This window comes from Ipomoea nil, unplaced genomic scaffold (genome assembly GCF_001879475.1).
Source record: "Ipomoea nil cultivar Tokyo-kokei standard unplaced genomic scaffold, Asagao_1.1 scaffold1237, whole genome shotgun sequence".
In the NCBI taxonomy this organism is placed as follows: domain Eukaryota; kingdom Viridiplantae; phylum Streptophyta; class Magnoliopsida; order Solanales; family Convolvulaceae; genus Ipomoea; species Ipomoea nil.
Window position 1 is genome coordinate 482,905 of NW_017617665.1, and position 72,089 is coordinate 554,993.

At 35.2% G+C, this 72,089-nt stretch overlaps 4 protein-coding genes and 1 non-coding gene across 6 annotated transcripts; 2 read left to right on the forward strand and 3 right to left on the reverse strand.

Annotated features, from left to right (window-relative positions):
- Nucleotides 1-23,013: 23,013 nt before the first annotated feature.
- On the reverse strand, nucleotides 23,014-23,086 carry TRNAF-GAA. The gene has a single exon. It is a non-coding gene; the product is annotated as a tRNA-Phe (tRNA).
- An 87-nt stretch (nucleotides 23,087-23,173) lies between these two features.
- On the forward strand, nucleotides 23,174-26,907 carry LOC109183914. Its single transcript, XM_019333945.1, has 9 exons — nucleotides 23,174-23,337; nucleotides 24,241-24,318; nucleotides 24,393-24,521; nucleotides 24,609-24,724; nucleotides 24,897-24,978; nucleotides 25,833-25,892; nucleotides 25,971-26,078; nucleotides 26,166-26,211; nucleotides 26,475-26,907. The coding sequence occupies exons 2-9, from the start codon at nucleotides 24,241-24,243 to the stop codon at nucleotides 26,678-26,680; spliced, it is 825 nt and encodes a 274-aa protein (XP_019189490.1). The 5' UTR covers nucleotides 23,174-23,337; the 3' UTR covers nucleotides 26,681-26,907.
- A 12,131-nt stretch (nucleotides 26,908-39,038) lies between these two features.
- On the forward strand, nucleotides 39,039-40,836 carry LOC109183908 (uncharacterized protein At2g34160-like). Its single transcript, XM_019333940.1, has 5 exons — nucleotides 39,039-39,331; nucleotides 39,598-39,646; nucleotides 40,145-40,207; nucleotides 40,325-40,389; nucleotides 40,587-40,836. The coding sequence occupies exons 1-5, from the start codon at nucleotides 39,209-39,211 to the stop codon at nucleotides 40,674-40,676; spliced, it is 390 nt and encodes a 129-aa protein (XP_019189485.1). The 5' UTR covers nucleotides 39,039-39,208; the 3' UTR covers nucleotides 40,677-40,836.
- Nucleotides 40,837-40,840: 4 nt separating this feature from the next.
- Nucleotides 40,841-43,063, reverse strand: LOC109183907 (adenine nucleotide transporter BT1, chloroplastic/mitochondrial-like). 2 transcript variants are annotated; one of them, XM_019333938.1, is made up of 4 exons: nucleotides 42,637-43,063; nucleotides 41,779-42,507; nucleotides 41,503-41,664; nucleotides 40,841-41,417 (listed from the first exon to the last, which is right to left on the reverse strand). In XM_019333938.1, the coding sequence occupies exons 2-4, from the start codon at nucleotides 42,349-42,351 to the stop codon at nucleotides 40,947-40,949; spliced, it is 1,206 nt and encodes a 401-aa protein (XP_019189483.1). In that variant the 5' UTR covers nucleotides 42,352-42,507; nucleotides 42,637-43,063; the 3' UTR covers nucleotides 40,841-40,946. The 2 variants fall into 2 exon arrangements, with proteins under 2 accessions (XP_019189483.1, XP_019189482.1); XM_019333937.1 differs by having other exon boundaries at nucleotides 41,779-43,063.
- Nucleotides 43,064-44,456: 1,393 nt separating this feature from the next.
- Nucleotides 44,457-48,222, reverse strand: LOC109183916 (pentatricopeptide repeat-containing protein At4g32430, mitochondrial). Its single transcript, XM_019333946.1, has 3 exons — nucleotides 48,195-48,222; nucleotides 47,302-47,484; nucleotides 44,457-47,219 (listed from the first exon to the last, which is right to left on the reverse strand). The coding sequence occupies exon 3, from the start codon at nucleotides 47,204-47,206 to the stop codon at nucleotides 44,879-44,881; it is 2,328 nt and encodes a 775-aa protein (XP_019189491.1). The 5' UTR covers nucleotides 47,207-47,219; nucleotides 47,302-47,484; nucleotides 48,195-48,222; the 3' UTR covers nucleotides 44,457-44,878.
- Between the last annotated feature and the right edge of the window lie 23,867 nt (nucleotides 48,223-72,089).

Sequence of the window (72,089 nt, forward strand, 5' to 3'; positions counted from 1 at the left end):
AAGATGGAGAGCCATGCATACAAAAGTCCAATGAAATCCCTTCACTTGGAGAGCCCACTCTGATGCAGTCCACTTCAATGACGCTCTTTACATTTGTTCCCACAACAGTGTGATCACAGTGTCCTTTCGTTTAAGCAGCAGTGATTCTTCTCAAGTTCATCATCTTAATCACCAAGAACATATTGTATTGAGAAGATGCATGACAATCAAAGATCTCATCTCATAAAGCAGATAGGGAGTGTTTCTTCTTACTTTCGGCGTAACCCTAATTCTCTTCGAATAAGGGTACTTATAGATTCTTTAATAAACACTCTACATAGATGACTTTGATTGTAGAAGGTAGGACTATAAAAGAGGAATGTAATCTCAGAAGATTAGGTCTATACCTTTCTTGAAAAAATACGCTGATCTTCTTTCCAAACTTGTCTGATAATACCGTGTACAGTCTTTTAGAAATCAGCTTCCTAAATCAGATCTTCAGTGTTAGTCCTTCTGTTGTTGCTTCTGATTGATCAGTCGTCTGTAGAGCTGGACGGACATACTCTAAACCTATCTTAGTATGCCATAATAATATTGCCAATTATAATATGGGGTTTTTGAACATTTAAAAAAACACTAACATAAAATTTGATTCGTAGGTCTGGGAGTAATTCTGGGTGTAATTTGTGCAAGAAAGAAGGATTTCTCACTTCGCATGTTGAAATTAAAGAGATGTCAATATTGATATTATTGAATTGTCCCTTTATTTAACACCAATTTGACGAAATAACAAACGAAGGACTAAATTGACTGAAACACAAAAGTCTGGGACAATATTAGGTCACCAAAGTCATTTAGGACGAAATTGAGAAAACCCACTATAGTCGATGACAATTTTGAGTATTAACTCAATTTGAAAGTAAGGAATCTTTGAAGTGTAGAACATAAAGATAATATAACTAATGAAATTATATCTCTTTTTAAATTTTGTATAATGAATCATTTTTTTTTAAATAAAGACATTATAGACATCCAATTCTAAATTAATTTAATGCATATGTATTATTTTTGTTGTAGCTACAAATTTATTTAAATTATTAAGAGTAATTGTTAGTAATGTTATATTATATGGTTTATTTGTTTATGGCTATTATTATAGTTGCCTAGTCTTTACTGTTAGATAGGAGCTTTTAGTAGTAGCTTTCCTATAGGACTCTATTGTGTAACCTCTTTCCAGTTTGAATGTGATTTGCGTTGTTTCACTTGGTATCAGTTAGCGTCAGGCTAGGAATCCTACCCTGTTTTTTCTCCACCACCTAATCATGTCGACAAACTCCTCTGAACGCACAGTAAGCACCACCCCGCCACCACAAACAACCGGGAACTCCCTTAACGCAGCGCATCACTTTGTCTCAATCAAATTAAACAATCGGAATTTCTTGTTTTGGCGAACCCAAATTATCCCTTTCTTGCGTGGCCAAGGCCTTTTAGGCTACATTGACGGTAGCCATGTTTGTCCACCGGCGTTCCTTCCTGCGACGGCACAGTCAGCCGGCTCCGGCACCACAGCGACCGCATCATCCGACGTCAATCCGGCGCATGCGGCATGGGTTCAACAGGACCAGCTGATCCTGTCTCTTCTGATCTCGTCTTTATCCGACGAGGTCATGCCATTAGCGGTTGGCCGGGAAACGTCACGCGAGGTCTTGCTCTCCATTAACGACTCGCTGGCGTCCTCCACACGAGCTAGGTGTCTCAATCTGCTCGGTCAATTTCAGACGCTCCGGCAAGGCAGCATGTCGGCCTCGGAGTATCTTTGGAAGGCAAAGATGCTAGTCGAAGCCTTGTCCCTGGCCGGCCATCGGCTCACGCTCGACGAACAGGGGCTCTACGTATTGAGGGGTCTTCTCCCGGAATTCCGGGGCATGGCGAGTGCTCTCACCGTGACTGGCACACCGGTGACTCTATCCCAGCTAGGCGATCTTCTGCAGGCCCAGGATTTCATCCAGGGAGACGAGTTCGCGATGGAGTCCGGGAATGGCGCACCGGTGGCTATGTACGCTGGCCGTGGTGGCCAGTCGAATGGGGGCTCTGGACGTGGTGGCCGACACAACAGCAACAATCGCGGTCGTGGGCGAGGAGGCCGGAACTCCGGCGGTCGTGGCCGTGGCAGCCCTCGCTGCCAAATCTGCAGGAGTCACGGCCACACCGCCCTCTTCTGCAACCGGCGCTACACCGAGCCTCCACAATCACCGCAGGCTCACGTGGCCGTTGCGGGCACTCCACCAGCAGAATCTGCCCAGTCGGAAGTCTGGTTTCCAGACACTGGCGCTACCATCCACGCGTCGCCGGATGAGAACCTGATCGGGCAGTCCGAACAGTACACTGGCGGCGAGGTGCTGAAAGTGGGCAATGGGGCAGGTTTGAATAGCTCTCGCGTTGGTTGTACACCTATCCCATCAAATTCCAAATTATTAAATATGTCAGATGTCTTATTTGTTCCAAATCTGTCATTATCTCTGTTATCCGTTTACCGTTTCACTAACGAAAACAACGTTTTTTTTGAATTTCATAAAGACGTGTTTTTTGTGAAGGATTGCACTACCCAGGAAACACTCCTTAAAGGCTCCGCGGTAAACGGATTGTATAAGTTGTTGGTGCCAAGGTCTCCCGTTGCGTTCTTAACGGCCAAAGCGTCACCCACAGTCTGGCATCAACGCCTGGGTCACCCTCATAAACAAGCTCTCCAACGGGTTCTTAAACACTGTCCGGTCACGTCAAATAAAGCCCCGGTGTCAGAAATTTGTTCCGCCTGTCAACGAGGAAAATCCTCACGTTTTCCCTTAGATAGAGTGTATACTTCAAGTTCTGAAGTTTTAGATTTGTTGTATACAGATATCTGGGGTCCTTCTCCAGTTATTTCAAATTCGGGCTATCGTTATTTCGTTTTATTTGTAGACGACTGTACTCGTTTTTGCTGGTTTTACCCCTTACGGTTAAAATCAGATATCTATAAAGTATTTAATTTGTTTCGGGCAATGGTAGAACGGCGGTTTTCCTGTTCTATCAAAGCCATTCAGTCTGATTTAGGGGGTGAGTATCATCGCCTACACACTATTTTTGAGTCCTTAGGCATCACACACAGACAATCGTGTGCCTATACCCATGAGCAAAACAGCCATGTTGAACGCCGGAATAGACACATTGTCGAAACCAGTCTGGCCTTATTAGCCGAAAGCTCAACACCATTAAAATATTGGGATTATGCGTTTGAAACTGCAACTCAACTAATTAATTGTTTACCCTCATCTGCCGTGTCATATGAATCACCATACTTCCGTCTCTATAAAACACCACCCCCTTACACTTTTTTCCGTGTCTTCGGGTGTAAATGTTATCCGTATTTAAGGCCATATAATCGCCATAAAATCGAATATCGTTCTACACCCTGTGTCTTCCTAGGTTACCCAGTCTCTTTTAGGGGATACCGCTGTATGGACTTAACGACGGGAAAGATATTTATCTGCCGTCATGTCCGTTTTGACGAAACACTTTTCCCGTTTTCTATGCAGACTCCTGTGCAGGTTGATTCAAATCTGGCCCCCGCTCCGTCCCCTTGGGGAGCTAGGCCCGTAATGATGAACCCTATCAACAACACGGTTCTAGATGAACCCCCGATTGCACAGCAGCCAGCCCCCATGGCCATAGAAGCACCACCTCCGACTGGTGCAAGACGGGGCCGCCCACCGGGCCGCACCAAGAAAACTCGCACCGAAGTTGAGGATCACACCATGCGCACTAGGGGTAAAACTTGGGGACATGACGAGCAGTTCTACGCTCTTAATGCCTCGGTGGACCCCACTTGCTACTCTCAGGCTGTAGGTCACCCTCAATGGCGTGATGCTATGGATCAGGAGTTCAATGCTCTTATGCATAACAATACCTGGCAGCTCATCCCGGCCTCTCCGGATATGAATATTATTGGCTGCAAATGGGTCTTCAGAACCAAGCGCAAGGCCGATGGGACCATTGAACGCTACAAAGCCCGATTAGTGGCAAAAGGGTTCAATCAGGTCGCTGGGGAAGATTTTTTTGACACCTTCAGTCCCGTGGTCAAGCCAACTACGGTTCGTATTTTTTTCTCTCTTGCAGTGTCACGTAAATGGGTGTTGCGACAGCTTGATTTCCACAACGCCTTCTTGAATGGACGTCTCTCCGAGACAGTTTACATGAAGCAACCCCCCGGCTACGAAGACCCGTCACACCCAGGGCACGTCTGCCACTTGCAATGTTCCTTGTACGGTCTAAAACAAGCACCTCAGGCGTGGTTCAACCGCTTACATGAGTTTTTGACATCTACCGGTTTTTTGGCATCCAAAACCGATGTCTCACTCTTTTACTATACAGCGGGCAACTCCCGGGTCTACTTATTGGTCTATGTAGACGACATAATCATGATGGGCAACGACTCGGCATTGATTGAAACGCTACTCCGCCAGCTATCAACAGCTTTTAAGATTCGTGACCTCGGGGTACCCCACTTTTTCTTAGGGATAGAAACGGTGCCTTCTGGTGCTGGGCTCATCTTATCTCAGCGCCGGTATATGAAAGATATACTCACAAGGTCGGGGATGACGGACTGTAAGGCTCTAGCCACTCCGGCAGCAGTAACGCAACCGGCCACGCCCTCCTTAACACCTTTCGAGAACCCGACTCAGTATCGACGTATTGTAGGGGCTCTCCAGTATCTAACCATTACCAGGCCTGATCTCTCCTACTCGGTAAACAGGTTATGTCAGTTCATGCATTCTCCTACGGACGATCACTGGGCTCTACTCAAGCGAGTATTACGGTACATTAAGGGCACTCAAGACTACGGGCTTCGTCTATCAGTGTCATCCTCTTCCGACCTTCATGCTTTCACTGACTCGGATTGGGCCGGATGTCCCGTCGATCGTAAGTCTACTAGTGGCTATGCTGTGTTCTTAGGTGACAATCTTGTTTCATGGGTCTCCCGCAAACAGCGTACTGTCGCCAGATCTTCCACAGAGGCCGAGTACAAGTGGCTTGCTGATGTTGCCGCCGAGGTCACTTGGGTTGTCTCGCTACTCCGTGAACTAGGGTTACATTCTGGTACACCAGCCACTCTATGGTGTGATAACCTAGGCGCCACTTACCTAGTTGTAAATCCGGTTTTTCATGCCCGCACAAAGCATGTTGAGATCGATTATCACTTCGTCCGGGACAAGGTCGCTTCTGGGGAATTCATTGTCAGTTTTGTCTCAACTAAAGACCAGCTCGCCGACATCTTCACTAAACCACTACCAGCTCCGCGCTATCAGGCTCTGCGGGACAAGCTCAATGTTGTCGCCCTCCAACCTTGTGCTTGAGGGGGTGTGTTAGTAATGTTATATTATATGGTTTATTTGTTTATGGCTATTATTATAGTTGCCTAGTCTTTACTGTTAGATAGGAGTTTTTAGTGGTAGCTTTCCTATAGGACTCTATTGTGTAACCTCTTTCCAGTTTGAATGTGATTTGCGTTGTTTCACTGTAATAAAGTGGCGTACATATTTTTCAACCACAATAATAAAATCACTTTTTTTTTAAATTTCTATTCTCTGTTGAGACAAATTGTTTTGAGAGTTTGTACATGACAATTGCTACAATTGCTATCAATAGAGGATGATAATAAATAATTCAAAATATATGGTTACAATAAATTGATAGGAATATTTTTGTAATAAAGTTTTGATGAGCCAAATGTATTTTAGATCCCATTAGATTTTAGGTCTTTGGTATAAGCATCATAATTCAGAATATCAAGTCAGTGTGCAAAGGAAAGTCTACTACATGAAGAACAAAATTAATTGGGAGAATTAATTTTGGTCCTACAAGTATTCATTCGGAACTGAAGTACTCAACAATGGCGTTCAGCTGGTTCTCATCCACAGATCGTTGAACAATAAGGTCCCTTCTGACCATAGTAGACCATTTGGCCTGAGCAGCAGGAGATACAAACTGAGGCCTGTAAACAGATGGGTCAGTTTCTTCAACAGGTTGAACCTCAGGAGTAATGCTTCGACCTCTTGATCGTGTGGATGGCTTCCCTTTTCTGGAAGATGGTGCAGGTACAGAAGTAGCTTGAACAGCAGTAGGGCCCTTTTGCTTAACAAACGATCGCAGTGTTTTGAACACTTGTTGAATAGGCGGATTTCCTTCAGACTTGAAAGCCTCACTCGACTTCCTTCTCTTCTCAGGCTGATCCACATCAGCATTGTCATCTCCTGTCTCAACAACAACCTTTACTGGAACATTCTTCCTTTTAGACCGTCTCGTTTCTTTGGTTGGGGATTGAACAGGAGTCACAGAGTGACTAGAATCATAGACATTGGCAGATGAGTTCCCAATAAGATTCGAAATCTCTCGAATTTTGAAGTTCGTGGAGTCAAGATGAGCAGTGGCCTCAACAGTTGGAATGTCAGATGGAGGTGCTTGAGATCCATACACTTCAGCCAGAATTTTATCATCTTCGCTGGAGGATTCAGATGGGTGAATCACTCGATACGGTTGAGGAATTGAAGCAGATGGTAGTCCAGCAAAGTGTCGCACATGTTCCAGACTTTCACCTAATGATGTGGCAGTGTAGACTGGGATTCCACCAGATTTCTCAGACTTATGGGGGCTTGAGAGATCGACAGTGTCAACATTAGCAGGTAAAACAGGAGGATCAACAACAGAGCAAATTCCATTAGGATCATCAGCAATCTCAGCAGGAGGCAGAGCAATATTATCAGAAGAGTAAACAACTAAACTCAGATTATTTGGCTCATCAGAGGATTTTTCTTTCTCATTAGACACATGCAAGACATCATTTTTTCTCATCAACAGACTCACTCAACGGCAGGGATGAAGGATCAACATTCACAGGGGGGTTCTTAGAGTTCAAAGCAGTTAAATTTTCAGTATTAACAGGCACACAAGATGGAGTAGCAGAATCATCAGGTTTATTCGATGAAATTTCAATAGGAGAATCAGAATTGTTTGACCTGTTTCGGAGGATCTCCTGTCTGTGTCTCGCCTCTTTTTGAGCAGCTTCGAGATACAAAGGCTGTGACTCCTCTCGCCGTCGAGAGACCTCCGCAGATTCTAGGGCTCGTTGTGCAAAGTATCGAAGAAATGCCCCGGCCCGATTTCCATCCGAGGGTTCTGGAATAGATACTGGAGAAACTTCATCACTGGCTTCGGAAACCATCATCAGCAGTTCAGTCGCATCATCTTTAGACCATTCTGCATAAAACTCTGGATAGTTGGACATAACAGTCACCAAAATCTCGTCGCGAAGCAGAGGATCAAGTTTGAGTTTCTTCTTCATAGCAAACTGCAATAGCGCCTGAATATGCTTGAGAGCCACCTCCGGAGAATGTGTCTTGCTTCCGAGTTTGACGATGATATTTCTTACAGGGTCCGCCATTGAAGAAATTTTTCGTGAGAGGAGAAGAACAAATCACGGAAGTCAGGTATGCTGAGAGAGAGAAGGTTTGAGTGCTGAGATGCTTGAAGATTTTTTTTTTCTTGGCCCGGTATCAAATAGACTTAAGGGTGATAAACCCTAATCAATGTGGCTTGTCAAATATCATGCAGACGCGATTGATTGACACAACGGTACGGCTTCTTTTTAGGAAGAAAACGGAACCCAAGGAAATTTGAATTTCGAAAGAAGATTAAGATCTTTTAAGATATCTTTAAGATACAAAAGGTTAAATAATCCACTTAACAAAAATAGAGAGGAGTCTTTAAAGAAAGTCAAGCCATAATACCGACCCGTATAAACCAACATTTGCTCCTCTCTGACAGACCAACTGCTTTAATTAGTCAATTCTAAAAATTCCCAGAGCAGACCTGAGAATTTCAAAACGATTAGCGTCCAGTGGCTTAGTCAGAATATCCGCCAGTTGTTTGTCAGTTTGAATGTATTCCAATTCAATTTCCTTGGATTCAACCAGGTCTCTGATGTAATGATGCCTGATGTCAATATGCTTCGTTCTGGAATGTTGAACTGGATTCTTGGAGATATTAATAGCACTGACATTGTCACAATAGAGTGTCATTATCCCTTGAGTAAGACCATAATCCAGAAACATCTGTTTCATCCATACCAACTGAGTACAACATCCACCTGCAGCTATGTATTCTGCCTCTGCGGTGCTTAGTGAGATTGAATTCTGTTTCTTGCTTAGCCATGATACTAAGTTCTTACCAACAAAGAAACATCCTCCAGAAGTACTCTTTCGATCATCAATATTTCCTACCCAATCAGCATCACAGTATGCAACAAGACTCAGTTCACTGTACTTGGAGTACTAGAGGCCATACTGCATTGTTCCTTTAACATATTTCAGAATGCGTTTTGCATCTATCAGGTGTGATTCCTTTGGTTCAGATTGATACCTTGCACAGATTCCAACACTGAACATTATGTCTGGTCGACTGGCTGTTAGATACAACAGACTACCTATCATGCTGCGATAGACTGTGTTATCCACTGATACGCCAGTTTCATCTTTCGATACTTTTGTGGAGGTGGAGATTGGTGTCCTGGATGATTTACATGATTCCAGATCAAACTTTTTAACTAGATTCTTAGCATACTTCTCTTGTGAAATAAAGTATCCTTCAGGACTTTGCTTGACCTGTAGACCTAGGAAGTATGTCAGTTGACCAACCATGGACATTTCAAATTCTTCCTTCATCACTTTTACTAACTCGTCAGTGTATTTCTTTAAGGTTGATCCAAACACAATGTCATCAACATAGATTTGGGCTATGGTTACATGACTTCCAGTAGTTTTTACAAACAGGGTTTTGTCAACACTTCCCCGTTTATACCCATGCTGGAGCAGATACTGTGTCAGTCGTTCATACCATGCCCGTGGGGCTTGTTTGAGACCATAGAGAGCTTTTCGAAGCTTATAGACATATGATGGATGATCTGGATCTTCGAAACCTTTAGGTTGAGCCACATAGATATCTTCGTGGACATAGCCATTCAGGAATGCTGTCTTGACATCCATCTGAAACAGTGTGAATCCCAAAATACATGTCACAGCCAACAAAATCCTGATTGACTCGAGTCTAGCTACAGGAGCAAAAGTCTCATCATAGTCAATCCCTTCAATCTGAGTATACCCTTGAGCCACTAACCGAGCTTTGTTCCTTGCTATATTCCCAGCTTCATCAGTTTTATTTTTAAAGATCCACTTAGTTCCAATTACGTTGACACCATCAGGTCTTGAAACTAGATCCCAGACATGATTTCGCTAAAACTGATGTAGCTCCTCCTGCATTGCCTTGATCCACAGATCATCCTGTAAAGCTTCTTTAACATTCCTGGGTTCTATCTTTGAGGTATAGCAAGCAGACCCAGATACTTCTATCAGATTATTTCTTATTCTGCTCCTGGTCTTCATCCCATCTTATGGATCTCCAATAATGTTCTCTGATGGATGGTTTTTCTGAGTTCTGGTGGGTTTGTCTTTACCTGTATCATTTATGAGGTTTGTCTCCTGTTCCGAACTTTCTTGATCTTCATCTGACGATTCTTGTGGTTTGGGCTGACTGTTGCTATTAGTGGCAGTTGGGTCACTGAGAGGAAGCTCTGTCACTGAATCTGTCACTATTGTGTCTACTGATTCTTCTGGACTGTCATCTATAACCACATTTACTGACTCCATCACAGATTGAGTCCTCTTGTTGTAGACTCTGTAGGCACGACTGTTTGGAGAGTATCCAAGGAAGATGCTCTCATCACTCTTTGGTTCGAACTTCCCTCTTTGTTCTCTATCAGCCAGCACATAACACTTTGTCCCAAACACATGAAAATACTTCAGATTTGGCTTCTTTCCCTTCCAGATCTCATATGGTGTTTTGGTTGTTCCTGGTATAAGATAGACCCTATTTATAGTATGACAGGCTGTGTGTATTGCTTCAGCCCAGAAGCGCTGCGGCAGATGCGAGGCATGTAGCATAACTCTTGCCATTTCTTGTAAAGTTCGATTCTTTCTTTTCACTACTCCATTCTGTTGAGCAGTTCTAGGGGCTGAGAACTCATGTGATATACCGTGCTCGGAGCAGAAATCTGAATATAGTGAGTTCTCAAATTCCTTTCCATGATCACTCCTGAATCTCTGAACTTTTATTATAGACTCATTCTTTTCCTTCTGAACCCTTATACACAGAGTTTTAAAGGTCTTGAAAGCTTCTGTCTTTTCTCTCAGAAAGTATACCCAGCTGTATCGAGAGAAATCATCTACACACACAACTATGTATTTCTTTCCCCCAATGCTTTCAATCTGTGTTGGCCCCATGAGGTCTATGTGGACAAGATCTAGGCACTTCTCAGTGGTGATGCCTCTTACTGCTTTGTGTGGAGTTCTGATTTGTTTCCCAATTGCACATGCGCCACAGATTTTTTATGGATCTATTCTGATCTTAGGTACACCTTTCACTGCTTCCAGTTTTATCAGCTTTTCCATATCTCTGAAGTTTACGTGACCCAGTCGTCTATGCCAGAGTGTTGATTCATCAGATTTGGATAGGTGACAAGCAGTTTCATTTGTCAAAACATAACAATTGTCTGAGGACCGGGTTCCTTCCATGACTAGTTGATTTGCTTTGTCACTAACTCTGCAGCAGTTACGATCGAAGCACACATTCCAATTTTTATCACACAACTGACTGATGCTAATCAGATTCGCTTTCAACCCACTGACTAGCAGGACTTCTTCTAATTGAGGTAAACCTGGTACATTCAAGATACCTTTCCCAACTATATTCCCTTTTTGTCCATCTCCATATGTTACAGCTCCACTGCTAGGTTGAACAGCCATCAGACACTTAACATTTCCTGTCATATGTCTGGAACACCCACTGTCGAAATACCATCTAGCTTCAGTTGTAGATGCAGTCAGAACTATGGTGGGGTAGCAGATAACTTCTGACATCCTGACCCAAACCTGTCTAGTGAATGGTGTAATAGTCTTATTCTGATATTTTTCTTTCCTTTGATCTCTGTAGAAAAAGTAACACTCAGGTCGAGTATGACCTTTTGTTTGACAGTAGTGACAAATAGGGGTGTAATATTTAACTTTGACAATCTTATTTTTGAACCTTGAATAATGAGATTGATGAGTTACTTTGGCCAGGCCAGTATCAGCAATCTGGTTGTTCCTCCTTCCCTTGTTCTGCACTGACTGAGATGACTATCCTTGTTCATATCTGTGAATAGTTGTGGTCTTAGACATACCCTCTTTGATGAACATAGGTGCGTTATTCGAAGATTCACCTCGTTCAAATCCCAGACCTATTTTATTATTAGGATTTCTGCCAGAGTCTAGAATCTTATCTAAGGTTGATGTGGTGTCCATCATCTGGATATTTTTCTTCAGACTCTCCAATTCCTTGATCAGTTTTCCTTCTCTAGATCTTATCTGAGTGATGAGATCTTCTTTTATGACAAGGTCTGTATTCAGTTTCTTTAGAAGATCATCTCTTTGCTTCAGCTCGTCATTCAGATTTTTATTTACTTTCACAAGTTGTTCCCAGCTAGCAACAAGTTTTGCAAATTCCGGTTTCAAGTTGAGTATGTCTCTCTTCAAAATCATCAGTTGATATGTAAGATTCTTCATCTGATTGGTCTCCGTCTGACTGAAGGTCTGTAGCAGTAAAGAAAGCTACAAAGTTTCCCACATTATCATCTGACTGATCATTTGAAGTTTCCTCCTCATCATCGCTTAAAGTAGCTACAGACATAGCCTTTTTCCTCTTGAGATACGTTGCACATTCAGCCTGTATGTGTCCATATCCTTCACATTCCCTACACTGCACTGACCGTGAGGGATTTACCTGTGTCTGTGGAACTGTTTCTGTTTTGTCTTGATCGACCAGTCTGAGATTGATTGTTCTGTGAGAAATGTGCTGTTTCAACCTTTTGATATGAGGAGTTGTTGCCTTTGTATTGTGTCCTGGTAGGCTGACCTTGACCCTTTCTGTTGAAACCTTTTAATATTTTCTTGAAATTCTTGGTTAGAAGTGCCAAGGTTTCATCATCTATGTCGTCTGTGTCAGATTCTCGATCAGCCTCAGCCACAAAGGCCACTGACTTTCCTTTTCTGTTGCTTCCAAGATCATCATCATCAAGAACTTCTAGTTCATATGTGTGTAAGCTTCCCATAAGTTCTCCTACAGTCTTCTTTTCCCAACCTGTGTGTTCCTGAATAGCAGTTACTTTCATTCGAAAGCGTTTAGGTAAAGATCGAAGGATCTTTTTGACCACTCTCTCATCAGTGAATGGTTCATCAAGAATTGAGGCTCGGTTCATAAGATTCTGAACCCTACTGTGGAAGGTCGAAATGGTTTCTTCTTCAATCATTCTGAGTGCTTCGAATTCTGACAGAACCATTTGTAGCTTTGACTGTTTGACATCACTAGTTCCTTCAAATCTGGTTTCAAGAATTTCCCATACCCGTTTAGCCTCTTTTACTCCGGTGACAAGAGTAAAAACAGATTCATGCAGAGATCCTACAATCGAATTCAACGCTTTGTTGTTTAGATCTGAGGCATTCATTTCATCGTCTGTCCAAGTCTCCATGGGCTTATCTTCAGTAACTCCTTTTGCATTCTGAATAGTTGGACGACTCCACCCAGTTAGGACAGTACGATAAACCCCGGTACCTTGTGCTTGAAGATATATCTCCATGCGAGCCTTCCAGAAAGAGTAGTTGTGACCATCTAGTTCTGGTGGTTTCATACTTGCATCCAGTGGCGGAGCCAGGAAATTTTGTCAGTGGGGGCAGAACATTACAACAAAAAAAAAGATAGTTTTTAAAAAAATGAAACACTTAAAAGTATAATTATAAATATTTTTGGATATAAGTAAAAAATAAAACATATCAAAAATTTATAAAAATATTTATAATAAAATATGAAACATAATTAATTTGATAAAATAATTAGAATAGAAAATAAATTATAAAGTACACATCTCATTTTATATATATGAAATTGTGTTGAAGCAATAGCCTAACAATTAATAATAAAAAGTCATAAAACTTATTAAAGTTGCATAACTAGATTTGAACCCTGAACCATTCCAAAGGCCAAACACACGCCCAACCAACTAAACTGAAGCAACACTTGTTTAAATTCTTGTGTTTTATTATACTAATACTTAAAACATGTTCTATATATACATATATACATACAAGGATAATATAGGGGTGGGGTGGGGGGAGGGGGGGCAGCTGCCCCCTCTGCCCCCATGCTGGCTCCGCCCCTACTTGCATCCATCCTGAATACAAACAACCAGCCAACGAACACACAGAAACACTTGCGAAAGACAGAGAGTAACGCAAAACTAAAAACAACCCGTCGGATCAAGTCACTATGTAGACTTAAAAGCTCTGATACCACATGTAATTTTGCATATTCTCTTTTTAGACAGATTAACGGGATTAATCAACTATCAGAGATTACTGATTGATTCAGTTACGAAGTTAGTCAGTAATAATAAATCATGGAGAAGATGAAAGAGAAAGATAACAGCACAAACCCAGCGACACAGAATATTTACCCAGGTCGATACAGTGTGTATCTACGTCTGGGGGACGATCACATAGGCGTCCAATCCACTAAATCATAATCCAATGTACAAAGGTAGATATACAATAATCTTACCCAAGTGCCCCACACAAGGTACATACCCAGTCTACACAGGTTTAGTGGATTGTTGAAGATGGAGAGCCATGCATACAGAAGTCCAATGAAATCCCTTCACTTGGAGAGCCCACTCTGATGCAGTCCACTTCAATGACGCTCCTTACAGTTGTTCCCACAACAGTGTGATCACAGTGTCCTTTCGTTTAAGCAACAGTGATTCTTCTCAAGTTCATCATCTTAATCACCAAGAACATATTGTATTGAGAAGATGCATGACAATCAAAGATCTCGTCTCATAAAGCAGATAGGGAGTGTTTCTTCTTACTTTCGGCGTAACCCTAATTCTCTTCGAATAATGGTACTTATAGATTCTTCAATAAACACTCTCCATAGATGACTTTGATTGTAGAAGGTAGGACTATAAAAGAAGAATGTAATCTCAGAAGATTAGGTCCATACCTTTCTTGAAAAAATACGCTGATCTTCTTTCCAAACTTGTCTGATAATACCGCGTACAGTCTCTTAGAAATCAGCTTCCTAAATCAGATCTTCAGTGTTAGTCCTTCTGTTGTTGCTTCTGATTGATCAGTCGTCTGTAGAGCTGGACGGACATACTCTAAACCTATCTTAGTATGCCATAATAATATTGCCAATTATAATATGGGGTTTTTGAACATTTTAAAAAACACTAACATAAAATTTGATTCGTAGGTCTGGGAGTAATTCTGGGTGTAATTTGTGCAAGAAAGAAGGATTTCTCACTTCGCATGTTGAAATTAAAGAGATGTCAATATTGATATTATTGAATTGTCCCTTTATTTAACACCAATTTGACGGAATAACAAACGAAGGACTAAATTGAGCGAAACACAAAAGTCTGGTACAATATTAGGTCACCAAAGTCATTTAGGACGAAATTGAGAAAACCCACTATAGTCGAGGACAATTTTGAGTATTAACTCAATTTGAAAGTAAGGAATCTTTGAATTGTAGAACATAAAGATAATATAACTAATGAAATTATATCTCTTTTTAAATTTTGTATAATGAATCGTTTTTTTTTTTAAATAAAGACATTATAGACATCCAATTCTAAATTAATTTAATGCATATGTATTATTTTTGTTGTAGCTACTAATTTATTTAAATTAATAAGAGTAATAAAGTGGCGTACATATTTTTCATCCACAATAATAAAATCACTTTTTTTTAAATTTCTATTCTTTGTTGAGACAAATTGTTTTGAGAGTTTGTCCATGACAATTGCTACAATTGCTATCAATAGAGGATGATAATAAATAATTCAAAATATATAGTTACAATAGATTGATAGGAATATTTTTGTAATAAAGTTTTGATGAGCCAAATGTATTTTAGATCCCATTAGATTTTAGGTCTTTGGTACAAGCATCATAATTCAGAATATCAAGTCAGTGTGCAAAGGAAAGTCTACTACATGAATAACAAAATTAATTGGGAGAATTAATTTTGGTCCTACAAGTATTCATTCGGAACTGAAGTACTAAACAATGGCGTTGCACAGAAAGACTAGATGAGCCTAACGATGAAATGGTAGAAGTCCTTACACACAATGATCACACCCGAGATTGATCCCCCTCCCCCCCCCCCCCCCCCCCCCCCCCCCCCATGACTTATTTTTTATAAGCCAGATTTCAAAGAAGAAGCACAATGCTTCAAGAAGAAGCAAAATCTCTTAAAAGAAGCACAATCCCTCAAGTCAAACAAGCACAATGTGCCAAAGTCAAAGAAGCGAGATGCAAAAAGAGCACAATCCTCCAAATCAGAAAAGCACAATGTTCAAGTCAAACAAGCAAGGTGTGACAAAGAAGAAAGATCAGGAAAAATATATAAATTTGAAAAGAATTTATATTGATACATCTCACATGTCACAAGAATCCAAATTGCCTAAAATATGGTCAGAACGGTGAAAAATTTATGAAGGCATGGATAAAAGATCTTATCCTAGAAATAAATTCTATCAGAAAAACTTATTGCAAAAGAGACGTTGGAACTTCAAAATAGACAAGGAAAATAATATTTTAGAAACAACTTGAAAATCAAGTTGAAATAAAATATTATCTTGCCAGGCAAGTTGACAATCAAATCATATTGAAGACCTACCATTGTCAACAATATCAGGCTATGAAGATTCAAATTTCAAATATCAAATTATCCCACTCCAACGGATATATTTGGTTATCTATAAAAAGGCCATGAAGACTTGAAGAAAGCATAGAGGTGAATACAAAAAAAAAGAAGTCGTGAACACACACGAGATAAACAAGTGCAAGTGCTCAAATATTCTTTAGAGACTTAGTCTGAATAGTCTCAAAAATAGTTGGAGAGAGATACAATTACCTTTGTATTTGTAATTGTTAGAAGAGTATAGCTGTGTGCAAAATACTATTGTGAGTGTAGCTGTGTGCAAAACACTCGTGATTGCTAAGTGTAGCTGTGTGCAAAACACTTGGTTGGCGTTGAGTATAGATGTGTGCGAAATACTCGTAGTTGAGTGTAGCTGTGTGCGACACACTCGGAGTTGGGTGTAGCTGTGTGCAAGACATCCGGAAGAAGTGCTTGTGTAGCGCTTATTCACTATTGTAACTGTGTGTGGAAAATAGTGAATTACTCCTAGAAGTGAATGGAGTAAAGTGGACTAGGAAGATTACGCCACTTCCAAACCACTATAAAAAGCCTCTCTCATTTACATACCGCACTTACATAATTTGCTCTATCTATCTATCTTATCTAACTAACCCGTTTACTATTCACTGTTAATCTTAATCTTTCGGGTTTAGCATGTTTTCACGTATGCATGTAACTCAAACTTTTCGAGCTTAACCTTTGAATTATTCTAAGCAAGTTTGACGTATTGCATGTGACGTTCGTCATACGGTCGACGTGATACGATATCTTATTTATAGTCTTTAATATTATTGTTAAATATTGAGTGAACCATCTCCTTTAAATATTCAAGATATTCATGTCATCCTCACACCTCATCTAAGCTTATCATACACGTGCATGTGATTCAAATTATTAATTGGGCATAACTCTTTACATACATTTATTTCGCTGTGCAGTTCAAGCTTACTCTATTTACTTATTACTTAGAGTTGAAGTTACCAAAAAGTTATTTATTGTTAAAAAGTTTGAAAGTCTATTCACCCCCCCCCCCCCCCTCTAGACTTTCACCACCCTATCGGGACCAACAATTGGTATCAGAGCAATTGTCTATTTGAGTCAACATTGACTGCTAGACATATCTCGAAAAATCAAAATGATGAAAAGAGATATGGCTCTTGCCCAAAATCAACTGTTTTCCTTAGAAAAATTTGATGATTGGAAAATTCGCATGCAGGTACATCTATCCGCATTACATGATGAAATGTGGGAAGTGGTTACGAGTGGTCCTATTGAGATTTTACAAGTCAACACTTCATCCGTACAAACAAGTGACACTCAACAATACATTCCAAAACCGAAAGCGGAATGGTATCGTGAAGATAGAACAAGAAATAACTTGGACATTATTGCTAAGGATATTTTGTTTAAATCTATCGATGACACGATATTTCCAAAAGTTCGAAAATGTCAATCCGCAAAGGAAGTTTGGGAAACGCTCATTCAAATTGGTGAAGGAGACGAGCAAGAAAATGATAATAAGCTCACCATAGCATTAAAGAAATTTATGGATTTCAAAATGCTAAACGGCGAGAATATTACCGACATGGAAACAAGATTTGCTAAAATCTTAGGAGAGATTAATGATCTTGGAAAAGATATTAATCAAAAGGAAATTTCTCTCAAAATTCTACGTGGTCTACCATCTACATGGGACATGAAGGTCACGGTCATGAGAGATCATAGGGATCTAAAAACCCTATCAACCGATAAGCTATTCAGTGATCTAAAAGCTTATGAATTTGAGATGAAATCAAGAATAGAGGAAGATCATGAAGAAAAGAACAACGCACTCATAGCTTAACAACCATCAACTTCAAGGTCAGTACAAAATGTTGAATTATTGCCTAATGATCAATTTGCTCTCTTTGTCAAAAAATTTAGGAAATTCATGAAGAGAAGCAACTACAAGAAAAATCCACAAGGAAAATCGTGGAATGCAACAAAGAATTCGAAGAAAGAAATAGTTGAGGAAGATTCAAATTTGTGTTACAATTGTAGAAAGCCTGGACATTTTGCAGCAAGTTGTCCACACCCCAAGGTAAGTAAAAGTCAATACACAAATACTTCTAACTCTCAACAGGAAGAATTCAAGACCAAAGATAAAAGATTTACAAATGAGAGAAGAAAAACACTCATTAGTGACCCACTAGAGACTAGTGAGTCAGAGGAATCTTCAAGTGATGAAAGTGACACCTCAAAAGATGATAATGCAATGTTTTGCATGAGTATTTCCAACAACACACCCTACGAGGACATGTGTCTTATGGCAAATGAAAATGAGGAAAATGAGGTAACATCTAATTCTTACGATTCTGTAAATTCTTCATTCTCTAGAGAGTCCTTCTTTCACTTAATGGAAGAATGTCAAACCGTAATGGACACTCACTCTCAACTCAAAGAGCGCAATAATTTTTTAATTCTTGAAAAAGATGAATTAAATGAAAAATTGCAAAATGCTCTACTTGAAGTGAAAGAATTGAAAGATAAAATTATTTGTCTTCAAGAAGAGTGTAAATCAAGGGAAGTGAGAGAACACAACCTTAGAGAGGTTATAGCAACATTTACACATTCATCCAAAATAATGGACAAAATGGTAAATATGCAAAAACCCTCAAGTGATAAAACCGGACTTGGTTATGATCCATCGTGTTCTCAAGCCGGCCTCCGAGAAATTGACCAATTCTACTACTACTTTAAATAATAAAGTCCAAGTAGTAAAATTTGTAAAAGGTCAAGAAAGCACAGTGAGACAAGGAATTGGTTATCAAACTAATGTCAAAATTAATGCTATTAGGTCGAAGCCTCAAAGAAACAATATTTCGCCAAAACAGTATATAAAAAGACAAAAGTTTGTTCCCAAATGGAAACACACCAATGAGTCTAGTGCACAAAGCCCTCATAGGAAGATAGGAAGGAATCCGAGAATTGGGGTAGGGAGATTTTATCCCTCTAAACAAGATTGGTTTGATGATATTAAACCATGGACTAAGTCCAGATTTAATGCCTATCATAGGCTCAAACAATCTTCTTCCCAAGTGCCAAAAAGTCGAGTCTATTTTCAAAAACCGGCACCAAAAATGTTTTCAAAAATTAAATATGATTATAATGTGTTTAATGGTTACCAATCACCTAGACTTAGATCAGTGAGTACAAGGTGGATTTGGGTACCAAAAATGACTAACACCCAAGGACCCAAATCAAGTTGGGTACCTAAAAATGTGTAATTTATTTGCAGAAAATTTGGTACTTCGATAGTGGATGTTCTAGACACATGACTGGAAATAAATCCTTTGCTGAAGGTCTAAAATTCAACTTGTTAAGTACAAGCCAATTTTGTGACAAAGGATATCAAGTAGAATTCTTCAAAGACAAATGTCAAGTGAAGGATAATTCCTCGGGAGAAGTTGTTCTCGAAGGAATAAGAAAGAAAAATATGTATGTGGTTGGTTGGAACACGACAAAAGATTCAGTATGTCTACTAGCAAACAACGCACACGCAACAAGTTGGGAATGACACAGAAAGTTGAATCATCTAAACTTCAATACCATCAACAAGCTAGCAAGAAACAAACTCGTTGAAGGTCTACCCGATATTGTTTACAAGAAAGATCAAATATGTGACGCTTGCCAAAGAGGAAAGCAGATCAAGTCATCATTCAAATCCAAAGCTCAAGAATCTTCAACAAGACCGCTAAGTCTACTACACATGGATCTATTTGGTCCAGTAGACCCAGTAAGTCTAAGTGGTAAGAAATATACACTAGTTGTTGTTGATGATTTTTCCAGATACACATGGACAATATTTCTCAAGAAGAAAAATGAAGTGGAGCAAAAGTTGCCAGAACTACTTAAGATGCTACAAAACGAGAAAGACTTGAAGATTGCAAAATTCCGAACTGATCGTAGAACTGAGTTCGTGAATCAAGTAATCCAAACTTATTGCAATTCTCAAGGAATTCTACATCAATTATCTGCCGCACGTACACCACAACAAAATGGTGTAGCCGAAAGAAGAAATAGAATGCTAAAAGAAGCCGCACGAGTGATGATTACGTCAGCCGAGCTACCTAAAAGATATTGGGCTGAAGCAATCAACACTGCATGTTATACGCAAAATTGAAGCTTGATACACAAGTCTTACAATAAGACTCCGTACGAATTATGGAAAGGGAGAAAACCTAAACTTAATTATTTCCATATTTTTGGTATCAAATGTTTTATTCTTAAGAATGGTAAAACATATCTAAAAACTTTTGATGAGCGTGCAGATGAAGGAATATTTTTGAGATATTCATCTACCAGCAAAGCATTCAGAGTATTGAACAAGAAATCAATGGTGGTAGAAGAATCAATTCATGTTATATTTGATGAAGCTCATAAAAAGGAAACCCAGAGCAAAGAAAATGATCAGGAAAGTTGTCAAGTTGAAAAATCATTTAATGATACTGACATATCTTTTAAGAATCAAGTTGTACAGGGTATGGAACAATTGGACATTGATTGCAATAGTGAAGGACACGTGGAAGTAAATGAAGATCCACACGTGGGAAATCAAAATTCTCAAGCAGAAGCACAAGTTGGAGAACAATCTGATGAGCAAAATGTGTCTACCTCCAACTTACCTACTGAGCAAGGAAACGTTGAAAACCCATGCAATCTACAACCTGACTTGAGATGGCTCAAAAATCACCCTCCAGAGCTAGTAATTGGAGATCCACGAGAAGGAGTGAAAACAAGGTCCTCAACTATAGATGCTTTATTTTCTTGTTTTCTTTCTCAAGTGGAGCCCACTAGCATTGAAGAAGCTCTCAGTGATCTAGACTGGATTAATGCAATGCAAGAAGAGCTTGATCAATTTAAAAGAAATGACGTATGGGAATTAGTTCCAAGACCTGAAAATTACAATGTAATTGGAACAAAATGGGTCTTCCGGAACAAAGCCAACAAAGAAGGAATTGTTGTTCGAAATAAAGCAAGATTAGTGGCAAAAGGATATTCACAAGAAGAAGGAATAGACTTCGATGAAACATTTGCACCTGTTGCAAGACTAGAAGCCATCAGAATATTTCTAGCTTATGTCGCGTACAAGAATTTCACTGTCCATCAAATGGACGTGAAAAGTGCATTTTTAAATGGCTTACTTGAAGAAGAAGTCTACGTTGAACAACCACCTGGTTTCGAGGTAAAAGGTGATATTAATAAGGTCTACAGATTAAAGAAGGCGTTATATGGGTTAAAACAAGCACCGAGAGCTTGGTATGACACCTTATCAACGTTTTTAATTAACTGTGGTTTCACAAAAGGCCTTGTTGATAAAATCTTATTTAGAATTCAAGAAAATGATCACATTTTATTGGTACAAATTTATGTTGATGATATAATTTTTAGAAGTACTAATAAAACTTTATGTGAGAAGTTTTCCAAGCTAATGCAGAATAAGTTTGAGATGAGCATGATGGGAGAGTTGAATTACTTTCTTGGATTACAAGTAAAACAACTCAACGAAGGAAAATAGTGAATTACTTTGTGTAGCGCTTATTCACTATTGTAACTGTGTGTGGAAAATAGTGAATTACTCCTAGAAGTGAATTGAGTAAAGTGGACTAGGAAGATTACGCCACTTCCGAACCACTATAAAAAGCCTCTCTCATTTACATACCGCACTTACATAATTTGCTCTATCTATCTATCTTATCTGACTAACCCGTTTACTATTCACTGTTAATCTTAATCTTTCGGGTTTAGCATGTTTTCACGTATGCATGTAACTCAAACTTTTCGAGCTTAACCTTTGAATTATTCTAAGCAAGTTTGACGTATTGCATGTGATGTTCGTCATACGGTCGACGTGATACGATATCTTATTTATAGTCTTGAATATTATTGTTAAATATTGAGTGAACCATCTCCTTTAAATATTCAAGATATTCATGTCATCCTCACACCTCATCTAAGTTTATCATACACGTGCATGTGATTCAAATTATGACCATAACTCTTTACATACATTTATTCCGCTGTGCAGTTCAAGCTTACTCTATTTACTTATTACTTAGAGTTGAAGTTACCAAAGAGTTATTTATTGTTAAAAAGTTTGAAAGTCTATTCACCCCCCCCCCCCCCCCCCCTCTAGACTTTCACCACCCTATCGGGACCAACATAAATATTGTTATAATGATATAGTAAAAATTAACTTGCAACTTTCTTTAGAAGTTTTCATTCATTAATAAAATTTTGGTCGCGCTGGTCTGACAATGATATAAGAAAATTGTGTTAGATAAAAAAATAAGAGTATAATATTTGTAAAGTAATGTACAATTGTACCATAATAAAAATACATACAAAAATATTAATAAATAATGACCTAAATCATTCCAATAATACAAAATTATATAATTGAAATATTAAGTTTTGTTCTAATTAATCAAAATAAGATTAATTAAACGAAAAAAATTAACATTCATTTGTTTTTTTTTTAAATGCAAGAAAATTTTATATTATATTTTTTTTAATACAATTTAACATATTCGTAGTATAAGTTTAACAATTATATCAATTTTAATTGTGATGGGGTTCGAACCTAAGACCTTTCTTATAAAAATTAATGAGTAAGTTAAAATAATAAATAGTTAACGGAATATTCCACTATTAAAGTTTATACTTACGGAATTTAGGGTTATTTAAGGGAAGTGAATAATATAATAGAGGGTAAATAAGGAAAATCATTAAAAAAATATTAAAATCAAAATAATATGGACCATTCATTTTAAGAAATAATTATACCAACATTTTTTTGTTCTAGTTAAGGGCTTAAAATTATTGGCTCTTATTAATTTTGTAGATGTAGATGTAGATGTAGATGTAGATGTAGATGTAGATGTAGATAGATTTTGTAGAATACATTGCACAAACATAAATTCTTAATATTAAAATTAAAATAAATATATTATAGAAATTTACAAAATATTAAAATTTACTTAATGTGAAAACAAACATGATATTAAATATACAAAATCTTAAAAGTTATTTAATAATAAAATAAACAAATTTGCATAATATAACAAGAAACAGTTTTATTTTGATGTCGCCGGGAAAAGCTCAAAACACATATGCGGTGAGCGTGGATCGAACACGCGACCTTCAGATCTTCAGTCTGACGCTCTCCCAACTGAGCTATCCCCGCATTTGATCGAATCGCTTTAATAATATCCTTTTAGTATATATCTTGCATTTCTATTCTTTGTTTGGGGATGTTAATTAACCAAGAACAAAAGCAGGAAAGACCAGAACAGAATTGCAAGAGGAAGAAGAAGAAGATCAGAGTTTTGCAGGAGGAAGAAGAAAATTGCAGAGAGAATTGAGAGGAAGAAGATAACAATTGTATAACATTGCTGCCGAGCTTCTATTTTTCATCATTCTGCAGACGCCTAAGAGGTAATCTCAAAGTCCCATACTGAAAATTGTTAAATTAAAAAGAAGATTTTAAAAGTGAGTGTAGTGTGATGATAAATGATTATATGTAACGTTGAAAAGTTAGCGGTCTGTTCTTGTTTCGTTTCTGCCATTTGGACTACACACCAAGTGTTTGAGTTATTGCCTCAAAGAGAGGCTTCATTGCCATGATTTTTTTTTTCACTGCGTTCCAGTGGATGTTGGTGCTTAATTTGAATAGTATTCTAACAATTCTTGATTTTCTTTTCTGATTTTTACTTTGGCTGGTTGTGCTATTATTTTATACAAATTGTTACCCTGAAAAAGTATATGGGCAACTAACAAGTGCTTTTATGGAATTAATTTTGGGCACTAATCCAGTCTGTGTTTTAGGTTTGATTGATTTTTTTTAATTATTGGATTCAATTTCTATATATACGTGGACAAACAATATATCTGAACTAAATGCCTCTACTCAGATGATTTTTTTTTTCTGGAGGTTGGTGCGGGGGACAATGGGTATCTAAGTTTGAAGCTTTTAGCTTTTACATGTTTTCTTCTACAACATGGATTGTGTTGTGCACCCATAAGTTCAAGACTTTGTTGACTAATCAAAGTATCAGATGCCATGCTATTCTAATTGGTGTAATAATCAAAATGCAAAATTGATATGGATGAAAAGGGGGATGAGTTTTTGATAATGAAGAGCAAACAAACAATGTAGACTTAATGCACTTTGGATACTATTAGATGTTGTCTTTGCAAAATATGTAATTAGTATAATGAAGCTGATGTTTTGGTGGTTGTTTGGTGACTGATACATTCATTGAGCAATATTCTTTCACTGTTTCCCTTATACAATTTTGTGACATTATCACTTCATGTTTTCTTGCACTTATCTCTCAGATGAAAATGTTGAAATCATATCTTCTGAAGGCTGCTTTTAGAAACCGTGGCTATAATCTTTTCCAGTTCATTCCACAGGTAATGTTGTGCCTTGAACGTTATCTTTTGTGGATGCATCTTTATTAATATTGTTAATTATATTGCTTTCCTAGAGGGGGTTGCACAGCAGAAACAAGGAGGCAGCGGAGTTCATAGCAAAAGGGTGGAATGCTCTGAAGGAAGTTGATAGAGTGATTGATTATTGTGAGCTAAGTGACAGCCGGCTCATTCCTTACCTATGTGTAAGCTTTAGTCTGGAGTGCTTTATAATATTCTATGGTCTGACTCTCTGGGCATGTAAATATTTAGATATGGTGGATTTGCATTAGGATGCAAAGGAGAAATTTGAATTGGCTTTGGAGGCAGACAACTCAAATACCCAAGCCAGATATTGGCTGTCCAAAGTGCATCTCAAGTACCATACCCCTGGTGCTTGTAAAGCCATGTAAGAAGTTTATCTGTTCACCATGTAAACATAAAACATATTTTCTATTGCATAATCTTTGTCACCTAATTTGAATGTTAATTGGCATGTAGAATAACCTGCAGGCTTCTTATTATTCAACTTGCTGATATACTTAAAATTAATATTTGTTCATTTTCCTTTGTCATAATAGCGGTGTTGCTTTGTTAGTTGAAGCTGCGGAGATGGGTGATCCAGATGCTCAGTATGAATTAGGTCGCCGTTTGAGAGTTGAGGTTAGCTTTCTTTCATTGGGGAATTGTTTTCATTTTGTCATGGATAATGAATATAATCCATTTGGTCCAATTCAGTTAATTAGTGAGTGTCAAGTTCTTTTCAAGTACCATTGGTGAGATTTCATACTATTCCCAGTTTTCCAAATGCCTATCATGCACCTAGCCACCTATGCTTATCTTATCCATGTTTGATGTTTCAAATACTATCATTTGAAAGACGAGAACTGGATTATGTAAGACATAATCTGGGGATCTTCAAGATATAGACTGTCTAACTTGGGGAATTAAATCAAACTTCAAAGCTGGTCCATCACATTGACGATATGCAGGTAGTGAATAACCAGTCACAGGGCCCATTATCTCTACTTTCTCTTGTTACTTGAGGGCGTACTTGGAATTTTATCTGTTAGTTCTATTGTCCCAAAATTTCAAACATGTTCTCTCATAAGCATCAAAATATTGACCCAAGGTAATGTCCATTCAGATTCATTACACTAATGCAAGCTCAAACTCTCTAGGAAATTGCTTTTAAAGACCAAGGTATTCATGCAAGACTGCAAGTCTTTGCTTATATGGTTTCTATGCAAGGGAGAAAGGTGCTCCATGGGGGTACACTGTTAAACGAAAAAAAAAAAAAAAACTTATATTCAAAGTCTGTGTTCATGCATTGACATTTGACACCCTCTAATTGAATTACTTGACACAATGTCAGCTATAGTTATTCCTTTATAGCTTGGGCCTGGGTTCCTGTTTTGGGGATTTAAGGCATCTTAAAGTAAAGTTATTCACTCATTGTGCATATGTAATGGTATTATATTTTGACGTATTTTTAAGAACTTTCAACAATTTGACAGAACGATTATGTTCAATCAGATCAGCAAGCATTTTACTATATAGAGAAGGCAGCTGATCAGGTATAATTCAATAAGCAACGACTATGCACCATTATTTCTCTGTGTCTGCCCTCAAATTGCTAAAACAGCGAGTTTCAGTTGCATTCAGGTGCACTATACCTTCTAGGTGCTGTATTTCTGACTGGGGATTGTGTAAAGAAAGACGTTGATTCAGCAATATGGTGTTTCCATAGAGCGTCACAAAAGGTATAAAACATTTCATTCCCTCATTTATTGAAATCAAACTTTCACAAGTTGGTGAGTTGTTGCCACAAATATTTTTAATGTCTGTAGGGTCATCCTGGAGCTGCTATAGCATACGGATCCCTTCTTCTTCAAGGTAGAAACTATGCCCTTTTGCGATTAATCTACAAGCGTACTGTTCTCACCCATTCCAATCTTTATTCCCATCGTTTCTCAATTTAGCCTTTAGTTACGCCATCCATTACAGTAATGCTAACACAAGAGGGCAACCAAATCTCGCTTGTTTTCATTGCAGTCATAGAGCTAGTCAATTGTACCTTCTTTGTCATCATCACTTGTATTTCGTTCTAAAGTCGAGATTGTCTAATCATATCCTCCACTGTGGAATGGGCGTTGCAGGGGCCAAAGTTCCAGAAGCAGTAACGAAATTTCATACGAAGAGGCCTTCGAAGAGAGTGTTAAGAAAGTACGTGGGAGAGGACGAGCTTAACCCGGTTGAACTGGCTAGGGAGCAGTTTGAAATGGCTGTAGAAGCAGGATGTGATCTTGGATTGAGATGGTTGAAAAGGCTAGAGGAGGAAGAGAAGCGTCTGCTGTCCTCATAGTTGAGAGAACAACATAAACTGACTCTTGATATCAAGAGTTAGCTGCCATATTCAGCTTCAAAGGATGAATTCAATGCCATTAATAATGGATATCTTGTTTTGAATATGTGTATCTTGATTAAGGTATACCTCCATTTATGTAGTGAACTCAAGTTTGCACAAAACACTACAACGCGTTTGGACATCAGGACGTTAAAAGCCTGCAATCAAACCAATTAGTTAGTCCTTCCTGTAATGTGATTTAGTCTTTAATTTACGTTTAATGCTTACAATTCTTACATATATGGACATGGAAATACCAAAAGTCAACAGTCCTATTTGTTTGGAGTACCAAAAGTCAACGAGTCCTATTTGTTTGGAGTAACTGGGAAAAAATGCAGCTACTACTCGAAAGTACGAGAGTTCAAATCAAGAAAGTCGGGGTTCGAACACGTGACCTTGTGGTTATAAGTTTTTGCATCTTTAGTTATCTTGATTGAGATTACTCCTCAATAAGTCCTACTATCATGTACCAATCTTGTTGCAACAACCAACCTATTTGCCGCCAACCCTTACAGAGTGTTTGGTTGGAAGGAAGGGAGGGAAATAATATGGGAATTCAAAGAATGACGGGAAATTGAAAGCGAAAAAGTGAATAAAGACTAAAATGTCATTATATAATAATAATAATAATAATAATAATAATAATAATAATAATAATAATAATAATAATAATAATAATAATAATAATAATAATAATAATAACAATGACAAAATAATAATTCATTGTTGAATTATAATTCCACAAACTATGAAATTGTAATTTCTAGGGGACCCTAATACTTGCAACCAAACCGTTGAATATAAATTCAATTGAGTTTGGTAGGAATGAAATTACAATTCAATCTTACCAAACACCCCTTAACATTTCCTTCAATTAGAAGTGCCAAAAGTTCGGGCTTGACCCGTTTCAGGCCTGGGCTGATCTCGGACCTAGACTAGCACGGATTCAATCGTTATGCCCTGCATCACGTCGCAAATAGCACTGTGCGCCCCGTGTTGGAAATTTATATAGTAATGAAGATTAATGTTTCGGATGAACTACCATTAAAGCTTAAATATTATTTGTAGTTGTGGAGTTATAAATTTTATTTTAGTTTGGTAGAAAGTAAGTTGGGAAAAATGATTTGGAACCGAAGTTTCATGATTCGTTGATGTTAACGAATCGTTAGTTTTAAACGAATCAATGCTTTCAGTGTCCATCAAATCGACTGACATCTGCTTTGTTGATTTGGTGTGGTTATGCACTTATGCATGCAGTATGCATGGAATATATATGTGTATCCCTTTTTTATTCTTTGCATGGTGACATGCACTCAAGTAAAACATAGGTATATATATATATATATATATATATATATATATATATATATATATATATATATATATATATTGATATTATTTATTTAATAATATTGTATGCATATGAAAGTTCATACTTTGATTAGTTACATGTATATATTTTATATGTAATTATCTTTTCCCATGTATTTTAGATAAGATTTTATCTTTTTGGAAGTTAAGTTTTAAATTTAAAAATTAACTTCCTATGTAAACTTCTCCAACTAATTTATTTGCATCTATAAATATTGGAGAAACATCTGAAAAATATACATGCAATAAACTTGCATAAGACTGAGATATTCCACAGTATTGCATTTCAACAGGAAATTCTCAAACAAAGCAACTTGAGAATTTCATTCATCTTCTTGTATCCCATAAGATTAAATCTTGAACCTTGTTGCTTTTATAGAGGGAGATTTAAAGCTTATAGGAAAGTGATTACACGCCTGAAGATATCAAATGATCCGGTTTTGTTCCCTGATGTTTTCTGTAATTTTGTTGTATTTCAAATGTATTACATATTACAAGCCCTTTTTTCCAACAATCTATACTATAAGCTTTAAAGTTTACAAACCTGTGATAATTGATCTTGCCTTGAAAGTTTTGAAGGCAAGATGTCAGGCGTGAAAGAACAGTTTCCTATCACGGAAATATTTCGAAATGAGATTTTCGAATTTGGTGGTGAGGATGACATAAATCACTTTTGGGTTTGTCTTTGTTTATGTACAAGAAGATTTCTGTGTAGCTGTTTGCATTGTGTTCATGGCAGGTCGTGAGCATGCAGTACATATGGATTTGATCCATGTTATGCAGTCTATTTTCATCTTCACAAAAATCATGGAGTATCAAGTTATGCCAAGATGATTAGTGAGATGTGAAAATGGTTTTATATAAATAAATCATTTATTAGCAATGATTTAATTGGCATGAGAAGATGTGTACTTCCCTAGAGTGGGTGTGCGGTTTCAGCGTATCAAAGGCCGGAAATGATGATTATCAAGGTAGATATAATTTACAGGATGAGATAGGTACAGTACCTTTTATATCTTTGTCTCGGCGTTGGCAGGTACGTAAGTTTTATTTTACTTACTGGTTAAGTTCTGGATTATGTCTAGAAGATATGCATGAGATTCTTTTGAATTTTGCATAGCCTGTTAAATACAAGGATATGTTTATGCATGTATATAAATATTTTTATATTGTGACTTTGTCTCGGTTGCATGCATAGTATACAAGATACATGTATAATATGTTGGATCTTGAGGTGCTATAAATCTGCCAAATTTGAATTAATTTGGTATTATCAATTTTTTGTTTTCTTATGCATGGTTACAATGTTTAATGATTGTAAGTTGGAAATAATTTCAATGTCATGCATGAAATTATTGATTATTTTAGCACACAAATAATTTTATCCTTGTGAAAGTGTGAAATATTATGTTATATATATTTCTGATTAAGGCAGGAAGACTTTGAAATATTTGTTATATTTCTGATAAAGGCAGAAATTCCAGGAAATATTCTGTTATATTTCTTATAAAGGCATACAGAAACTTTTATGCATGAAGTATGCATAATGAAATTCATAAAAATTTATGAATGTATTTAACACACAGTTTCTCATATTGAGAATGTGTTAAAATTTTGAATGCCAACAAGTTTACTAGTTTATCTAGTATGGCTGGCAATTAGTAGTGAAAAGAAAGTTTAAATTTAAATCATGGATTATGATTAAGATGTCATGATTCTTCAGTTTAGAAGAAACATGAAAAGTTAAAAGCTTAAAATCAAAATGGTTTATTCTCCAAAGTTGATGTTCTCTGAATGGATGAGGTTTATTCTTCAAAGTTGATGATGACTCAAATGAAGGAAGTTGAATTTTTATTTTAAGGAGTCCTCACTGCTAATAAGTTCAACTTGATGATTGAAATTCTTGGTTATAGAATTTGCAAGAAATAAATATTTATTGACTAGGAACCTATAAAGGGGGTTCCGGTATAATCAATTGAATATTTTATTTCACCGGTTCATTAATAGAATATTAAAATTCTATCTATCATCATGTTCAGTTGGCTAAGTTGATGAGATTAAAAGAAATTTTGATATACTTGAGTAAAACCATTAATTATGGTTTAGTATATTTAATAGAAATTTCCATCCTGGAAAGATATTCTAATGTCAGTTGAATGTCTAATCATGAAATTTGTTCCTCAATTAGTAGATGGATATTTCTGCTTGGAGGAGGTGTTGTTTTATGGGTTTCTAAAAGAAAAGTTGTTTTTTCGACCACGGCAAATGAATTTCTTACGTTGGCTTTGACATGCAAGAAGTTAATTGGCTAAGGAATTTGATTATTTAGATTCCAGTTTGACCAAAACCGATGTCACCAGTTTAGTACATTATGACAATGCTACTACACTGACCATATCATATAAACAAGTGTTTATAATGGCAAGTGAAGGCACATGGGCTTGAGATTTAGCTATGTGGAAAATCCTAGGTAATAGTGTTGTAGCACTAGACTTGGTACAGTCCCGGTTTTAACGGATCTGTTTGCAAGAGTACTTGCAAGGGACATGGTTCATCGGAAGGGATACGGAAGGGATACGGAAAGCATAAATTAAAATTGCAAGTGAAGGAAAGCTCAACTCACATCTAAGTTATTATGTTAGACCTTGAGTTCAATGTAGATGAGTACTTCATTTTGTGATTTGCAAGCATCAAAAGTTTAATTAAAATTGTACCCAAAGAAAAGGTGATGCTTGGTTCTGCATTGTTGTAGGGATGAGTTTTTACTCTTAACTGATCTTTTGAAAAAATGCAAGATGCATTGCATGAGTTAAAAGATTAGCCTCTGTGAGCATGAAGTGTGGCCGCTTCAAACAAGTTTGGGCTTTACTTGGTATGTGCTCATTAATGGATACAGACACATGGCCATAATAGTGTCAAGTTACAGTGAGTTGTAATGACTGTAAAACTTGTGTGTGTTATATCTACGTTTCTTCAAAGAGACTGCGTGATTCAAGGTTCGTCCATCACTGCAATCCGAATTAATGTAACGCATATAACACTATGTGAAAGTTCAATCTCTAAGACACTTTCATTTATGCATGAGTTTTGGATTTATCTTGGTAAAGTATTAATCTTTACTATATAAATGGAGGAGGAATGTTGGAAATTTATATAGTAATGAAGATTAATGTTTCAGATGAACTACCATTAAAGCTTAAATAATATTTGGAGTTGTGGAGTTATAAATTTTATTTTAGTTTGGTAGAAAGTAAGTTGGGAAAAATGATTTGGAACCGAAGTTTCATGATTCGTTGATGTTAACGAATCGTTAGTTTTAAACGAATCAATGCTTTCGGTGTCCATCAAATCGACTGACATCTGCTTTGTTGATTTGGTGTGGTTATGCATGCAGTATGCATGAAATATATATGTGTATCCTTTTTTACTCTTTGTATGGTGACATGCACTCAAGTAAAACATAGGTATGTATATATATATATATATATATATATATATATATATATATATATATATATATATATATATATATATATATATATATATATATATATATAGAGTTGCATTCGGGTGCGAACGGCTCGCCCAGGCGCGAAATAAGAATGGATTCTGTTCGTCCACGTGTCCAGATCTAATGGATGAGAAACACTGATTTTTTAAAAAAATGCGGTGGCATTTTCGTAAATAATTGAACATCGAAGTGCAAGTAAAATGTATTACAAGTGCATGTAAAATGTATTATAGGTGCAAGTAAAAATTTACACTGAGCATCAATACTTAGGTGCACTTATAGTTCTAAGTAGTTGCACCTATAGTTCTAAGTAGTTGCACACATAGGTATAAGTAGTTGCATCTAGGTGTATGAATGTTTGCGAGTGGTTTTCAGGAGTATTACTACCCGCTGAACTCAGATCAATGAATGTTAACAAGACAAAATTACATGCACTTATAGGTGAAAGTAGGTGCACATATAGTTATAAGTAGTTGCACCTATAGTTATAAATAATTGCACATATAGTTATAAGCATACCCAGGTGCATGAATGGTTGCGGAAAGTGAATGCTAACAAAGCAAAATTACATGCACTTATAGGTGAAAATAGGTGCACTTATAAGAGATTTTACTTGCACTTCGATGTTCAATTATTTACGAAAATGCCACCGTGTTTTTTTTTAAGTTATTAGATCTGGACACGTGTCACGCGCTGATTCGTTCGCATTTCCTTCCTGGGTACTTATTCGCACCTGAGTGCGTCCCTATATATATATATATATATATATATATATATATATATATATATATATATATATATATATATATATATATATATATATATATATATATATATTGATATTATTTATTTAATAATATTGTATGCATATGAAAGTTCATACTTTGATTAGTTACATATATTTTATATGTAATTATCATTTTCCATGTATTTTAGATAAGATTTTATCTTTTTGGAAGTTAAGTTTTAAATTTAAAAATTAACTTCCGATGTAAACTTCTCCAACTAATTTATTTGCATTTATAAATATTGGAGAAATATCTGAAAAATATACATGCAATAAACTTGCATAAGACTGAGATATTTCACAGTATTGCATTTCAACAAGAAATTCTCAAACAAAGCAACTTGAGAATTTCATCCATCTTCTTGTATCCCATAAGATTAAATCGAATTTCATCCATCTTCTTGTATCCCATAAGATTAAATCTTGAACCTTGTTGCTTTTATAGAGGGAGATTTAAAGCTTATAGGAAAGTGATTACACGCCTGAAGTTATCAAATGATCCAGTTTTGTTCCCTGATGTTTTTTGTAATTTTGTTGTATTTCAAATGTATTACAGATTACAAGCCCTTTTTTCCAACACCCCGCGCCTCCCAAAACGACTTCGTTTTGGTAAGTTATGTAGGTAGTTGACGTGATTATGTACATTATGGTATACAATTATGTGTATTTGTTTATACAATTATGTACATTTTTATACAATTATGTACATTTGTTTTATACAATTATGTACATCCATAACAGGAAATTTATGTGTATTATGTTAAGAGTTTATGTGTACTATGTTAAAAGTTTATGTGTATTATGTATTATGTTAGATTATGTGTATTATCTTTTTTAAAAAAATATGTGTCTTTTGTTATACAATTATGTACATTCATGTATACAATTATGTGTATTCTAGTATAAAATTATGTACATTTTTTAACATGAGATTTTTTTTAAACGAAAATTAATCGCCAACACAGGGTAGCGAAATTTCAAAAAAAAAAAAAAAAATCTGAAACGACGTCGATTTGCTTTAGAGCGCACAATACAATACGCGCCCTGGTGGACGATATAAATTGCCTCACGAATTCGCAAATTATGCTGTGCAACTGAATGCACCATGCGCATGGTGCATACGATGCAAAACGACGTCATTTTGGTTAAAAAACGCGCGTCCCACTTAAAAAAGAAATCAGGTTCGATTCCCGGCAATAGCATTTTTATATATCCATAAATTCATAACTATATATCCATAAATTCATAATTATATATCCACAGTGAATGAATGAAGTAAAAATCCACAATGAATGAACTAAATATCCACAATGATTGAACTAAATATTCACAATGAATGAACTAAATATCCATAAATTCATAACTATATATCCAGAAATTCATAACTATATATCCATAAATTCATAACTATATATCCACAGTGAATGAATGAAGTAAATATCTACAATGAATGAACTAAATATCCACAATGAATGAACTAAATATCCATAAATTCATAACTATATATCCAGAAATTCATAACTATATATACAGAAATTCATAACTATATATCCACAATAATGTTATTGCCGAGAATCGAACCTGAATTTTTTTTAAATGGGACGCGCATTTTTAGTCAAAACGACGTCGTTTTGCATCTATGCACCATGCGCATGGTGCATTCAGTTGCACACCATAACTATTGCCGTGAATAGAACCTGATTTCTTCTTTAAGTGGGACGCGCATTTTTTTTATAACTAAAACGACGTCGTTTTGGATCGAATGCACCATGCGCATGGTGCATTTGGTTGCACAGCATAATTTGCGTCACGAATTGAGATCGGCCTAAATTACCTGGGCCAGTCTCAGGTTGGGCCCATGCCTTTTTTGGGCTGGTCCTGGGCTAGGCCACCAATATTATTATTATTATTATTATTATTATTATTATTATTATTATTATTAAATAAATCTAATTTATTTGTTTAAAATAATATTTGACCCACTAACATCTATATATATATGACATATTTGTCAAATTATAATAATTGATTTAATAGGCTAATTACAGCAAATAATTGATTTAATAGGTTAATTACGTCATATTTGTCCAAATTTATTTACAATATATAATAATTTATTTAATATGCTGATTAAGGCAAAGATGGTTACCCCAATTTGCGGTTATTACGGTTAATTGATTACGGTATAATAATTGATTACGGTATAATAATTGATTACGGCATATTTGTCCAACTTTTTACAGCCTAACACCATAATATATATCGCTTTCTTATTTCAATCCACGTACACCCTCACCAACACCCCAAAAAAAAAAAAAAAAAAAACTGTTATATTGCTTACGGTATATATTGCTTTTTTTATTGCTTTCGAATTTTCACTTTTGGTGTTAAATTAGCCTTCACGTTTTGATTTCGTAATTGTTTTAGCCATAATCAAATAATCTGTACGTAATGGCCCTAACTTTTGTTCTACTCAATGTCATAAACGCCTACTGTACTCCGTGGGTAATAAGGGTACGGACGTACGGTTGATTCGAATATACGAGGTCAAAAACAATCGAGGAGTTTATACCACAACAATCTTAGAATCTGTTATAGAAGATGTGGATGTATGATTTATTCTTATTTACTGTTAAATGTTTATTTTACTTCATTTTTGGTTATTGAAAAAAGTCTGGTATATCAATGTTTAATGCGAATAAAACTGTGTACTATAAACCGGAAAAGCAAAAAAAAAAAAAAAAAAGTCCGGTATGTATCTTTACTGTACAGCTTCTCTCACTACTTCAAAACTCTTGTGTTATCTTGTTACTCAGTTCTTTGCCCAGAAACCCTCTTACATTTTTACAGGTACTCTTTATCTTTCGTTATGTACTCTATTATTATTCCGTTTTTTTTTTTTTTCGTAATCAATATTATTGTAATTTATTTCATTTTTAAAATTTTTAATAGACTCGGTGTAATAATATACTTATTTTTAAAAATTTTAATGGTATTTGATGGGGAAATTACGTAATAGACAATAATTTGTAACTATTCTTAATTTCCTATTTCCTAAGATTACGTTTTAAAACTCATTTCCAACTATTCCTAATTTTTCATTCCTAAATTACTGTAATTTAGGAAATAAAGATTGGAGTTATATGTATTTGATTTTATTACTTTTTTGTTACCCTAACTAATATTACTGTAATTTATTTCATTTTTAATATTTTTAATGGACTCAGGGTAACAATATGCTTATTTTTATAATTTTTAATGGTATTTTGCATCATTCACAAAATTATAAAATCATTGATAATAATGACTACGATCAAATAATAAATTTGTAATTGTATTTTGTATCTGGTACATGCATTCTTATAAGATCATGCTCAGGTCTTTTAACCCGTGATTAAACAATTTTGTAATGGTACTTTATTTATATTGTATGAAACAAACAGAAACTGTATCATCATTAAAAAAAATTATATATTTTATTTTTTTATTCATTCAAATTTTGTAATTAATTAATATATTAAGGTACACATATACACTTGACATTCAAACAAGAACATGTTGAAAAATTCAAGTGTATCCTCAATGAGGACTCTTTGTATGCGATTAGAAACTTCATTGTCTCGAACAACTCAATGTCATTCAAAACCACCCAACACAAATACATGATCAGTTCCATGCGAGGCACAGAAGTCACTGATCATGCAAATAATAGTTCCCAAACAACATCTATAGATTCAAGGAGTTTGGCCAACTTAAACCAGAACAGATCATTTCTTCAGAGTTATTTGGTCATATTGTTACATTATATGGTAATTTCATCTTTTAACGTATGTTGTCACATTTACTCATTCACATTAATGTATTTGTTAAAATAGATAGATTTGATTGGCTTTATTGTGTCTATGCAGGGACGGAGCCAGAAATTCGATTGAGGGGGGGCGAAAAAGTGCAGACGGATTCAGAAAATTTTTCCAGTAAATGCGAAACATTAAAACAAAAGAGATAGTTTAAAAATAAATAAATAAATTACCTAAGAAATATAGTTGTAAATATTGTTGGATATGGACGAAAAATAAAACACATCAAAACTTTATAAAAATATTCATAACAAAATATGAAACATAATTAATTTGAATAGAAAACACATTATAAATTATCCATCTCATTATTTACCTAAGAAATATAGTTGTAAATATTGTTGGATATGAACGAAAAATAAAACGCATCGAAACTTTATAAAAATATTAATAACAAAATATGAAACATAATTAATTTAATAAAATAATTTGAATATACATCATATTATAAATTATACATCTCATTATTAATATAAAAGAATGTTATATATATGTGTGTGGGTATTAAATACACAAAAGGCTATTTAAAACTAATTGTTGATAGCAAGATTTGAACCCTTAAAACCTTTACTATTTTCAAACACATGCTCTACCAACTACTCTAACTCACCTCTTGTTAACATTTAGTAGTTTTTTTAATACTAATACTAAAATCTGTACTATATATATATATATATATATATATACATACAATTATACAAAGACTATATATGGGGTGGGGGCAGCGGCCCCCCTGCCCCCCTCTGGCTCCGTCCCTGTGTCTATGCAATCACCCTGCACTACATTAGTCAATGGCCGAGAGAAAAGATTCATGGAGATTGTTATTCAAGATCATCACTAAGTTATGTTTAAGTTATACATTTTCATATTATATATAGTTGTTTACTTGTTTTATTCCTCTATCTTATTACTTTTAAAACAACTATGCTTTATTTTATTTTATAAAGGGATAAATCTTTAAGGTGTACCTTTTGGGACGAATATGTTGAATTGTTGCTCCACTTGTGAACCACCCAAACCCTGAACCTATTGTTTTGATAATTCAAATGTGCCGTGCAAAGATATATAATGGTAAATGTCAAAATTTATCTTGACTTGTGTTGCTTTCTAAATATATTACATGATTTTTTATTTAAGATTTAAAAAAAAAATCCTATGACATTAACATTTGGTATCTTAATGATTAGGTGAGGTTTCAATTACTAATACATTTAGTGCTATTAAGCTTGTGATAGATAATACCCTCCTTTCAAATAGCCATCTAACGGGAATGCAGACGGAGGACCAAAATTGTCCTCGTTACAATAAGAATGTCCACAAATTGTCTGATTTTTTTTATGGAGGACTAAAATTGTTCGTGCCTCTATAAGTTTAGGACCAAAAATGTCTTTTACTCTTATTTAATTATTATGTGCCTATATGACATAAATTATTTACACAAATTAGATTTGAGAATAAATAAAAATAAAAAATATGTGTATGTATATCGTTTTATGCATTTCTGTACATTAAGTGTACATATTATGTGCATTGAATAAATTAAGATTTTATGTTGAAACATGAGAAACAGAAAGTTACAGAATCTGTTAAAACTTACATATCAAACGACGTCGTTTTGATTCAGGGTCCACAATGTTGTGTGGACCCTGGTCCACGATATAAATTGCCTTAACCGATCCTGTACTAGCAGGTACCGGTCCGAACTAAGCTCGATCTAAACCCTGTGAAACCTAGACCCAGCTTTTTCCCAACCGATTCAGGGCTAGTTCGGTCCAGAATAGTTGCATGGACACCTCTACCTTCTATTAAACCTATCGCGAATAGCCAATTTCCTTAATAATAATAATAATAATAATAATAATAATAATAATAATAATAATAATAATAATTTATACTTATTAGTCTCTCTTGAGTTGGTTATTATATGAATTAATCAAATAAAAGTTTATACAATGTTTAATAATAATTTATTTTTTTTTAGGACTACTAACTCTATTAGAATGTGGAGAGCTACAAACTATTTAGCAACAACAATACTAATAATATCTACCATATCTACTATACTAAAAAGAGTCCAAGAGAGTTAGACCTATAATGGGTAGAAAAAATGGCGGTTAAATTTTTTAATCAAATTAATGGCTCAGATTGATCAGATAGTTCACTGTTAACTTACTCATTGATTTCAATAAGAAATGTCTTAGGTTTGAACCACATCTCAATTAAAGTTGGCATAATTAGTACTCTATTTTACTCTTATTAAGTACGTTAATTTAATCAAAGTCCGATCCGTTAACTTTTTCATTAAGTACGTTAATTCACCGTTAGTCTAATTCTAATATTAAAGTCTAATATAAAATTATAACTACAACATTAATGTAATTATAATATTAAAGTCTTAATAGAACTCTAACCACAAATCTTACTGCCGGAATATGCTCAAACAATATTAGTATATATTTAATATTTTATGTTTTAATTTTTATTTGTTCTCCCTTATATCCCGTATTTGGTTTCAACCATACCCTTACAATTATTTTATTAACAATTATTATCAATCTTGACTATATTATCTTGCATTTGTAAATTTAGAATTACCCATTTAGTATGCAAATTCAACATTCAATTATCTATGCATGAACAATTCTAATATAATCTTGCTTTGATATATTTTAAAATACTTATTTAAGAAAAATATTGGACATTATCCCAATCACGCAATGCACCTACAAAAAAAACTAAGTCTAATATAATAATTAATAAAATACTAATAATTCTATTTATTAATCAATTTTCAACAAAATTTCTACAAAAATCTTACTCTAGGTTTCAAGGGCGGTTTCGGGTTTCCTGAGTACAAAATTTATACTTTGCTTGATTCTCTCATTCTCTTAAGCATATTCCTTTTTTCTCTCTGTAATTTGAAGGGTTAGGGTTCATTTGAAGGGAATCACGAATCAGTAATGGAGGAGATAACTGAGGGAGTCAACAACATTAACATCGCTAGCGGTGACCTTCAGAAGAAGAACCGTATTCAGGTCTCCAACACTAAGAAACCCCTCTTCTTCTATGTCAATCTTGCCAAGGTATGATGTCTGAGACTGGCAATGGTTTTTTCATTTGCATTTGGCGATGAATTTGTGTATAAGTGTATGCATGTGAAGTATTGCTGTTTGTTTTCTGGATCTGTAGCTAAAAATGAATAATCTCTTTGTTTGTTTGTGTGTTTGTGTGTTTGTGTGTGTATTACTCCTTATATATAATATATTAAGTAGCATACATATATATTTGTGATAATGGGTATATATGTGTGATTGGATAATTGATTTTGGGATTTGTGAGTTTTCTGCAGAGGTATATGCAGCAGCACAATGAGGTGGAGCTTTCTGGGCTTGGAATGGGTATGGCTCCATATCCCTGGCAGATTCACCAGTTTTGGTTCCTTAATTCAACAACTGTTTTCAAATTTATGTATCCCTAATGATTGTAATGTGTCTGTGTGTTTAGTTAGTGTCAGCTATGTTTTTTCTTATCAATAAGAGACTATTTTGGACTGATATGCTAATACATTAATGCTGAGATGATTACAAGATAGCATATGAACATGATTGACAGTGTGTATGAAGTTATGTGCTCCCAGGATCATATAATAAAAACTGATTAATATCTGAGTTGGCTATGATATCTCATCCTGAATTTTATGTTGTTCGTTTGGGTATCCTGCTTGAAGGATGTAGTTTGTTAATTGGGTGTTGAGATGAGCATTGATTCTAATTTGGATTGTTTTATTGGACAAAATGCTACATGAAGCTCCACAAGTTATATGCCTCTTACACTTTGGGCTATGGCAGAACATTTTTCTATTTTGTGTAGTTGATGAACTCCTGTTTGTATTGCAGCTATTGCCACTGTAGTCTCAGTAACTGAAATTCTGAAGAACAATGGATTGGCTGTTGAAAAGAGTAAGAATTTTAGTACTCAGTTACTTTTTTTTTTTTTTTGAAAGCAGTACTCAGTTACTTCATACTCCATAGTTGTTATTTCCCGAAATGCTGAGACAAATAATGGTTGTATTGCAGAGATCATGACATCTACTGTTGATGTTCGAGATGATTCAAGAGGGCGACCAATCACAAAAGCCAAAGTAAGTTCTGTATTGAGAATATGATCTAATTTTTAGTAGTAGGACTGTAACTCTAGGTGTAACACACTAGCACTGCAGGGCTGCAGCCATTGATTTCACATTCATTTAAGCAACTGACCACTTGCAGTACTCATTTTCAATGATCTATTAATTGTATCTCGAGCTTGATAATGTGCCTGGTGTTTTCTTGTTTTTAGATTGAGATAGTGCTGGGGAAGAGTGAAAAATTCGATGAAACAATTGCAGCAGCTGCTGAGAAGGACCAAGCTGGTGATGAACTGAGTTGAACATCATTCCCACCAACATTGTCTTCCTTAATGTTTCTTCTCAAGTCAAGTTTTTGGCTTAATGTTTTTTTCGTTGCTAATACCACAAATATGTTGCTCTTAGAATTGCTGAAATGAACATAACCATCGTTATGAAAAATGCAATTTTGTTTACTTGACATCTCTTTTCATGTAATATATATGAAGGCTTGCTTCAAATTGAAAGCTGATTCCAAGTGCTCTGTAAAGATTGAAAAGATGCTTGAAAAAGTAGGAAAAAATACACACTATCTAATCGGCATTTTCATGCTCAACCAATATCTTCTTGCATGCCTCATAACACATGAAAGAAATTCCAGCAGCAGGGACCAATTTCAGGCAGCTTGGCCCCAAACCCCTGTAAAGACCCAGGACACCTTCATGTTCCAGAATGCTTATAAGGGCATGAAGCATGTTGTGGTATTGCCTACCATTGAGAGCTCCAGCTTGCATGTGTTTCCGAGCCACCTCGAGGGGGAAAGTCACGCCACCAGAGATGGCGCCGGCTGCTGAGCCAATCAACAGAGTTGCCATGTTCCCAATCTCTTCTTGCTTGAAGATCTGCCTGTAAGCTTTCCTTAATGTGTCATATGCATAATAGTTTGTGGCTGCATATGGAATCACTCCAATTAGGCTTGGAGTGAGCCCTCTGTATAGCTCTGCAGGCCCTTCCTCTTTCACGATTTTAACCAATGCATCCAACACGTTTTTGTATACACCCCTCTGCCATATTTGCAGGCAGACAAGTCAGTTCAAGAATCTAAATTCGAGATCGAATACATACGAGAACTGGATATATGCAGGATACCTGAACAGTGAGTCGCGTTTTTAGCAGCTCAAGTGGGTAGGTGCACAACGTCGAGCTAATTCCAGCAACAGCGCCCGAGATCAGAGAAGCAGGTCCAGGTAATCTGGGCTGTTCATCTGGTTTAGACGTCAATCGCGTTTTGAAGGTCTCATATACAAATAACTGCATGCATCATCACAAAAATATACAGCAATGGTGAATCATTTGAAACAATGATTCTAGAGTAAACAACAGACTAACCCAAACTTTCTGATACAGAGAAATGAGATACCATACCTCTATGGCCTTGCTTGGTGCCACTCTTATTACATTGACCAGATTTCCACTGAACAGCCCTTTCCACCCTTCATTCTTCATGATATTCTGAAACACTTCATTTGTTGAGTGCCCATAGTTCCCCACCATCATATGAGTCCTTATTGTCTCCAATGGAGCAACTGATGTCCTCGAGACCGCGCCTGCAATTGCCCCACTGATCAACTTTCTCAAAGATGGATTCCCAACCTTAACCCTCCATCTAAGACCAACCCCTTTCTTCTTCTGTTTCTTCTGCCCCCATTTCTCTTTCACCTCCACAGCTTCAGTTCCCGCTAACTCAGGGAATCCACTCTCCTTTAAACTGGCTTCGGGTGCCTTGTACTGCCCAAACACATTCAATCGCGGGAGATTTTCAGAAGAGCTTTGCAGACTATGGGATATCCCAAATCCCATCCCCATCTGCCACATACTTGCAAAGTATCCACCAGGGTGATAGCCTTCATCTTGGGGACACCACAGAAACCCAATCCCAGAATTCAGACACAACCCATCTTCCTTCTCTCCCAAATCTCTTATTCTTCTCCTACCCATATCCTTAAATACCAAATCCAATCTAAATTTTTCTTTTGGTTGTCACTCTGCTATATCCAAAGCCTGGATTCATAGAAGACTTAAGGTTCAACTTAATAAAAGCATACAAAAACCTCCTCGGTTTTCTATAACCTAGACAACTATGAACTCCATAACCTGATATTTCATAGAAAACAGAAATGGGTAATGCAGAAATAGTCTAAAAATCCAGTCTTTGATTGAACAAGAACAGAAAAAAACCAAGAAATGATTGTTTTTGGCTACTGGATTAACACTAAACCAGACCTAAAAGTTACATTTGGGTAAAATCCATATAAACTTGAGAAGAATCTGTTGAATATAATAAGAATGCTCTGTGAATACATTGCTGATAAGGGGAAATCACAAAGAATGGGTGGAGATTACCAAGTGAGTTTTAATCTTTTCTATGTCCTGTTTCTTGGTATCTCCTCCTTCACTTCTTTTGGAGAGATGGTTGGAGGAGGCACGCAAAACGCTTTTTTCCTGTGTTTTATTATTGTCCTAAACTAGGTAGAGTATACCAGTTATCTATCAAGATAGTGACACTGAGAAACACGTAAAATGAGTGTCATCATGCACGTTATAACTTGCCACTGTATCATAAAGGCCGTGCATCCTTTGTTTAAGCCACCATGCTTCCTTAATTTCCGTAATTGACATTTTTTTTGGGTTAAATCACGAGATGTCCTGAGCAAGTCCTAATTGTAAGAGTCACTTTTAAGCTTGTACCATACTCAGACAGTCGTTATATCGTGGACCGCAGTGCATAATCGATTATGCACCGTGGATCAAAACGGCGCCGTTTCTTTAAGTAAAGAATCGGCGCGTTGTTAATGTTAACGGAGTGATACTATAGTGTATCTAAACCGACACTGCCTCACGTATTATTTTTATATTATCAAATGAAACTGCAGTTATATGAAAATGATATTGTAGTTGTGATGAAATGAAACTGCAGTACATATAAAATGAAACTGAATAACATTTCACATATTTGAGTGTATATTGTACAATGAAGCTGTAATTATATCGAAACGATTATGTATTTGTGTTTTAATGAAACTATAGTGTATATAAAATTAAATTAAATAACATTTTCACATATTTGAGTGTATAAATATTGAATGAAATTGTAATTATATCGAAATGAAACTGTAGTTGTGTTGAACTGAAACTGCAGTGTATACAAAATGAAATTGAAGAATAGAGTTATTTTTTGCGGAACGGCGCGAAACGGATTCCATTTCTTTTCATTAAATGAAACGACGTCATTTTGATGCGCGATGCATAATCGATTATGTACCGCGGTGCATGATATAATTTGCCATACTCGGATTAATTCTCATTCGCACTCCAATTAAGGGTCATAGTGTTGGGTAGATTGATTTTTTCATACGTGAGGGAGTTCAAACTCCCGACCTTTCTTAAAGAATAAGAGTGAATGGATTCTCACGCCAACTAAGGTGGTTCCGTACTGGCACTGTTTTATCTATAGACTTAAATTTTTACGTGTCAGACATTAAGCTTAAGCTATCGTTCAATCTAATATGATAGTGCAACAAGTCATCCAAATATCCCATCAAGTAAAAGAAGTTTTCTATAAATAGTGCTCCGTATAAATTTTTTATAGTGGTTAATAGATACCCTTAAACATAGAACAATCAATAATTATAGCATAAGCACAAAATGATCGTGATATTGCAAAATTTGGCCTCCATCTTATTAACGCGATCAAAGAACCTAAGCACAAGGGTTGAAGGTTTTGAAATCAGATATATTTATAAAGAGACAAATTGTTGCGCTATTTAGATGGCGATGATTATTGCATGGCCACCATAGTGCCATAATGCCATTCTTAGCTGGTAAGATTTGGTTCTTGATTGAAGTTATTTATAATTTGATTTTTCATAATATTAAATTTAATAGTAGCATATAAAATTCATATATTTAAAAATTACATTAAAAAAACTATTAAATACAAAAAAAATAAAAAAATTCTAAGTGACTTTATAAATAAATAGTAAATAGGACTAATAAAATAAAGGAGAGAGAGTTATATAATAGAATGTCATAAATTTCATAAATGAACACAACTAATAGAGAAAACTTTTATTGAAAAAAGACTAATTATTTCTTCCATTTAATATGAAGAAAAAAGTTACAAAACAAAAACTGTGGCTATTCTAATTGTACAGTCTATATATATACAACTAAGCATTAGATGGCTCAAACCGGGTTGGTGTGGGGATAGAGCACGACTTTCGTACATAAAGGTTACAAATCTGAGTGTCTAACTATTACCAACACCTTCTCGGTCAAATCTGTATTTTTCTAGTGCAGTTTATCTCTCCTGTGTAGTTTGCAAGCTATTACACATGAATATCAAATAATTATTATTTAAAAAAAAAAAAAAAAAGTAAACATACAAATATCATATGACTATTCTGAATATTTTTAGTACAACTACAATTATAATCTCAAAAATGGAACTACTCTGCCTTTTGAGTCAAATATGACCACATGCTACAAACTTGTTGTATCTATCATCTTCATCTTCCACTAAATGTTTCATCTCTGATCCAAGCCACCCCACCATCCTATAAATTTCTTCAGACAATGGGTGGGACTTGTCATCTGATGAAAACCCATGCAGATTCAGGGAATCATCAATGCTTCCTACATCAACCCAACTAAATGCAACCTCTTTCTTCACTCCCCTAGATCTCATCCCTTTTCTGATGTTTGCTACCTTCTCCCACTGCCCCTTCTCAGCATACAAATTCGACATCAACACGTACGAACCTGAATGCTCGGGTTCCAAAGCGATCAGGGCTTCGCCTACCTTCTTAGCCATCTCTACATTGCCATGAGTCCTGCAAGAACCAAGCAGGCTTTGAAGTACAGAGATACCCGGTCCTCCTGGAATTTGGGACATGAATTGCTCAGCCTCGTTTAGCCGCCCTGCACGGCCCAACATATCAACCACACAAGAGTAATGCTCTGCGGATGGTTTGATTGAGAAATCTCTCGTCATTGAGTTAAAAATCTCAATCCCTACATCAACTATTCCTTTATGACCACATGCTGTCAAAACTGAGAGAAACGTTATGGAATCTGGCTTCACGCCTTTCTGCTTCATCTCTTCAAACAGAGAGATCACGGATTCATAATCTCCATGTCTTGAGTGGGCCGAAATCATGGCTGTCCATGAAACTTGGCCTTTCTCAGCTATCTCATGAAAAACTCTTTGGGATTCAAAGATACTCCCACGTTTTGCATACATGTCAAGAAGGGCACCAAAAGTGACTGGATTAGTGTGCAGGCCGAGCTTTATCAAGCAACAATGACATCGCAGTCCATGCTTCAAAGAAATGGATTCAGACGAAGCAATTGCACTCAAGACACTCCCAAATGTATATTCATTTAGTCGTGACTCCATCATAGCGGATGAAAATATCTGTAGAGCATCTTGATACATCCCATTTTGAGCATACCCTGAAATTAAAGCATTCCAAGAGATGATGTCTTTACGGTCAAGTTCTTCAAAGACCTTCCTTGAGTCTTCCATAAACCCAAACTTACCATACATGGTTATAAAGCAATTGACAACATTTAATTCAGAGAAAAAGTTTGACTTCATACAAAACCCGTGAACCATACAACCTTCTGGTATCATATTGTTCATTGTTAGGGCGTGAATTAGTCCAACAAATGTGACATCATTAGGATACACGCCATTTCTCCGCATCTCATTAAACATTGTCATAGCATCCTCTTTACTCATGGAAAGCATTGTTGTCCAAGATACAACATTTCGTTCAGTCATCCTTTGAAAAATCATCTTTGCATCATTTATATCACCACTCTTGGAATACAATGCCATCAAAACATTGCAAACTGAAACATGAGTTTCGTAGGCCCTCTTGATAGCAAAACCATGTATCTGCTTCCCAAATTCCAAATTTCTTTGTTGACCACAAGCTGAAACTGCACTAGTTAATGACACATGATCCGGTTTCATGCCTTCTCTTACCATTTCAATGAACCCCAAAATAGTTTCCAATGCATAACTCCCTTCCTGTGCATACCCTGAGAGGAGGGCATTCCATGAAACCAAGTCTTTACTTGGCATTTCACAAAATACTCTTTCAGCTTCTACAATTTTCCCCCACTTCAAATACATAGTCACAAGTGCATTCCCAATAAAAACCTCAAATTCCAATCCGGACTTCATTACACAAGAATGCAACTGACTTCCAAATATGAACATTTCTTGAGTCGTACAATGAGAGAGAGCTGTTGTATAACTCACTGCATCGAAAGTAACCCCAAGTGCATGCATTCTATGTGCAAAACACAATGCATCTCCTCCATTTTCACACCCAGAAAGCACCGTATTATATGAAACAGTATCAGGATTCTCCATGTCCTCAAAAATAAGCATGGCATGACTGAACTGTCCAGATTTGCAATACATATTCATCAATGAATTCGGGACGGTAATATAAGAAAAGAATCCACTTCTTATAGTAAGACTATGTAACTGAGACCCAAATATCAAGTCACCTTTGCAGGCCTTGAGAGCTAATGCAATGGCAACCTCATCAATCTCTGAGACACCCATTTGAAACTGTTTCTTGAAAACTTTAAGAGCTTCAAATTGGCTTTGGTGAATAAAATTAAGCATAGAATGGTGTATAGACTTAAGAGCTGGTGTATGACTTCTATCAAACACGTGGTGCTCATTCTCAAAGGAGCACAATGTCTTCACCAACTGCGAAGGTTGTCTGGCTATTCTCTGGAGAGCTTTGGGATTCAGTTGGCAGGTAAACATGGGAGACAATAAACTCTAATGGCAATGAACCCAGTCCACGTAAATATTTGAGAGAGAAAACCCCAACCGAGACTAACAACTTGATAAATTCTCACCCTTTAGAACCCAGGTTTCATGCTTCCAGAAAGCACAAGTAGCAATGGAGATTCACTGCCAATTATACACATTAATGCTTTCCATATAATCCGTGCTGATGTAAAAATCACATCCGGAGAAAAAGAAAAGTTTGATTGAACAGAGCCCAGATAGATTACTTCAGACATTGTTGCAAGCATTATCTCTCCATGAAGAAGAATAGATTTCAGCAATAAAAAAACAGTAAATTAATAGATAAAATTAAAAAAGAAGGAAACTTAAGGATTGGGAATAAACCAGAGACCCTGATGATTAACAATACATTTAAAGTTTTAAACTACTGAAGAATAACAATTAAATAAAATATTAATTAATAAAAAAAATTACCTGGTAACAGACTAGCAGTCTATGCGTTTAGCAGAGTAGCAGATGGAGTCAGCACTGTAGCAGTGGTCCACTGGTCCAGGTCGCGAGGAGCGGTGGTCCACTGGTCCAACTGTCCAGGTCGCGGCTCGCGAGGGCCGAGGAGCAGTGGCGTCGTCCGTCGGCCGAGGCCCGAGGCGCTGACTGCGAGGAGTGAGGACTGGAGGAGGCCGGAGGGCAGGAGGCGAGGAGCGGTGATTGTATGAATAGGGGTTTTAGGTCTTTGAGACTTTAGAGCTATTCCGCATTTCCGCCTATTGCTATTCGGACTCGGAGTATTCTGTATTCGCGACATTTTTTTTTTTTTTTTTTTTTTTTTAAGTCCACGAGTCGGGTTACCCGTGTAACCCACGGGTTCAACCCGTGCCCAGCACGGATTAAACGGGATGGGTCGAAATGGGACGGGGTGGAATTTCTTCCACCCAATCCGTTCAAAATATGGGTTAAACGGGACCAACTCGACGGGTTGGGTCCGTTTTGACAACTCTACTTGATGATAAAATTAAAATTAATAAATTATCTGTGGTTGACATAATTAGTACACTATTTTACTCTTATTAAATTAAATAATAATAATTTAGTAGCTACAACAAAAAATAATACATATGCATTTCTTTAATTAGAATTATATGTCTACAATGTCTTTATTAAAAAAATATTATTCATTATTATCAATAAATTAAATTAGAGAAATAATTTCATTAGTTATATTGTCTTTATTATTCTCCAATATAATAATTCTTTACATTCAAATTCATCAATTGATTATATTCGCTACATTGTCCCTACAATGTTTTTATTAAAAAAAAAATTATTCATTATCAATAAATTAATTAAGAGAAATAATTTTATTAGTTATATTGTCTTTATTTTTTTCCAATGTAAAAATTCTTTACATTCAAATTCATCAATTGATTATATTCACTACATTGTCTATTATCTTTTTTTGTGCACTATTTTTTTAATTAAATATCAGAGATAATACAAAATAATGTTATATATTTATTTACTAAGTATTTTATTAATACCATGAAAAAATTAAAAAATATATAATTAACAAAGCCACTCATATTAACTACTTGAAAAATAATTTATGGAAAATGAGTTATTTTTTAGAAAATTTTTTTCTTTTCAATGTTTGGCTGCACATTATAAAATTATTTTTGTGTATTTGATTCATTTTTCAGTAAATGTCTTTGTGTATTTGAAAGTTTGTGTTTGTGTGTATTTGAGTCATTTTTTCAAAAAATGTCTTTGTGTGTTTGGTTCATTTTTCAGAAAATGAACAAGAAAATGAGTAAAACTGTAAATTTAAACATTTTAATTTTTATCTTATCTTACTCTATATAATAACAAAATGTTTTTGCCATGTCATTTTCCCGCCTAAATATTACAGCGTCGTTTCAACTGTTTTAGGAGTTTTAGGAATCTGAGTTATAAAGCCATTAGATTACTAATATTGCATCTTTCCATATGTGTATTAATTGTTTTAACATTTTTCTGAATTTTTTATTTTTTATTATATTCCTTGGAATCCGCACAGCCGTAGTTATTTTGTATCAGCGTGATTATTTCCAAAAACAATTTTAATATAATAACATTGATTCAAGATATATACAAAGCAAATAACATAGACATGTATTCAAAAAGCATTGCGACTTTCCATGTGTAGTAATTGTTTTAACATTTGTTCGAATCGTTGGAATCCGCACAGCCGCATAGTTTGTTTATCAATGAATCGGCATATATATATATATATATATATATATATATATATATATATATATATATAAAGAATATAAGAATGTAATAATATAATAATAAGTTTTTCCTAATACTAATTGCAGAATATGTATAGACGCATTTTGAAATGATCCTTGAAAATTGTTCAATACTCTAATGAAATTAATAACATTGCATTAATGGAGAGGCACACTTGCTACTTAAAAAATTAGTATAAATATGCATTAATCCGGTAGTGTTCTTCACCAACGTAACTTTCTGAGGAAACAAACTCTGCAAAAAAAATAAAAAATCTGCGAAAATGGTTTCTCAAAACATTCTTGCATCTCAAGTTAGTCCTATGCATACCCGGAGAGCTATCCGGGTGCGCTTGGTGAGATCCTATGAAGTCCCTCATTTACGTGGGGGAGCAGCGGCCAACAAGAGCAAGGAATTACTCTTCCATGATCAAGAGGTAAGTTTAATACGGTATTTTATCTTAAAATATTCAACCTGTTTTTTAATTTTTGCATTTTTATTGGTGTTATATAGGGGACCTACATCCATGGAACTATTTCCAGGGAAGATGTTGCTAAGTATCACACTGTGTTCATTGAGGGAAAAGTCTATTCCATCAAGAACTTTTTAGTAGTGACCAACTACTACACCTACAAAACATCCACCCACAAATACCTTATAAAGTTCAATTACTCTACCACAGTTAAAAGCAACAACTTTCCTTATTTCATGTTTCGATTAAAGTCGTTTGGGTCATTGATGGATGCAACAGATCTAAATAACAAGGAATTATTTGGTATATACCTTTTTTGTGTTATCAATTTTTTTTGTTAATTTTAAACTTTTTATTATTCAATGTTTGGTTTCATACTTTAATTCAATGTTTTTCTATGTTAAACTAGACATAATAGGCCGTGTTGTTGAGATTCATTCACCGGTGGAGAAGTTAATTGCCGGTAAACAGTCCTGTCTTATTGGATTTTTTTAATAGAGGACACAAAGTAAGTACTAACCTAAAACCATACCACTGCTATTGACTAATACAAATTCGTAATTCAATTATAATTACTCTATTAAAGTATTATTCTGTAATTAATGCTCAATCTCGACCTTTTAGGGACAGGCAACTGAACTGCACAATCTAGGACGATCATGTGGAAGCAATGATCCCATATTTTAATACAACCCAAGAAGAGCCCCTAATTGTCTTGATACAACTGTGTAGGTCTAAAATTGTCAATGGTAAGTTTGTTCACATAAACTGTTGTTATTTTATTTTAATTTAAATTCTAATACAAATCTATGTTTATTTAAGGCGAGGTGAGAATTACAAGCTCCTACGATGCAACCAAACTGTGGTTTAATCACAGTTGTCCAGAAATTACAGAATTTAAGACCAAGTATGAAAAGCATGTATTATTTATGTACAAATCAATACTATCAGTTATGCCCATATCTGTTGTAAAAAAAACATGTTATTCACAAATAGGTTACAAAAGGAACGCACTCCTGTTAGGAGTATAAGTACTACCTCTATTGTTTCACAAACAACTGATCTACAAGACTTTATATCTGGCTCTGTTGTCATGACTACAATTTCACATTTGTATAAGCAGACAAAGGTACATTTTTTTTTACTATTTACATATTTATTTATTTATTTATATACTTCTAATCTTATTATTAATTATTAATTATAAGTAAACTTATTGTGCAGGGTGGAGATTTCTTTGTTCCTGCCATGATTTCTAGAACTGAAGGCCGTGGAGAATGGTACTACATTTCATGTAAAGACAGTGGATGTAATAGGAAGCTAACTACATCCAATGGACAACTATACTGTAGTACGTGCCATCGAACATGGCAAAATGGTGCAGTCAGATACAGGGTCGTTGTTAGGGTCGCAGATGCAACAACTAAAGCTCCCTTCTTGCTGTGGGATAGGGAGTGTTCAGAACTTATTGGCATCACAGCAGATAGTTTGCTGTCAAATTACAAACATGTAAAGAATATAAATATTTTTCTACATTTTTTCTATTGATACTTAGACCTAACATACTGCTAATTTTTCTACATTTTTTATGTTATTTAGGAAGGTGTTGGTGTTCCTACAGAAGTGGAAGGAATTATTGGAAAGACAATGGGTTTCAAGATTTCAATCAAGAAGGAAAAGAAGCAGAATTATGGCTTTGGTTTTTCTGTCATGAATATTTACAATGATGAGAATATTGTGGCTACATACTATGCTCAAAATTAGGTGGAGATCAAGAGACATACCTTATTTCAAAAAGGAATAAGGGTCAAATAGGCCATTGAACTGCACACGATAATGCAATTAGGCCATTGAACTTAAAAAACCAACAATTAGGTCCCTAAACTAACTAATTTCAAACAATTCTTCAAATTTGTAGGTTTTCAACAGATTAACAGGTCATCCTCCCAAATTAATTATTTTTTAAATAATAAAATTTAAAAATTAATTATTTAAATTAAAAAAAAAAAAAAAACAGAATCCGGCCGGAGACGAAGAAACTTCTTCGTCGCCGACCGATTTCTTCGTCTCCACGGCCGGAGACGAAGATTTTCTTCGTCTCCGGCCATGGAGATGAAGAGTTTCTTCGTCTTCAGCCATGGAGACGAAGAAACCTTCTTCGTCCCCATGGCCGGAGACAAAGAAACTCTTCGTCCCCGGCCGAAATCTATTTTTTTTTAATTTTAATAATTAATTTTTAAATTTTATTTAAAAAAAATTAATTTGGAGGATGACCTGTTGACCTGTTGGAAATCTTCAAATTGGAAGAATTGGTTAGTTTATGGACTCAATTGTTGGTTTTTTGGGTTCAGTGGCCTAATTGTATTATCATGTGCAGTTCGATGGCCTATTTGACCCTTATTCCTTTCAAAAATGATTGAAGACTATGCAGATTCCGACTCAGATAATGTAATCTTATACACTTACAATTTAACACCTAGATGAACTACTACTCCTATTTCTAAACTTTTTTTTTCATATCCTATCAGGATGCATCAGCAAATGATGAAGTTAACTCTCCTAATGCACCCTTACTGCCAGTAAACATAGAAGGATAACAGGAAATTAGTCCTTTGACCAAAAGAAGTCTACTGGACCAATTTTCTTCAACTCAGCCGGTGAAAAAGGGAAGAGTCACCAGTATTAAGAAGGAGAAACTACCCTAGATTCGAACTGTTTCTAACCAGAAAAGAAAAACAATCATTTAAGCATATTTGAACTTGAATTTTGGACCTTGGTGAATGCGTGTACGAACAATCGAACATTGTTTTTATTTCCAGGCTACGTTTACAAATATTATATGCAGCCTGTTAACAAATTAGTGGTGTTTTTGAGTAATGTGGTATGTATGTGTTATGTATGTTGTTTCTATCACTGTTCAACTACTGTTTTGCTATTTTTTTTTACTAACAATTGCAGGTGCTTCAACTAGGACAATGCACAAGTTAGCAGACATAAAACAGGAAATGACAGATTAACAAGTACCAAATGCAGCATGTTAAGAGATCATTGAAGTTTTGGGACAATGTCTTATATATGTTCTTTATTACTTTTTAGACAAGTGTTATACTATGTTTCTAGAATTTTTACTACAGTTTTTAAAAAAAATATAAAAACACAAATTTGCAGGATACACAATTAGAATGTCCAAATGCATATAAACTACTTGAGATGAAAATTAATATATCTAGAACGCCCAACATAACGCTCAATATATTGAAATAACACTCTAAACTAACTCTGACCATAAAAGTTTTTCAAATTATATGTAGAATTGACCAGCACACTTTTAAGTGTAAAAAAAAAAATAACACTCAGAAAAATTAAAAACACTAAAAATGTACTCAAATTACAAGAAAACTAATTTAGAGGAATCTCTATTGTAAATGCATTTATAACACAAGGACAACATGTCTTACTGACTGATTAAAAATCAAAGTGCATCAGAATTTAACTATCATCATCTGCGTGAACCTTTAAAAAGATTTTAAGTTAAAATTCATGGAAAAACTGCACTTGAAATAAACATATATGAAAAATAATACTCAGGGACACATTTTTAAAGCCCTAAAATAAGTTGAACTGATAGTTAAAATAACTCACATTGCAGAAACTAAGAGACAAAAACATATATAAGTAATTAATGCTATAACCAAGGTTATATATACAACATGGAATATTAAAAACTAATCACCATCTAGAACAGATATATGGATCTACAACTATCCTAACAGCAAAATGAGAAAACTTTTGGCATCAACAATTATCGGGGGCAAACGTCAACAAACCAGACCATTACCAGGTATTAACACATTATTTGTTAGAGTTTTTTATTCAATAATACCTGCTTTTTGAACCACCCTGCTAAATGACCTTAACCTTCATCGCTTCTTTGTCTATTTCCTGGAAAATCATAACGGTTAATACATGTAAAAGGATTAAGAAATGATTTCATCAACAACAGAACGATTAACTTTCAAGACCAAGACCAACACTTAACTTGCAGACAACTTATAAAAACCAAATAAAAAAAAAAAAAAAAAAACAAAAACCACACTTACATTTTCGTAGATCTTCCACACTTCACTCCGTATGCGTTCTAAGGAGAACATAGCACTCCAAACACCCAGATCTGTACTCAAATCTGACATGCATGTCTTCTAACTTGCAGATACATACACTTTAGGAATGGTAGATGTGTGTATCGCGAAATTGCAGTCAAAATAAAGAAACAAAGTGAAGCTAGCTTCAAACAGCTAGGATCACGCAAGCGCGGAACTAAAAAATGAAATGAACAACGATCGGTCTTCAAAATCCGGAAAATGGATTACAGATTGGTGCGCGATATAGCTTCAAATCGGACATCTCCGACTCATGAATGTGTCGGAGAAGTCAACTGTTAAGAAATGATTTCATCGCTGAAATGGTTTAGAGAGGTCGGAGATGCGATGGAGATGGGAGAAGACAAAACGCCAACGTATCTATATATTTATCTAACATAATAAATATTTTGTAATATATATATAAATATATATATAAATATATAAATAATTATATATATATAATTTAAAATATAATATATATATATATATATATATATATATATATATATATATATATATATATATATATATATATATATATATATATATATTAAATTATTATATATTTAGAGTATTTGTTAAATAAAAGTTATGTCAATTTATGTCTGTTTAATATTAAATTATTTAACACACTGATAATCAATGGATGTAATGTATTTAAATGATATATGAAAAAATATTAAATTATTTAACACACTGATAATCAATGGATGTAATGTATTTAAGTGATATATGAAATGAAATTGACGTTATTTTACTATTAAATGTAATGATTGATATTGTATTTGTGTATGAATTTTTTTGAGTGATACGTATCGACAGCTTACTTAAAAAATTTATAAACGGGAAGTTTTTTTATTTTATTTTATATTCTTATTTTGCAAATGATTATTATTGTACTAAAGATGAGAACACTGAGCTAGACCAGATTGAATCAAGCAGTAATGCTAAATCAAAGCGAACATTGTACTCATCCAATTCCCTAACACCTTCAGATCCAAGACTACCATTCAAAATTCAGAGGAAACAATTCCCTTTGATGCCTTCTTATGCAATGACAATCAATAAAAGCCAGGGGCAAACATTAGCACACGTCGGTTTGTTTTTGAAAAAGCCCGTGTTTAACCATGGTCAAATGTATGTTGCAATTTCAAGATTAAGTAGTCCAAGGGGGTTAAAAGTCTTGATTTGTGGGAAGAATGGAGAGTTTGTCTGTACGACCAAAAATGTCGTATATAAAGAAATTTTCAACAATTTGTAATTTATTTATCTATTTGTTATTGAATAATTTATAATTTATAATTTACTTTCATTTTTTTATTACTATTATACGATAATCTTGAATTACTAATAGGCCATATTTAAAGACCGTGCATCGCACGGGTAAGTTACTAGTATATCAAAAAAAAAACATTTTTATTATTTTGTTTATAATATAACAACTTTTATTTCAAATTCCATGCAACATAAGTTTTGGCTGTATTCAGTGGTGGTGGGCGGCGGCAGGTGATTGGCTGCTCCACTGCTGCAAACGGAAAATGACTTCCTCCAAAAAAAAGAGAAAGTCATTTTCCTGAAAATTCTCCTCTCAAGCCAAATATTGAACACCCATAAAATGATTTATGGAATCATTTTTTGAGTTTCCAAACGCACCTTTAGTATAATTAACTAATAATTATTATGATAACTAAGCTAATAATCTATCTATACTTATAATTAAAAAAAAAAAAAATCTTTCTTTCATTCTTGGCCAAACACTTCTTCCCAAACAATAGAAAAGGAAAAATGAAAAAAGAAACGGAATTAACTTAATAATAACAATAATAATAATAATAATAGTAATAAATAAACAAATAAACAAATAAATAATCTATATCTATATCTATACTATAATTAAAAATAAAATCCTATTCACTTGATTTCCCGTCCAAACAATAATAAATAGTAAAGGTAAATTAAAAAAGGAACGTAAACTAAAAATGGAATAGAAATATGTCACAATAATATTCTACATTATCAATTAAAAATGGAACGAGAATTATGTAAATTGGAAAATGAAATGAATATTAATAATTGACTGAAAATTAAAAATGGAAAAATGAATGGAAATTAGGTTAATTGGAAAAGGAAATGAATATTAATAATTGACTGAAATAAAAAAAAGATCCATAATTGATTAAAATGGCAAAGGAAGAGGTCAAATTATTGCATTTTAATTTTTCCCAATAATATTACACAGTAGAATAAATCTTTCACAATTTCAAATAATTGAACGGAAATATTTCAATAATAATATTCTACATCATCAATAGTAAATGTGATTTAAAAATGGAATGAAAATTAAAAATAAAACGGAAATTTTTCAATAATAATATTCTACATCATCAAATAAAAATGGAACATAAATTAGGTAAAATATCACTGCATCTATATTCTAATTGACTAATTGTCTGAAAATAAAAAAGAATAATTGACTGGAAATGAATCTAATATTACTAATTGACTAAAAATATAAAAGAAAATTAATATTATTAATTGCCTGCAAATAAAGAATGATCCATAATTGACTAAAATAAAAAAAAAATGGTCAGATCATTGCATTTTAATTAAAAATGTAACAAAAATTAAAAATTTGACAAAAATATTTCAATAATAAAATACCAGCTAAGGTCCCTCGAGTTTGGTGGTTTCACCAGCTACGGTCCCTAACTTCAGTAATTACCATCCGTAGTCCTCCGAGTTGCGAAATATGACCCGCTACCAGCCGTAAAAAACGGGGGTAGATATGTCTTTTGACATAAAACAAAACATTAGAAATTAAAAAAAAAATGAAGTAGTGATCGACATTCTTAGACGTCGGGTTTTGCAGAGTCTTCGATGAGGTGCTCGGCAGCGATGGGCTGCTCCGATTCCAGCGACCAGAACTTCTTCACCTCCATTCTCACCCTCTCCAGAACTCACGGGTGAGACTCCAAGAGCGTCACCACCCACAATAGAGAAGAAGTAGAAGCGTCCTGCGCCGCGAAGAGGAAATCGAATAAATGCCCGCCGATTTCTTTGGGGTTATAAACAAAATCCCATGCAGGTTTGGAGAGTTACAGAGACTAGAGATTTTACATCTCTTTTCAAATCACTTGTATGGTGAAATTTAGGGCTAGAAGCCTTTGAGGTTTTCGGAAATAGGTTCACCGGAAACCTGCCGGAGAATTTGTGTGCCGGCAAGGCTCTTACTGGGATAAACAACGTATGAAAACAATGCCCACAGTTTAGGATGCCGGCCTTGTGCACCACCAAGGTATTCCAGCTCACCAGAGAATTGGGTTTTTAATTTGTTTTCAGTCATCAACCCACCACACGAACACAAAAATCAGAGTCAAACTTGCAGACAGATTGATTTTTGTTTTCATTTATTCACCAGAGACTGGGCTCCCCATCTATTCACCAGAGATTGGGCTCCCCATCCACGGTGGCGCCTTCCACTGCCACTTCTCATCCACTGCGGTTTGTTTAACGATTCGAATCCCTGCAATTGGAGAGAGCTGTTCTGCTTTTAGCAAGTCTTTTCATTCCCCCATCACCACTAGCAAGAGTTTACACATCCCTTTCCCAACTTTAGGTACACTTTTATTTCCCATCTTTCCTTTTGTTTTTTTTCCATAGTGCATAAAGAATATGAGCCAAAAAGAAGATAATGAAATCTGATGATAGCTTCAGCTTGCAGATGCATGTAAGGCTCTGTCAAAGTCACATCTTTGAAGACAACCACTCTTGAGTTTCCAATCCAATGTTTCATTTTCAGATTTTTAACTTTCAATCTCTGCTATTACTCTCATCGATCTATTGGAGCTTGAACATTTTTATCATTTTTTTCTTTTGACATCTCCATCTCCATTACTCGGGCGTTCGAGTGGCTCACGAACTAACTCGAAGAGTTTATATCTCGGAACCCATCTCAAACCCAAACTCTCACACCTTATGGCAGGGATTGAACTTTAGTGGCACTCAAGTTTTAATGCTCATCTATCTGCAAGAGACTAAAGATAACGTTGAGAGAGAGAGAGAGAGAAATTAAAGAAGAATGAAGGAGAAGAAGGCCCATACGAAAGAAACTAAAAATGAATTATTTATGTCAAAAGACATATCTACCCCTGCATTTAACGGCTGAGACGGAAAGAAATCACGGAAGGATGGTAGCAGGTCACATTTCGCAACTCGGGGGACTACGAATGGTAATTACTGAAGTTAGGGACTATAGCTGGTGAAACCACCAAACTCGAGGGACCTTGGCTGGTATTTACTCTAATATTATACATCATCAATAGTAAATGCATATTTTAAACAACAGTAAAGGTAAATTAAAAATGGAACGGAAATATTTCAATAATAATATCTACATCATCAATTAAAAATGGTACGAAAAATTAGGTAAAAATATCACTGCATTTGATATTCTAATTGACTAAAAAGAAAAAAGAATAATTGGTTGAAAATGAATCTGATATTACTAATCGACTGAAAATATAAAAGGGTCACTAATTGAGTGATATTCTACTATTATATATTTTCACCAGAGTAACCCGTCCTGATGGACTGAAGGTGTTAGCTCTAGATGAGGGTAGACAAGATTGTGTTGCTACTACCAATGTCGTCTACAAAGAGGTTTCAATAATGTGTAAATATAATTGGTGATATTATGTTTTTTTTAAAGGAAAAAATTGCTATATATCTAGACAAAAAATATATCTTCCATACAAATGAATTTGGATAACAATTCATTCCTATAACTGAGTTGCTATAGAATGAGCACATTTGCCTAATTTATGAAAATACTAAACAATGATAAATAAAATTTTCAAAGTTACAGCACTGCATGCGTACATATAGACAATAGCTATTATTTTGAGCAATTATTTGCACAAATTCAAGCAATGATAACATCAAAATACAAAAACGATCCAAACCATATCTTTAATTGCACTATATAATATTTGATGTTCTAATTTAAATAATTATATATCGATTCAAATATTTTTAATATATTACAACAAATAGGATCGTTATGCTGTGCATCCGTGTGCACCATGCATGATGCATACGGATGCAAAAACGACGTCGTTTTGATTAAAAACGCGCGTCCCACTTAAAAAAAAATTCAGGTTCGATTCCCCTCAACAGCATTATGTTGTTCATTCATTCTGGATTTTTAGTTAATAGATTCTGGATTTTTAGTTCATTGATTCTGGATTTTTAGTTCATTGACTCTGGATTTTTAGTTCGTTCATTGATTCTAGATTTTTAGTTCATTGATTCTGGATTTTTAGTTCATTGATTCTGGATTTTTAGTTCATTGATTCTGGATTTTTAGTTCATTGCTTCTGGATATTTAGACGTAAATCGAAACTGATTTTTTTTTTTTCATTCATGATGGATATTTAGTTCATTCATTATGGATTTTTAGTTCATTCATTCTTTATTTTTAGTACATTCATTCTGTATTTTTAGTTCATAGATTCTGGATTTTTAGTTCATTGATTCTGGATATATAGTTCAAATTATGCACAACATAATGATGTTGCTTGGAATCAAAATTGATTTTTTTTTTAAAGTGGGACGGGCGTTTTTAATAAAACGACGTCGTTTTTGCATCCGTATGCACCATGCATGGTGCATACGGATGTACAACATAATTTGCCCAATAAATTCATTTCGTGCATCGCACGGGTGAAAGTACTAGTTACCATAATAATAATTTCATTAATTATATTAATTATAATATTTGTTCTCTTCCAAAGTTCCAATATTGAAATATATTACTATAATAAGTGGCTTGTGGTCCACTGGTATCGACTTACTCCCCTAAGTGGGAGGTGTAAGGTTCGAGCCTCAATTGAGGTAAATAGTGTGTATGTAGGGTATCCCCCTTCCTTATAATAATAATAAAAAAAAGAAATATATTACTATAAAATTACAATAATTAATGAAATTGCCACAATTTTGAAATATATTATCATAAAATTACCATAATAATTACACAGAAGAAAGTAATAATAATTACCAGAATAATTACCATTAATAAAAATTAGGCAATTATATTAATAATTAATTATATATTAAAGTCAGTATATATAATTTATTTTGTGTCATTAATATTAGAGTCAGAAAAAAAAAAGTTTGACTTCATACAATCCGTGAACCATACAACCTTCTGATATCATATTGTTCATTGTTAGGGCGTGAATTAGTCCAACAAATGTGACATCATTAGGATACACCCCATTTCTTCGCATCTCATTAAACATTGCCATAACATCCTCTTCACTCATGGAAAGCATTGTTGTCCAAGTAACCCCAAGTGCATGCATTCTATGTGCAAAAGACAATGCATCTCCTCCATTTTCACACCCAGAAAGCACCGTATTATATGAAACACATGATTGAACTGTCCAGATTTGCAATACATATTCATCCATGAATTCGGGACGGTAATATAAGAAAAGAATCCACTTTTTATAGTAAGACTATGTAACTAAGACCCAAACAACATAAACACTAGAAGCTGGGTTAAAGTAGTGTTACCGCTCCCACATCGGACAAACAACATAAACACTAGTGGCCAGACTCCTTATAAATATAGATGCCACAACAACGCTTTACTCAAGCAGCCATGCAGTGAACACAAAGCAAACTATTCTTTTGCCTTTTACTAAAGAATACCGTGTGTGCATTGCAATGAATGGCAAATTATATTATGCACCGCGGTGCATAATGGATTATGCACCGCGCGTCTTTTTTTTTTAAATGAAAATAAACAGTGTTTGTTTCCGTCGTTTCGTACCCTTTTGCAACAAGTAACTCTGTTATTCAGTGTCATTTTGTATACACTGCAGTTTCAGTTCAACACAACTACAGTTTCATTTCGATATAACTATAGTTTCATTCGATATTTATAGACTCAAATATGTTAAAATGTTATTTAATTTTATTTTATATACACTATAGTTTCATTAAAACACAACTACATGATCATTTTGATATAATTACAGCTTCATTGTACAATATACACTCAAATATGTGAAATGTTATTCAGTTTCATTTTATATACACTGCAGTTTCATTTCACTATAACTACAGTATCATTTTGATATAACTGCAGTGTCGGTTTAGATATACTGTAGTGTCAGTTGGTGTTTAATAAACCAAACAAGCAGACTCCGTTAACTTTAACGGTGGGCCATTTCTTTACTTAAATAAAACGACGTCGTTTTGACAGTGTCAGTTTAAACACACTGTAGTAACTGCCGCGCGGTGCATAATCGATTATGCACCGCAGTGCATAATATAACGACCCGCAATGAATGGCATACTCCAATTTATGAAGGGTGTTTCTCCTTAGGGAAAAGCCAACAAATCAAGTTTTAATTGTTTAATTTTAATTTTAATTTAGTAAGTACAAGAGTAGTGAAATACATCTCTAAATATTATGGTCTTATTTGGTAAATGGTTGTTAGATATTTATTGATTGTAGGAAAGTTATTGGTAAAGACATTAGTTGATTTTTGGAGGGTGTTTCTCCTTAGGGAAAAGCCTAACAAATCAAGTTTTAATTGTTTAATTTTAATTTAGTACAAGAGTAGTGAAATACATCTCTAAATATTATGGCTTTATTTGGTAAATGGTTGTTGGACATTAGGTGTTTGGTAGTGTTTAGTAAATTAACTTAGCTGCTTTTCTCAAGAAGCTAATTGAAAAAGTTGTTTAGAGTAGCTTTTTGAATTTTTGCATTTTCGAGTTATAAAAAGCTAATAAATAAACACTTATATTGATTTTTTTTAACGAAATAAAACAATTAATTGTGGTTAAAATTGACTAATAGGCTGACTATTTACCAAGCAGGGCATATAAAAAAGAAACCAGAGAAAATACGCCTCAAAACAAACAAATAAATCCAATATCAGATTTCAACTCTGAAAATACCAGAGAAAAGAAATCAAGAATCTGAATTATGTAAACAGATAATAAAGCGATTGATTTCAAGAATCTTTCAAGTTTAGGCATGAGATTCTAAGAGAAACCCATTGACTGTTGAGGATTCTTCGTTGCCGACACACCTTAACATTCAACAACTAACGCACAATGCACTTAAATTTTAAACAACTGACGCACCTTAAGTACACAACACAGAAATATACCAAAAAATTACACAACACACCCAAAAAATACACCATATAACTCACTACTTCTAATGGTGTATTTCCGAACACTGTATGGTGCGTTTTCGAACACTTAATGGTGTATTTTTAGTGATGCGTACCTAATTTGTGTGTGTTTTTGAGGTGCATTTCCTTCCGTTGATGATGTATATTTGCTCAACTATTGGTGACGTCACACTGATGCCCGGGAGGACCCCGCCGCACCTGAACCTAACAATATATATATATATATATATATATATATATATATATATATATATATATATATATATATATATATATATATATATATATATATATAGGAGTGATCACATGTGGTCATGTTGTTAGGTGTGGTCATATGGTCAATTATAGGCCATTAGATTAGATAGATCCAATGAATCATGTTAATCAAGATTTTTTCAGTATTTTCGCGCACATTCTCCTACCCAGCGGACTGCAAGGGTAAACTCGTCATAAAACACCGGAATAGAGGAAATCACATTGTTGTGTATTTTATTACACTATTGGTGCATGTTGTCAACACTGTTGGTGTATTCTGGAAGCCGACCGCTATAAATGGCCATTGTAATTACCATAACACGGGAATACACCATTGATGTGTTTCACTGTGGTGTGTTTTATTACACTATTGGTGTATGTTGTCAACACTGTTGGTGTATTCTGGAACCCGCCCGCTATAAATGGCCACTGTAATTACCATAACACCCCCACTTACCAAAACGCGCGAAAATTCTCAGAATTACCACTGTCGTTAGATTAAACTGATTCAACGACACAGATACGACCACACGACCACACCTAATGACATGACCACATATGAGCGTTTTTCTATATATATATATATATATATATATATATATATATATATATATATAACACCTACGGTCTTAAAAGTGGAAGGCGCAATAATGTGCACAGTAAGGCACAACAATGTGGTCTAGAAGGTATAAAAATATGCACCGGAACTCTAGAAAGGCAAATATGTGCACTGTAGGGTAAAAAAATATGAAACAATTATTTAAAAGTAAATTTGATACATGATTTTCAACACAAATCATAAACAATCACAATATTCAACTAAAATTTATAATTAGTGGTTTATTCAAGATCAAATGCTCTCAGGGGCGGAGCCAGGATTTGTTGGTGCGGGGGGCCGATCACTGCGGTTGTCGTCGTTAACTGAGGAAACGAAAGAAAGGACTTAGGCATTTAGCTATCATTTAACTACTACAATATCTAAACTTTTTGTTGTTGTGAGGACGGATGAATGAATGAATCCATCTCCAATAAAGAATAATTCATAACAAAAGTTCAAAGATTTCAAGAATAAAAAAGAAATAAAAAATTACCTATAAATTTGCAGGTTGAAAATTGAAGAAAATCTGACTGCATGTCCGTGTATTGCGTTTCTGGTTTACAGGTTTGGAATTTGGATGGTTTGAGTATAAAACTTAGCAATCATTATTGTGTGGACCATGGTCCACACAATATGTGTGGACCATATTTTGTATGTTATAAAATAACATTTAGTACAAAAATAATGTATTTTCAGTATATTAATAATGTACATTGTATTTAAGGAAAATACATTATTGTGTAATGTACATTCAATACACAAATAATGTACATTTAGTATATTAAAAATATACTTTTTGTTATGATCAACACAATAATTTACCAAAATCTAGTATAGAAATTTTCTTTGAGGGTAGGAAATTATATATATTGGTGAATGGTGAGGGGGGCACAAAATTACTATTATAATATTAATAAAAAAAAATTGTGGAGAGGGGCCAAGTCTTTGGAAGCAGGTAATTCTAATTCTAAACCCACTGCTACTCTACACTAATAGTAAACACAATTTGTTTTGGGGGGCTTGCCCCTGCACATAAAAGGTGGCTCCGCCACTGAATGCTCTTTAAATATAAGTATAAGTAAATAAATAAGTGTGTGTTGGACTTCCATTTGGAAGGTTGTGAGTTCGAGCCTCAGTGGAGGCGTTATTGGTTCTTTGTGTTTCAGTAGGTTGAGAAAGTATATGAACAGATACTACATTGTAATAGAACCAGTAGCATTCAAAAAAAAATAAATAAATAAGTGTGTGTGTGTGTGTATATATATATATATATATTGGATCCAGTGAGATCACCTAATAAGATGAGATCATGAGATCTCATCTCAACCATTAAAATAGTTAGAATGGGTGGATAGGATTAAAAGTCAACTAGCATTTAATTAAGGATACTTTTAAAAGAGAAGGATGAAAGAGTAATTGTATTATGATGTTTAATTTTGGTTATAATTAAAATAAAATATTTACCATAAGAGTAAAAGACATTTTTAGTCATAAATTTATAGTGGCTTGGACAATTTTAGTACTTTATAAAAAAATTTGCCATTTTATGGACAGAGTTATTGTGGCGAGAACATTTTTGGTCCTCCGTCTATATTTCTGTTAGATAACCGTCTGAGAGAGGGGTAATTACGTCAATTTAGACTATCTCCTTCTATCTATTATATCTATGTGTGTTTTGTTTTCTTCTCGGTCATAATTCGAAGGATTCGGAGAGTCCAAGTTGCAGTTGTACGAAGAAATTGCCGGAGAATCGAAGCCGCCAAACAGGTTACTAATCAAATAGATAGAAGGAGAATCGAAGCTGCCAAACACACATTGATATAATAGATAGAAGGAGATAGCTTAAATTGACGTAATTGCCCCTCTCTCATACGGTTATCTAACAGAAATATAAACGGAGGACCAAAAATGTCCTCGAAATATAGACGGAGGACCAAAAATGTCCTCGCCACAATAACTCTATTCATAAAATGGCAAATTTTTTTATAAAGGACTAAAATTGTCCAAGCCACTATAAGTCTAGGACCAACAATGTCTTTTACTCTTACCATAATATAAGAGATCCTATTAATCTAAATAATTAATTATATTCAAAATTATATTATGAATTCAAGGTAATTCTAGGATGAATTAATACTTTCGTGGGTGTGTGCATTTGTCTTACATAGCGTGTGCATATTCCAGTGTGTGCGTTTGTGTTACATGGAGTGTGCATATTCCAGTGTGTGCGTTTGTGTTACATGGAGTGTGCATATTCCGTGCACGCACCATTGTGCTTTGTGCTTTACTTCTTATGGGCGTGTGCATAACAATGTATGGGTTTGTGTGCACGATTTTATTTTATTTATTTTATTTTTTAACTGCCTACATAGGTGTGGCCACGTTTTAGGAGTAAGTGTGCATTGGTGTGGTATGGTGTATGCAAATATCAGGCTCGGAAACTTTACCCCATGTCGTTTTTTTTTTTATTAAAAAAATTGTGATTCGGTATGTGCGTAGCTTGGTTCGGGCGGGTGCGTGGGTTGTTTTCTTTTTGGGATGCGCTATTTTATTCGAAATACATAACGAACAAAATCCAACTACATGAGTACGATTTTTGTATACACGTTTGCATTTTCGTGTGGATAGAAAGTGCATAGTACATATCGGGTGGATACGTTATGCACACGCCCCAAAGAAGTAACCCACATACCAAAACACAATTGTGGAAAAAAAAAAGTGCGTCATGCACACGCCAAGTATCACAAACGTACACACCCACGGACGTATTAATCCATATCAGAATTCAAAATATAATTAATTATTTATATTAATAGGATCCCTTATATTATGGTAAATATTCTTTTTTAATTATAACCAAAATTAAACACCATAATACAATTACTCTTTCACCCTTTTCTTTTAAAACTATTCTTAATTAAATGTTAGTTGACTTTTAATCTTATCCATCCATTCTAACCTTTTTAATGGTTGAGATGATATTTCATGATCTCATTTTATTAGGTAATCTCACCGGACCGGCACTATATATATATATATATATATATATATATATATATATATATATATATATATATATATATATATATATATATATATATATATATATATATATATATATATATATATATATATATATATATATATAATACCTATAATCTAAAAATTGGAAGGCACAACAATGTGCACTGCAAGGCACAAAACTGTGCTTTGGAAGGCATACCATTGTGCTCTGCAAGAAGAAAAACAATGCAAAACGTGCACTGGAAGACAAAAAAAGTTAATTAACCAAAGCCATGTGCACTGGAAGGAGTATTACCGTGCTCAAGAAGGCACAACATTATGCTCTGTAAGGCATAACAATATGCTTTGCAAGAAGAGAAAAAAATGTTCTGAAAGACAAAAATTAAAAAAATTAAGTTATACAAAATTACCATAATGCCACTACCTTTTTTTAAATTACTTCATTCTGAAGGTCGACCTGGACTGAATCAATGGATGAGATTAAATCATATTTTTCACCTAAGACTTCTTTTTCACTTGATCCGTTATACATACATACATACATACATTGATTGTAGTATATTTTCAAACAAATAATACCCGGAGTAACATGTAATCGATCCACATGGAAGTGGTTGTATTAAGCACTAGCTACTGATATATTCTTGTGAAGCTAATCCTAATGATTATCTTGAAGGGTTGCAATAAATAAATAAAGCAAAGCAAAATATCAGGGTTTTGAAAACAATAGAGAGAATGAGATTCCTGGGATTCAAGTGTTTAATCCCTAGTGCCTAACTTAATTGCAATATTAAATTTGGGTTTAAACAAGTGTGAGAATGCAAAGATGGTATAGAGTTACTCCCGTAATCTCTAACCCTAGCGAATATTCACTCCCGTGATATAAACACCCAATAATAACAAAACAAGCATTCATAATTAATCCATAACTACTAGCATCTCCTGATGTGCAATAATCAAGAATTAAACTCCCTAACATATATGCCCTCTCCCAAGGTACAATAGTTAAGTGCAATTGTCTGTACTCTCAATTATGCCTAACTCCCGTTATGACATAAACAAAACAATGAAACAAGTAATTCGGGCCCTGAACTACTAGCAACAACAATAATAAACACAATTGCAACACAAGTTTAAACCCCAAATAATAATATATTAAAGAATCTGAGAGCACAGACACATATGTTCATAAACACTTTTACTCAAGAATCTCTAAGGGAATTTAGCCACGCATGGCTAAATTATACATAGCAAAATATAATAAAGAAATGACAAATTATCAAGAGATAGAGTACAAGAATGAACCAAGCAATTTTTCCAAATCTCCCTAGCTTTCTTCTTGCTTTCCAAGACAACTAGTGGCTCTTGATTTCTCTTTTTCTTGTCTCCAAAGATCTCTGAATGAATATTAGGGCTGAGAAAGGTGAGATTTTATAGCTGGAACCAATCTCGGGGGTAATAGAAATTTTCCGACAAAAACGGGCCAAAATCGCGACTGGGCTGACCGCTTGCTCGAGACGTTGAGTCTTGATCTCTTTCCTCACGTTGCACACTAGAAATTTTTGACGCGTCCAAAATATTCTCGACGCATCAAGAATTTCCAGTGACGTAGGTCCGTCTTGCAGGCTGATTTTGACCATTTTCCCTTTTGATCTTGACTTCTATGTCTTCATAAGAGTTGTAGCTCTTCGAGTCTTCTTTCCAATGGAGCAAGAATCACATCATTTGTCCTAGGCTAAGATATGATCAAAAAATAGAACTGTCGCCAATCTGTGTGAGAATTTTTACTTCTTGCTCTTTTGTTCCACTTTTGCCTTGGTTTTTGTCCAAGTGATCAAACCATTGAAAACACCACTCTTTGGCTCCATTTTTAAGTATTTTAGCCATCTCCTTAGCTTCACCTTAACTCTGTTTTCGCTCCAAACTCGTCCTGACACTTCCCTTGCTTTTGCACTTGATCTACAATAGTTCCAAAACACTAACAAATACTGCAAAACATTCAAAGCGAGTGTGAACCACATCTAAATGATAAAACAAGGGATTATGCAATTAACTTACTAAAATCATGAGCTCAAGCATAACAAATATAATCAAACCAATACTAGAAATATGCACAATTAGACATACATACATACATACATACATACATACATACATACATACATATACATATACATATACTTGCCCGCCCCGCCCCGCCGGCCCGTTTCGACAGCTCTACTTGTCATGGACGAAGTGGTAATCAATTTCAACATGCTTCGTCATGAGAGAAACCAACCACGTGACCTTCGCAGAAACATCCGACGGAGCCTTGTACTCGGCCTCAGTAGAAGAACAAGCCACAATACGTTGCTTCCGATAGGCCCAAGAAACCAAATTAGCACATAGGAACACCGCAAATCCACTCGTAGACTTACGATCACCCGGATCACCGGCCCAATCCGAATAAGAAAACCCATGAATGTCAAGAGAGTGAGACTTACTAATCTGAAGACCATAATGAACAGTACCTTTAACATATCGTAGCACTCGCTTCAACATACCCCAGTGCATCGTGGTGGGTGCATGCATATGCTGACAAAGCTTATTAACTACAAAAGCAAGGTCAGGACGAGTTACCGTAAGATATTGTAAAACACCTACGAGACTTCGGTACTGCATTGAATCAGCATATGGCGTGTCGGACTCCTCCTCCGACCGAACAAGAGAGACATGCGTGGTTATAGCCTTGCCATCAACAATGCCTGCACGCTTCAAAATGTCGTTCATATACCACTGTTGAGACAAGAGCATACCGTCGCCAATGAGAAATGTCTCGATGCCAAGAAAGAACGAAGGATTGCCCATATCACGAACCTTAAACTCACCAGCCATCTTCGCCACTAGCTTAGTCACACGCGTTGGGTTAGAACCCATGACCAAGATGTCATCCACATATACAAGTAATTAAAGTTGCACAGCACCATGATAATAGATAAATAGAGAGACATCAATTTTAGAGGGATAAAACCCAACAGGCACCAAGAAATCATGTAGTTGAATGAACCAGGCTCGGGGAGCCTGTTTTAGGCCATAGAGAGACCTCTGCCAAAAACACACATGATTAGGAAGCTTTTATCCTCGTAACCCGGTGGTTGTCGCATGTACACCATTTCCGAAATGAATGTGGTTGGATGCAAATGGCTTTTCCGTACTAAACGGAAGGCCGATGATTCAGTTGAACGGCATAAGACCACCCGAAACAACTCCTCATGCAGGACCTCCTTGGTTGTAAGATCCTTCACAAAGAAACAATCCAGGTGAAATTCAAAATAAACATGATTATCCCTAGCAAATTTCTGAACAGAAAGTAATGAAACAGAAAGACCAGGAAAAAGTAACACACCAGATAAATTTAAAATCCTAGACCTAGTGGCTACCGAAGAGGAACAAACGCTAACAATAGGCAAATCTGTTCCGTCCGACGCGCAGCATGTCTGACCCATGATAGCTAGCAGAAGAGGACATCACCGAAGGGTCCGGAGTGACATGGTTCGTGGCACCAGTGTCAAGGAACCATTAATGCGATCCAACCGAACCAATTTCATCACCAGAATAAGCAACATGCGCCTGTGGCCCTGAAGCATCCGCATACCTCCGAAAACAGTTCAAGGCGAAGTGACCCTGGGCATTACAAATCTAACAACGCAGACCACCGGACATGCCGCGACCACCAAGACCGCGTCCTTGCCAACCACGACCACCCTGCTGAGACTGCTCGCGACCACGAAGAGCAGCCAACGCCATATGCACAGCCAGACTACCACACCATCCTCCGCGCATATGAACTCCTGGGCAACGAGAAAGTTAGAAAGCTCCGTCAACGTCACAGGTTCGCCGGTCGTCAACGCAGGCACCAGCGGCCGGTACTCCGGCCTCAACCCGGGGAAGTGTTGGACAATTTTAATTATCCTCGCAAGTGCACGAGTCAATGTAGTGATAGTGTGTAAAGGCAAGGGTCGAACCCACAGGGAATTGATACGTTGTAATTTCATAATTAAACTTAAAAAGAGTAATTGACTTAATGATGTAAGGTACGTGAACCAAATTACAATCAAAATTAATTAAACAAGACAAGTAAGATAATAAAACGCAGAGGAAAACAAAATAAAAAGATAAATAATTAACCACGAAACGAACATAAATGAATGAAGGCTAGAAACATAAATCAATTAGCAATTCATTATGATTAACAATAAATGGCAGATGACATCAAAGTGTTAATCACTAATTGCAATCAGCAACATCATTAAGCATTGGGCATGAGAATTAAGCATTATCATGGTAAGTATGCATCATCCACGTAGCAACATAGCACAATACATACTCATAAAATTGATATTGAGAAATTGCCACTAATAATTAAACAAAGTTGGAGTTGAAAAGGTAATTACTAATTATGATTACAAGAAACAGATTTGAACTCAATTTAAAGATAAAAGAAAGGGGACCAGAATAGTGTTGTTGTCTTCAAGAAATTAACGCTACCTCCAAGGACATTCACCAAAGCCGAGCAATTAAAATCTAACCACCGCTGAAACTTCGAAGCTACCGCCGCTGACCACAAACGATGCTGCTGAACTCAAAAACGTTTGCCGCCGATCGAAATTCTCCGCTCAATTGGCTCCGGACCAACTCCGGAGACGGTGAGAGTATTCCATTGCTATGGATCGTTCTAGGAGGACAATTAAAAAACCTGCTAGGTATGCTAGTGATGATGAAACCAACATGGTTGCTTATGCTCTTTCAGTCGCATAGAAGGTTGATGGTTATTCATCCTGCTATTCTAAGGCTCTTCCTAGTTTCTATTGCTAAGTTCAAACAATGTTTTAGTTTAGTCAACTGTTCCAGTTGTTAATTTCAAAATGGATTTGATCCGAGGTGGAGATTGTTAGAAAATAATTAAGTTCTGTGGCTCAAAATCCATTCCACTCACCATGATGCACCACATGCTGCTGTCCACCCACGTCGCATGCATACAGTAGCCTCCTCATTGCACGTCCCGCCGGAAGTGGTGCCTTTCCTCAATGAGCATGCCGTATTTATCTCATTCTTTCAATTGTATAAATAGCTCATGTTTCTTTGTTATCAATGCATCAATATCATTTGAATTCATTCTCCTTCCTTTCTTTCTTCACGTAGATTATATATATATATATATATATATATATATATATATATATATATATATATATATATATTTGTAATTCTGTTTTGAGATTAATATATATATATATTTATTATATCTTATCCCAATTTAGCAACTTCTTATTTTGTCATTTATATAATTTTCTTCATTTATATAATTTCCCTATTATTTAACTTCTATAATTCTCAATTTTCGATTCTTCGCTTCCGCATTATTCCGCTATATTCCTAACAGTTTTACCTGTTGAAATGTGAGTAATCATTAAGCTATATTGTATATGAAAAAGATCGAATCTTGAATGCAAGCGATTACTTAAAGGTTCCTACTTAATTTTAGTCAAATTTTTAATATGGATTAGCTACTGTATTTGAGTCAGAACAATTAATAAAATAAATAAAAGACAATAAAAAACAAGAACCAGGACACAAGAATTGATCACGCAGTTCGGAACAATTCTCCTACATCTGCGGGGCTATTCAACGTTTACCCAATCCACTAGATGATCACCAAAGATTACAAGGGTTGAAGTAACATGTCCATACACACTATGGCCCTAATTCTTCACATCAGCTCAATCTTCATCATCTCTCTTGAATTGGTACGTTGCAAGCCAATAAGCCTTCAAGCTTTAATCACCACAAACATATATATATATATATATATATATATATATATATATATATATATATCACCAATAATAGAGGTTGAGTAATGATCACATATAACCTT

Excerpts from the sequence above, each read along its gene's own strand:
- LOC109183907 (XM_019333938.1), bottom strand. The coding sequence starts at position 42,351 with ATGGGTAGGAGAAGAATAAGAGATTTGGGAGAGAAGGAAGATGGGTTG. Across the intron at positions 41,665-41,778 it reads CACCAAGCAAGGCCATAGAG|TTATTTGTATATGAGACCTT; the intron begins GTATGGTATCTC and ends TGATGCATGCAG. Across the intron at positions 41,418-41,502 it reads AAACGCGACTCACTGTTCAG|AGGGGTGTATACAAAAACGT; the intron begins GTATCCTGCATA and ends CAAATATGGCAG.
- LOC109183908 (XM_019333940.1), top strand. The coding sequence starts at position 39,209 with ATGGAGGAGATAACTGAGGGAGTCAACAACATTAACATCGCTAGCGGT. Across the intron at positions 39,332-39,597 it reads TCTATGTCAATCTTGCCAAG|AGGTATATGCAGCAGCACAA; the intron begins GTATGATGTCTG and ends AGTTTTCTGCAG. Across the intron at positions 40,390-40,586 it reads GACCAATCACAAAAGCCAAA|ATTGAGATAGTGCTGGGGAA; the intron begins GTAAGTTCTGTA and ends TCTTGTTTTTAG.
- LOC109183916 (XM_019333946.1), bottom strand. The coding sequence starts at position 47,206 with ATGTTTACCTGCCAACTGAATCCCAAAGCTCTCCAGAGAATAGCCAGA.
- LOC109183914 (XM_019333945.1), top strand. The coding sequence starts at position 24,241 with ATGAAAATGTTGAAATCATATCTTCTGAAGGCTGCTTTTAGAAACCGT. Across the intron at positions 26,079-26,165 it reads TCCATAGAGCGTCACAAAAG|GGTCATCCTGGAGCTGCTAT; the intron begins GTATAAAACATT and ends TAATGTCTGTAG. Across the intron at positions 26,212-26,474 it reads CGGATCCCTTCTTCTTCAAG|GGGCCAAAGTTCCAGAAGCA; the intron begins GTAGAAACTATG and ends TGGGCGTTGCAG.